The sequence below is a fragment of the Crocodylus siamensis genome, chromosome 6, assembly GCF_052110815.1.
Source record: "Crocodylus siamensis isolate JL-2025a chromosome 6, ASM5211081v1, whole genome shotgun sequence".
In the NCBI taxonomy this organism is placed as follows: Eukaryota; Metazoa; Chordata; order Crocodylia; family Crocodylidae; genus Crocodylus; species Crocodylus siamensis.
Genome location: NC_143400.1, coordinates 20,916,263 through 20,977,210, shown reverse-complemented (window position 1 = coordinate 20,977,210; position 60,948 = coordinate 20,916,263). Strand labels below are relative to the sequence as shown.

General features: G+C 53.4%; 4 protein-coding genes and 1 pseudogene across 4 annotated transcripts in view; 3 read left to right on the top strand and 2 right to left on the bottom strand.

Annotated features, from left to right (window-relative positions):
• Nucleotides 1-3,231: 3,231 nt before the first annotated feature.
• LOC149861541 (uncharacterized) lies at nt 3,232-17,563 on the bottom strand. Its single transcript, XM_090052454.1, has 6 exons — nt 17,474-17,563; nt 17,100-17,222; nt 16,466-16,654; nt 15,436-15,525; nt 8,779-8,895; nt 3,232-8,309 (listed from the first exon to the last, which is right to left on the bottom strand). The coding sequence occupies exons 5-6, from the start codon at nt 8,843-8,845 to the stop codon at nt 6,676-6,678; spliced, it is 1,701 nt and encodes a 566-aa protein (XP_089908580.1). The 5' UTR covers nt 8,846-8,895; nt 15,436-15,525; nt 16,466-16,654; nt 17,100-17,222; nt 17,474-17,563; the 3' UTR covers nt 3,232-6,675.
• A 902-nt stretch (nt 17,564-18,465) lies between these two features.
• LOC149861540 (uncharacterized) lies at nt 18,466-28,527 on the top strand. The gene is made up of 6 exons (XM_090052401.1): nt 18,466-19,238; nt 19,338-19,571; nt 20,773-20,948; nt 21,425-21,551; nt 24,418-24,534; nt 26,311-28,527. Exons 1-6 carry the CDS (start codon nt 18,473-18,475, stop codon nt 27,204-27,206), a joined length of 2,316 nt encoding a protein of 771 aa, XP_089908527.1. The 5' UTR covers nt 18,466-18,472; the 3' UTR covers nt 27,207-28,527.
• An 11,228-nt stretch (nt 28,528-39,755) lies between these two features.
• LOC149861539 (zinc finger protein 202-like) lies at nt 39,756-42,361 on the bottom strand. The gene is made up of 5 exons (XM_090053766.1): nt 41,972-42,361; nt 41,747-41,879; nt 40,590-40,639; nt 39,848-39,974; nt 39,756-39,772 (listed from the first exon to the last, which is right to left on the bottom strand). Exons 1-5 carry the CDS (start codon nt 42,359-42,361, stop codon nt 39,756-39,758), a joined length of 717 nt encoding a protein of 238 aa, XP_089909892.1.
• A 7,725-nt stretch (nt 42,362-50,086) lies between these two features.
• LOC149861538 (SMAD family member 1 pseudogene) lies at nt 50,087-51,366 on the top strand (annotated as a pseudogene).
• A 6,139-nt stretch (nt 51,367-57,505) lies between these two features.
• The window catches only part of LOC149861537 (uncharacterized), a 7,660-nt gene continuing 4,217 nt past the window's right edge, over nt 57,506-60,948 (top strand). Inside the window, exons 1-4 of the mRNA XM_090053764.1 lie at nt 57,506-58,375; nt 58,506-58,701; nt 59,307-59,396; nt 59,893-60,172. Coding sequence (XP_089909890.1) covers nt 57,788-58,375; nt 58,506-58,701; nt 59,307-59,396; nt 59,893-60,172 — 1,154 coding nt within the window. The 5' untranslated portion in view covers nt 57,506-57,787. The remainder of the gene's footprint in view (nt 58,376-58,505; nt 58,702-59,306; nt 59,397-59,892; nt 60,173-60,948) is intronic.

Sequence of the window (60,948 nt, the reverse complement as noted above, 5' to 3'; positions counted from 1 at the left end):
GTGTATGTAGTTTTTAGACGTCAAGACCTTTCAAGGATAAAGTTACACTATGTTAGCAACAAAAGAAAATATAAAAGTGCACAGAGTTGTACAACTTGTTTGATGTTTCGGAATGGATTGCACTACTTTTGGATAACGTGTCTCTCAAATAGTAACAAGTACTAGAGAAAAAACATTATTACAAGTGAATGGCAGAGGCGTTAAAGAAACTCCTGTTGTAAATTGAAGGAAATACCCTTTTGTGACACCTACTCCACTCAGAAGTATGCTTCTATGGTGGTCGTTTCTTAGAAGATAAAAACATGAACCACCTTCCTTAGACCAAAATACTCTATGGGAAGGACAGAAGATCCTTAACATGCACCCATTTGGGAGCAGATTTGCTGCTCCTGACAGCAGTCTCCTCCCACCCTGTCTGGCCCTGCACCAGCCCTCTGTCAGTTTTCTCTTTGCTAGTCCCAGTGAAAATATTCTCCAATTATACTTTAGGGCTTAAATGCCACAAGAAACATTATTTGTAAAATGTATTTAAATTATGTATTACAAGAAGATCAATTTTAAAAAGTAAACTCCTCTTCTGTTTTTTTCAAAGGCAAAGCATTTTCAAGACATTAACATAGGTTTGAATATACCTGATTCCAGTCTGCCAGATGGTTTAGATCTGTAGGGTGACACTTGTTGAACAGCCCTTAGGGCATTTCAAGTAAGGCACCATTTTGGGGATGGGGCTTGTCATTTGTTTTGTTTTGTTTGTTTTCCTTTTTTGTGCGTCTAATTTTGGCTTTGCCAACATGAAATACCATCTTCAGTCGTCTGAGTTTGGTTTTCATAGTAAGCTTTGTTACCCAAATTACAGATAACCCCGTGGGTAGGCTACTGAGAAGAGGCAGAAACAGGTCTACAATCCAAACTTTTTATTCACTTGCACTTTAAAACATGGGAACAAACATTTATCCCAAAGCTTATCCAGCTAACCACAACAGCACAACATAGATTCTTTCATGTATAGCAGCTGGGGAAATTCAAGAATGACCAAAATACTCTCTAGGAAGTATAGTATAGTATCTCATTTGGTAAGAATGACAAGGTAGGATCCTGAATGACAGCCAGCATGGCTTCATTGCAGGCAGGTCTTGTCTTACCAACCTCATCTCCTTCTATGACCAGGTAACTCGCCACCTGGACATGAGAGAGCAGGTCAACATTGTACACCTAGGCTTCCAAAAGGTCTTTGAACTGGTATCCCACCATGTCCTCATGAGAAAATTGGAGGATTGTGGGCTTAACTCTGAGACAGTCAGGTGGGTGAGAAACTGGCTGCAGGATAGGACCCAGAAAGTTGTAGTGAACAAATCTGTGTCATCATGGCAAGAAGTAGGCAGGGGTGTCCCACAAGGGTCGGTGCTCAGTCCAGTGCTTTCCAACATCTTCATTAATGATTTGGATGTGGTGGTGAAGAGCTCACTGGCCAAGTTCACAGATGACACCAAGTTATGGGGAAGCATGGTCATACGTGAAGATAGGCTACAGCTACAGGCAGACCTAGACAGGCTGGTAAGTTGGGCTGATCAGAACCTGGTGAAGTTCAACATTGAGAAATGTAAAGTGCCCAACTCGGGACGAGCAACCCCAACATCCCCACAGGCTTGGCAGCACCAAACAGACCTGCACCACGAATGAAAGGGACCTGGGGGTAATTATAGACCACAGGATGAATATGAGCCGGCAGTAGGATGCTGTAGCCAGCAGGGCAAACAATACTCTGGTGTGCATCAATCGATGCATCTCCAGCAAAACCAGGGAGGTGATTCTTCCACTCTGCTCGGCACTGGTGAGACCACAGCTGGAGCCTTGCATCCAGGTCTGGGCACCGCATCCAACAAGGATGAGGACAAGTTTGAGACAGTCCGGAGAAGAGCCCCCTGTATGATCAGACTCTTACCCAACAAGCCATACGAGGAAAGGCTGAGGGATCTGGGATCCAACTTCTGGAACTGGACTGAACCAGATCTCTTGCGGACTTGATATCAAGCGGTTGGGATTTATATCCTTGGGAAAGAGGGAGGGTTTCTTATCTCCTTTCTTTCCCCATTGTGGACCGCTGCTCCTGTTTCTTTTTTACCTTACTTTATGGTCTTCTCTGACAAAGCTGTTTTTGTTTTTACAAATGTTTAAACATTTTAACAAAAATATATCTATTATAGCAAAATAACATCTAATACATTGGGTTACATCAATCACTCCTATGATTATTTTAAGATAAAACTATAATATAGTGTATATGGATTATTTAATGTATGATCTTCCCTTATCTCCTTTCAGGCATTGTGCTTTGGTTAATTGTTTGATGGCTTCCTTTACTTGCTGACCAAGTTAGTTGTCATATCTGCAAAGGTTCACACTATGGTCACACAGAAACAGGCTTTGGGCTTTTTGCCTAGATCCCTTGAAAATGGCCAAGGCTAGCAACAGCTTTAAGCCTTTCAACACCAGCAGTCAGAGTGTGGTCAGGAGGATGTGTGCTCGCATCCTCTGCACACAAAGGGTTATGGCTTCCCTTCAGACCAAATTCAGGGTCCCTTGTTTGGCTGCAAAGCCTCTTTGGTACCCCAGCTCTAGTGATCTGTTTCTTAAGAGTAAGTTCCACATTTTCTTCTCAATAATCTCACCCTCCTGCTTCAAAACCTTTCTTTGGATGCCATAAGGATAAATGGAGCTTTCTCTGTGATGCCTTAGAGGGTATCCATGTGTAGCAGAATGAAGATGTGATTGTAGCATGAATACGCGCTCTTGTTCTACTTGTGGTAGATGCTGTGGCCAAGATGGTCAAGGAAAAATGGATAAGGACCGTTAATCCCCCATTTGTGCCTTAGGTTGGGTGAGGGATTTGGTTGGGCCATAGGGCAGAAAACAAGAAGGTTAAAGGGTGAAAATTTTCATGTCAGCAATTTCCGCATCTCACCTGGTCCAGGCCTCACCCATGGAGACTCCCTCAGGTCCCTTATCACTCCTCCTCGTGGCTGCCTCTTCCCCTCTTGGCCAAGGGAGTAACTCTTTTCCTTTAAACTAAAGAGCAAAGATGCTCCAATTTTTCTTCATTTGAACATTTTGGGTTGGGGAGCAAAAGGAAGTTTTATAGGACATACTCCCTTGAGTCACGTGTTCCCTTGAGTCGTTTGTTTGAGTAGGTTTTTCAGCACCCCCGCCCAAAAAAACAAACCTCTTTACTGATTTTCATGAAATACTTTATTTCTCAACTTAGTTTTCAGGAAAATATTTGGGGGGGGGAGGTTACTTTTTCTAGAAACAGTTGGGGTTTTTTCTTCACCACACATGGTTTAAAAAAAAAAAAAAAGAATAAATAAATGGCATGTAAGAGTTGTCCCATCCAGGCTTTACATAAGAATCTTTTTAAAGGAAACTCAGAATATCAAAATTTAAATTTAAAGTAATTTAAAGAAGCAGCAAATCCTGAAGATGCTGTGAAAGAGAGAAGGCTTTCCCCAATCCCTGCAGGGGTTCCCTCTGCCTTCATCCAGGCACCCTCAATGTGCCACCAGTGCGCTCCCTGCAGAGGACAGCCCAACCAGAGCCATGGGGCAGGAAGTCAAGGTCACCCCCTTATCCCACTGAGCACCCCTGCATCGTGAGCATCAGAAGGGATGGGATGGGGGGAAGGGTCCCCCCACGTGCCTCCCAACCCCCTTGATGCCGATTGGAGGGGTCTCGTGGCCTCGTTGCTCACTGCTTGCTCTTGGTGGCCAGATGAAAACCGTGGTTTGAAATATGCCACAGGTTGTGCCTCCTATCTGGTCAGCAGCAAGCAGCAGGAGGCAAAACCTGTGGCATATTTCAAACCACAGTTTTTGCCTCCAGGCCATCAGGACCAAGTGGTGGGGCCGTGGGCCCCTCTGACAATCAACGGTGGGGGTGTTCAGGGAGAACCACAAAATTAAAGGAACCGCTGTGTCGCAATCTGGGCTCGTGATTTAAACCAGGCCCTAATTATACGGTTATAGAGTTGTATGGAGATGATGACTGATGTAAGCCACTGTCCTGAAGCGGGCCAACCGCACCTCATCTCCTGCTCCATTATGATGAATCTTCTGTGTTCTGGAAGAATGAAAGGGACCAGCCCATGCCAGTTTGCTTGACAGATGCTTACTTTCAGGAAGACTGTGTCCCAAAAGAAGTTTCCTGGCCCCTTTCCCCACCTTGTCCATGCTGTGGCCTGGTTAATCGAGGGAAAGTTCACCCGCACGCTCATCCTGTTGTCTCCACCTCAACAGCTTCCACAAGCGTAGTGGGACTAGATCCCGGCATAGCCAGGTACTGTCAGGAAACACCGAGCCTTTGCTAGTGGGGAAAATTGCAACTACACCGTACTCATTAGCAGATCACAGAAAAGGAAAAGTAGGGTTGGAAGGGACTTCCACAGTTCATTTAGTCCAGGGGTGGGCAAAACGCAGCCCGCGGACCGGATGCGACCTGCCAAACCATTCTATCCAGCCCGCAGGGCCCCTAAAAAATTTAGAAAATTAATATTTACCTACCCCCGCCTGCCTGGCATGCAGCCTCGATGGCCTGTCAAAACTCAGTAAAAGGCCCTCCACCCAAAATAATTGCCCACCCTTAATCTAGTCCAACCTCCTGCTTGAGAGACAGTTGTCCTTATCCAAACCATCCCAGACAAGTCCTTGCCTAACCTATCCCTAAAGCTTCAGTCAACCCTGCCACACAACTCCAAGGCACCTGGTGCAAACACAGCAAACCACACTAACCTACTACCACAGGCAAACCAAGGCAACAACGGCAGTCCATGTCCTTATGACACTAGGGTGGTTAAAAAACAATTGACAGGCAAGTTCATTGTGAAATTAGAAGATTTTAGAGGTGAAAGTCAGCTTTAGTTACTTCTGAGCTACATTAACAGCAGTGTGCTTCAGGCTTTCTACCTGGTGCCACTGATTTGGTCTCAACGTTTCCCACAGCCTTGCTGGAAGAAATCGGCATCACCTTAAAGATCCAGATGATCTAGCCATTTCTGATATCCCTTGAGATCCCTGAGTCACCAGTCCCTTTTCCCCCACAGGCTTGTGCTCCTTTTAAAATGAGGGGTGAGTGGGACCAGGTCAGCAAAGTGTTGTTGCTGCGTCCCCACCCGAGGCAAGGAGGCTGTGGGCAGATACTAGGTAGGAGAAGACAGGGCCATACCCTGGCCTGGATGGAAAGCCATCCTGGATCCAGATCAGTAAGAACAGCCAGCTTGATGTGGTTGGGAGAAAGCAAGGAAAGGCTAAAAAAGGTTATTGGAAGGTACTCCAATGCCTACGCACAAACTCCAACGCAGGTGGCAGACTCGGGGCTCCTCTCTGACCCAAACCAGGACACAGACTCTGCCTCCTCTGACATGTTCAGCCTGTGAAAAAAGCAGCACCTGCCCTGAGCCCCATTGCTCTGTGCCATGGGGGTGAAGGTCAGGGAGACCCTGTGCGCTGGCTGGTCCACAATAGAAAGGAACAGGTTACCTTACTTAACCTGGGCAGTGGGAGGCTGGAAGGTGCATTAGCAGATGGGGCGGTCCCTGCAGTGGAGACACGGCTGTCAGGAGTGCAGCTAGAACTGATCCCCGCTGGAAGGACCCCACCAAGAGCCCCAGAGACTGGGGATGTCTGCATGGGCAGGTGCACCAAGCGTGGAGGATCCGGGGAAATCAGTGTGAGGAACTGGCTTGGGAAAGGGACAGACGCAGCTGTGACCTAGAGGACCCCAGGAGGCACGGCTGCTGAATCTGCCTCCTCTGTTGACCTGGACTCTGCAAGGTCTGGCTGTCCTGACCCCAGGGCTGTGTCTGCGCTGCTTCAGCTACCAGCACATGGTGGCTGGCAATGTGGATGTGGCCTGTCTCGCTGCACGTCCCTGGTTGGCACTTCTGTCCTGGCCTGTAACAAGTAAAGTAGTGAACCACAGAGGAGGCCTGGGAGTCCCATAGGACAAAACAGTTGAGAACTGATTCATGGATATTCCCTTTACTCATCCAAACTGGTTCTTTCACGGGAGCGAGGGACCTGTCCAGGTGACGTAGAACGTGCACGATCATCAAGGATGGTAAAAAACAGATGACAGCGGTGATGTCCCAAACGCCACAGGAAGGAAAAGGAAGGGTTCACCTTGCTACCACTGGTAATTGTCTAGGACTGGATGGTTCAAGAAAGGATGCCTTTTTTCCAGGACAACTTTGGTTTTGTGTCCCCCGGCTTTTATCCTTTCTGCTACCTGGCTCCATAACTTAGCTCTTATCTGTTATCTTCTCTGTCCCAGCTTCTGCCAGAAGCTACCATGACATCCCATGTGGGACAATTCCATGTAGAAGCAGAAGGGAGCCGAGGCATTACAGTCCAGTGGCAGGATGCTAACTCCCACTGCCAAGGGGGATGAGGGAAAGCCTCCATGCAATGATCCTGCTCCCCTGGGTTTGCTGGTGATTGCTCAGGACAGAGTTCTGCTATAAACACTTCCGGGCAGAGCAGTATGACTTCTTCCCCGAGTACCTGGGCTGGTGCTCAGTGAGCGATGACTTGCTCTTCCTACACTGGCTGCAGGATAAAGGTTTCTCACCCGTGTGCTCACATAGGCAATTGGTGCATTTGAAGCTCTGCAGGAAGCCCTCCCATGTCAGGTACAAGAAAATGGCTTCTTCCCCATGTGCACATGCAGATGACTTGTAAGTGCTGAGCTCTCACTGAAGCTCTTTTCACATTGGGTGCAAAAGAACTGCTTCTTCCCTGCGTGCACACGTAGGTGGCTGGTGAGTTTGGAGCTCTGTGTGAAACTCTTCCCGCACTGGCCACAGGAGAAGGGCTTCTCACCCGTGTGCACATGCAGGTGACTGGTGAGTGTGGAGCTCCGTGCAAAGCTCTTTCCACACTGGCTGCAGGAAAATGGCTTCTCTCCCGTGTGCATGCGAAGATGCATGGTGAGATGGGAGTTCTGTGTGAAGCTCTTCCCACACTGGCTGCAGGAAAATGGCTTTTCCCCTGTGTGCACGCGCCGGTGCTGCGTGAGCGTTGAATGATCAGTGAAGCTCTTCCCACACTGCAGGCAGGAGAACGGCTTCTCCCCCGTGTGCATGCGCAGGTGCTGTGTGAGCGTCGAGCTCTGTGTGAAGCTCTTCCCGCACTGGCTGCAGGAGAACGGCTTCTCCCCCGTGTGCACACGCTGGTGCTTGGTGAGATGGGAGCTTTGCGTGAAGCTCTTCCCACACTGGCTGCAGGAGAATGGCTTCTCCCCCGTATGCACACGCCGGTGCTTAGTGAGTGTCGAGTGATCAGTGAAGCTCTTCCCGCACTGCAGGCAGGAGAACGGCTTCTCCCCCGTGTGCACGCGTAGGTGCTGCGCGAGTGTGGAGCTCTGCGTGAAGCTCTTCCCGCACTGGCTGCAGGAGAAGGGCTTCTCCCCTGTGTGCACAAGCAAGTGATTGGTGAGATGGGAGCTCTGCGTGAAGCTCTTCCCACACTGGCTGCAGGAGAATGGCTTCTCCCCCGTGTGCATGCGCAGGTGCTTGGTGAGCGAAGAGCTCTGCATGAAGCTCTTCCCGCACTGGCTGCAGGAGAATGGCTTCTCCCCTGTGTGAACAAGCAGGTGACTGATGAGATGGGAGCTCTGCATGAAGCTCTTCCCGCACTGGCTGCAGGAAAAGAGCTTCTCCCCCGCGTGCAAGCGCTGGTGTTGCGTGAGTGTTGAGCGATCGGTGAAGCTCCTTCCACACTGCAGGCAGGAGAATGGCTTCTCCCCTGTGTGGACACACGTGTGGCTTTGGAGGTGATCCCATCCAGTAAAACTCTTCTTGCACTCAGCACAGCGGTACGGCAGCTCCCCTGCATGCACACCCTGGTGCACTTGGAAGTCGCTCAGGGAGACAAAGCTCTTCCCACCCTCCAGGCAGAGGTGAGGGTGCTCCCCTGAGTGCATTCGCGGGTGCCCAAGGAGAGGGCATGTACGGTGGAAGACATCCTCGTGCTCAGCACAGAGGTGGGTATCCTCCCTCCAGGGGTCTCCGAGTCCCTGTTTGTCCCCAAAGCTCTCACCAGGCTCTCCACATATATGCAGCCCCTGCCCACCTTGAACCATGTCCTCGTGGCTCTTCCGGTCTCTCTGCCCGTCAAATCCTTCCCTGCTCCTTTGGGCCCTTGCTGTTCTCTGTCCCTGTTGGGTGTGGAGCTGGTTTCCGGCCTGAAACAGCTGCAGATTGGCAAGCCCTGCCTCGGGAGGCTGCTGCTGCTCAGCTCTGTCCAGCATCTCAGCATCTGCTGGGTGGAGACAGGAGCCCAGAAGTTAGTCCCCGTCTAGCTGGCGAAGGGAAAGATCTGCTATTCCCCCATGCTGGGATGTGCCCCAGACCCTGGATGGGCTTTCGTTCCTCTGTGAGAAAAAGGGGCCCAACTGCCAATCAACCCTGTCTCTGGTCTCATAGCTTGTATCCCAAGTGCCCCAATTATGGGGCAGAACATGGGCAGTTCTGGTGGAAACGAAGAGGTGCTTGTATCCCCCCAACCATCCCTACGTAGGAGAAGAAAAAGGGATCTGTTGCCTGTTCCTTCATCACTGAAATTCAAGGAGTGGGTACACACACCTGCCTGGACAACACAGATCTGGTTACAGTGTGTGATGTCAGGACCTTGTGGCAGCAGCTCAAGGCAAGTTTTCAGCTCCCTCTGGGTATTGAGAGGTTCTGGGCTGAGGTGCGGGTGAAAGGGGGGAAGGATTTTCAAGACTCACCTGGGGACAAGTCCTCCGACAACGAGCTTTCTCCAGCTTCATCACCATCACAGACCCAGAGCTCCATCTCCCTTCACTGGATGTGGCAATTTAAGTCTGGTGTGAGGCCTTGATATCCTGTGTTGGGAAGTGTATAGAGGGTGATTTTTCCACCATCCAGTTCCCAGTTGAGACTTGGAGAAAGGATCAAATGGGCTCAAATATTCTACTGAGGACTGAAAGGAGGACACTTAGAAAGGAAGACATTTAAACTGGTGTGGGGGCTCTGTATCCTGTTCTGGGGAGCGTATAGAGAACTGGGACCCAGTGGACTCAAACATTTAACAGAGACCCAAAGAAAAAGGAAAGGAAGACATTTAAGATAAAGGAGAAGCCACTACAGGCAGAAACCTGCAATAGCTCATAGCCTGTCACCCAGGTGGAACGATGGTCTTATAAAGTATAAAGCATCAACCCCTCAGAAGTGTATATAGGGTAAAAAGCTCATAGTAGCACTAAGGAAGAGATGTAGTGATCTGTGATGTGCAAGGAGGAAGACAATACTTTTATAGATTTCCACGATAGTGTTTTGGAGAGAGACAGTGAACACTCATGGCCATCCACACAACTGATCTTATTATGGTAATTCCAGGCAAAAAAGAAACAAATGGAGTTATTCTTAATAAACGTTTGCAGTGACGAGTCTTAGAAGGTAGAATAGTCATTGACACACTAATGACAATAACCTCTCCATGGACTGCCACCTCGACAGGAGAGAGGCTTGCGTGTACTGGTGACCCTAAGAGCAACACCATCAGGAGTTTTGTACTCCTGACAGGGTCACCTATGCTGGTAAGGTCAAAGGCAATGTATCAGATGAAAAGCAGTCCAACATAACATGAAGACCTCAAAGGTCGAGCAGACAGATGAAGAAGACATACTTTGCAATGGCTGTGAACATGGATAAAGGCTGCAGCAGAAGAGTAATCCCAGTCATCTTGGATGTCCTTGCCACAGGCTTCTCCTCCGCCAAGATCGTGGTTGCTGAAGTGCAACAGCCTCCTCACATAGAACAAGTCATGCACAGGCTTCTCCCACTGGATCCAACCACCAATACCCATAACCTCTACAAAGTCCTGTGGCGATGGACAAGTGGCAATAGGAACAAAGTGACGGTCAGGAGTCCCTAGTCCAGCCCACGAGCCATATTTTGCCCACTCTACATTAGACCAGGTGGAAGACCCCAGAAAAGCTGTCTGAAACAAATGGAGGAGGATATGAAAACGTGAAGCAGACAAGAGGCCTGAGCGATGACAAAGCAGTGGGGTGAAAGTAGACTGGAACCAGTAGGTAAAATGCTTGAGGACACAACTGTAAAAGAACAGGGAGAAGAGTGGGACATTCCTGACCTCACTCAGGTCTCGGGGGGATGGGACAAGAACCGACGTTACCCAGGAAAACGAGGGCTTGGTAATTCTTCAGCATCTGGCCCTGGTGAAGCCCCTTGTCTCCAGCTTCAAACAACTCCCACTCTTTGCATGGGAAATACACAGCCACGCCCCCAAAGATCCCCGGGAGTCTTGCTTCCCAGCTGCTCCAGCAAAGAGCCTGGTGCGGATACAGCTCTGCAGACAGAGCAGTGCATTTGTCAGCTTTAGCTCACATCATCCAGGGGGTCGGTGCAGCTACTGCCTGCTAGTATATGCTGCACCTATAAGGAAGGCACTGCCATCGTAACGACACCAGCAGAGTCTGCAGGCCAAAGGCCCCCAAGTCTCCTCTGGAGAAGCTGTTTTCACGGCAGCGACTCACAGGGAGCATACCCTGCCTGCAAGGGGAACCCCAAGGATTCACCCTTTTCCACCAGACACCGCCCAGCAAACAATGTGTGTTGGTGGTGTCAGAGGTTTTATTTTTTCCCCCATGAAGCTCTGGAGTGGGGAGCCCTAAATCCCAGGAGATCTACTGCTCCCACAACACAGGGAACCTCCCTGTCCACATCCTACATGATCTCAGGCTGCTGCAGCCATCTCCGTTGTTTCCATCTGACGAGTGGAAACTAAGAGCAAGGGAGGATCCCCAATTATGGGGGTGGGATAGAACAGGTGGGACTGTGTGCAGACTCAGTCTGGAAGCAGGAAAAAGTGGGGGCTACAGAGACGACAATATTACAGCTCTCCAAATCACAAAGTGTCTGTTTTCCTTGGGCACATGTCACACCTGCAGGCTTGGAAGAGGTGCAGATATAGCCAACTCTGGGAATTTGTCCTTTATTCCAGCCATACACCTGTGCAAAGAGACTGGGAATCATTTCCCTTTCTGGCAGGTGGATCCTGAATTCTCCTTCAGGAGTCAGGAACGATGCTCGCTCCTAGCAAACTGCCAGCTTATGATCCTGCCCTGGCACTGGTAGGGCAAGAGCGACCCTGCTGGACTGACGTGCAGAGCCCCTCCATGCTTCTCAGGGGGAGCCTGGGGGCTCAGCTGAGAAGACCTTCATCCCAAACTCCCCAGAGCCACAGAGTACCCAGTGAGACTCTCTCCTGAGACCCCCAGTCGTAAAATGCTCTTTTGAAGGACCCCTTAGAGGAAGCTAAGGCAGGGAGCACTGGACAGGTGCTAAGACCAGCACTTCCCCTGAGGCCTTTCCTGCTGGCCCAATGTAGATGCAGCCCTGAAGCTTCTCCTTGTGGCTCTTCCCCACATCCCCAGCTCTTGCTGGGCTTTGCCCTGGCTCCACACTCACACCCCACTGCAGCACGTGCCTTGCTCACAGCCATGTTCTCCCTCTGCTGAGGGCACTTGCCCTGCTTCTTATGCACTTGGCCCAGCTCAGGTGTCAGGGGTCCCCTCTCCCCGATCTTCCTGAGGATGGCCTCAGCAGCTCCAGGGTGACAGGACCTTTCTCCGGAGGCTGCTCCTCAGCTGCACTCAGGGTCTCTGCACCAGCTGGGAAGAGAAAAGCATCCGCAGGCTTTGCGTCTTGCTGGAACATTGATCAATATATAGACAATGCTCACACAGAGACTTTGCTAAAACATTGACCAGAGTAGGCCCAGTTAGAAAACCTGAGCAATGCCTGAACTCTGCACAAAAGGAAAAGTTGGCATATGGGCCAGAGAGGGGGAGGGGGAGATGACTGCAAAGGTGGAGAGCTGGCCATTACCAAGCTGATAAGGCTGGAATGGGAACCCCCAGAGCAGGATGTGGAGCAAGTCCAGGGCACGGGACAGCTCAAGATCACCAAGATATTGGTGGAATGTAACAAGTAACCTGTTTTGACCACTGTGTAGGAGAATTAGAAATGAAGGTGGTAACAGGGAACCGTAACCCAGTTAACAGACCGAGACAGGAAGTGATAGAGAAAGAGGGACTGGGGCAGAGCTAGAGATAGGTCCCTGCCAGAGGACCCGAGTTACTGCCCCTTTAAGAAGACACTGAGACCAGCACCAAGTGCAGAGGCTAATTAAGAAGTAAGGCACTCATTAAGAGGGAGAGGAGACAGGTGATTAGCCAGCTACAAGGCTGTCCATGCTGGCAGAGGGGAGAGGACTGACAGGCTTGGAGGATAAGCCCTGGGCAGCTGTGCTGAGCCCAGAGAGGCTTTGCATGTTCCAGGGTTAAGGAGCTCTGGCCCCCAAGAGCTACAACCCAAGAGGAGTCGTTGCTTGTAGTGACAAGCCAGCGTTCCCCGGGAGAGAGCTGTATGTTTGGGGAAGGGACTACTGCGAAGGTTGCAATAGCTGCAATGCCCTGGATGCTGCAAGCTGGGGAGGAACTGCCGGCACCAGCAACCCACCGCAGCCAATGGAGAAACCACGACACAGCGAGAGATGATGTGTTAAAACGATAGCTTTGCTTTTCCTTTAGCCCTGAGCAAACCATTTATACGTTACCCTGGGCAGGGAAGAAAAGGGTCTGTTGGAGGCAACTGCCTCTGTTCCTTTTGTTGTTGGAATGAATAGTGAAGTTGGCACTCAAAACCTAGGGCCAGAGTGGCTGACTCTGAACTGAAAGGACCGGGCTAGAAACTGAGTGCACCAAGCAGGGAAGGGTGGAAACCCCACTGCAAATGTTAAGAGTCGGAAGAAGCCTGGTGCCGCATTAAGGTGAGATGCTTAGGCACCAGGGAAGGCACAACCCTGTATCTGCAGACACCTCTGAACTGGAGAATTCTGCAGTATCACCAAGCCATGGTAGGCACGGGGTCAGAGCAGCTGAGCTCTGCCACCTCTCCGGGGCCCCAGATGCCAACAGCAGGAGAGGCGACTGGTTACCGAAGGGAACTCTGTAATGGCTGGGACAGGGGTGGGAAAAATACTGCCCGCAGGCCAAATCCAGCCCATCAGCTGACTGGATCTGGCCCGCAGGCAGGCACCCACCAATTAATTGCATCTGGCCCCACCTGCGGTTGCCCATGCTCGGCTCTGCATGGGGCCAAGTCCCACCTGGGGCAGCCCATGCTGTGCTCCCATCCTCCGCCCACTGGAGGGTACCTGCCCCACCAGCAAACACAGCTTCTGAGCCGGGCTGCTGCTGCCACTGCCCAGGGAACTGCTGGGCTCCCTCAACCTCCGGCGACTCTTCCTCCTGTCCCTGCTGCAGTCCTCTGGGCAGCAGATAGGGAGGGGAGGCTGTAGCACTGAGAGGAATGGGGTAAGGTCTGGCTGCAGCTTGCTTTGGTCCTGCTGGTGCCCGGAGGGGGAGACTGCGGCTGGAGTGGGGGAACTCAGCTGCTCACAAACGCCTGCGGGGCAGGCACAGGACAGGCAGGAGGCGGACTAGGGAACAGCAGCAAGTGCCAACCCAAGCTTGGTGCAGCTTCCCAGAGCACGCACGAGAGAGATGCAAAAGCAGCAGGAGCCAGCCCAGGCTCAGCTGCAGCCCTGCCGGGCAGGTGTGGGATGGAGACCGAGAGCCTGTGGTGCCAGGCTCGGCTCCCCGCCCTCCTCTCTCGCACAGCCTTTTCTTGCTGCCCGCTGACGGCAGCTGCTTTCCTGCCCTGTGCAGCGCTGCGAGCCAGGGAGGCAGGGCAATCCCCTACCCCCTCCCCTTGCCTGCGGAGGGGCTGGGCTCAGCCGCATGGCTAAGAGCAGGCAGGGGGGAGCCCCCCACACATGCATATCCAACCCACCCACACCCCACCCTACCCGCACCCAACACTTTCCCACGCACCCCACCAACACATCCCACACACATACACCCATACCTGACCCGCACCATACACACATCCCACACCCCCTCACATACTCCACTCCCTCATCATACCCACACACACATCCAGCAGTCCCCCACACCCCATCCACGTATATACTCCCACACACAATCCCATACCCACACTGCACACACACTTCTTCTATACCCCCACACACTGCACCCACACCCACACCATACTCCCCCCCACCTCTCCACACACAACATATAAGCAAACACTCCCCCCAAAGGAGTACTTTCTGGGCAGGGGGAGAGACTTCCAGGGGCAAAGATCAGGGGTTAGGGGGTAAGGGTTTGGTCACACGATGGCAGCCAGGGGATGGGGTACCTGTCAAGGGGTGGGGCTATCCTTGTGGCCCTGGACCCCTCACCGAAACCCATTAAGCAGCCCTCCAGCCAAAATAATTGCCCACCCCTGGCCTAGGGAGTCTGCATAGTGATATGCCAATGCATCCTCATGGGATACATGCATTAACACCTCGTCTGTCACACTACGCATGTTAGGGCCACACCTTGTAGACAATAAACCACACCCAACCTTTGCTACTGAACCAAGCCTGCGGTCATAAGACAAGATTGGTATTAGGATCTCCTGGCAGTGACTTTTTGTCAGCACCACAGCCCCTGAGATTTTGGACCCTACCACGCATTCAAATTCAAGCTGGATAGAGAGCACCTATAAAGATGTTACACATTTTGAAGCACTATCTTTATAGCTGGACATACATTTTTATGGCACAATAATTACTTTGCACATGTGGCCAGCCTAAGTTTATTGTGCAATTAGCCAATAGGTTGTGTGATAATTATTTGCATATGTGGCCAGTCTAAATTTATTGTGCTATTGATTAGTAAATTGTGTGATATATGAGTGTGGCAGGGGCCTTCAACACTGACAGCACATCCATAACACCCCTTGAGGACAGCGACAATGACACAGGTTAGCCCTAGTGCCACTGGAAAAGGCAAAGCCCTGCTCCTCCTGATGCTGGCATATGCCTAAGCCAACCCCCTGGCCTCAGTGTATGGGAGAAGGCAGAGATGGAAGAGCCTATGTCCCAGAGATCTTCTAAGGCCCCTGCTACACGTTACATATATTACATAATTAACTGGCTAATCACCCAATACATTTAGATTGGCTACATATACAAAGTCATTATCCAGAGCCATGAAGCTGGAGATGAGCCCCAATGACTATGCCCTTGCTCAGAGTGATAACCAGAGACATCTTGCCCTGGGGGAAGACATAACAGTGACCCTGGCACTGCATCTGGATCCACACTGTAGAGGAGGAGGGAAGAAACAGCCACTTGCTCCAGGGGCTGAGGGCAGCTTCTAGCGGGATGCAGAACAGGCAACGTACTAAATCGGTCCCCCACAAAACACTCCAGCAGACAGGAATTTTTTTTAACTGATGAGCGGTGCATTCAGCTGCTGGAAAGGGCAGAACCACCCCTCTCTTACCTGCCCCTAGTGAAGGGCCTCATCTGTGGAAACAGCCGCAGGAGCTTTCATTGGCCAACAAGTCCCAGGTCTCCTCTGTGTCAGGGCAATCTGCAGCAGGACAGAGGCCTGGGGTTAACTAATAAATTAAAGTCACTAGAAAAGCCCATTGCCTGGGCAGCTGCACCAGCCCACTCTGGGGCACACAGCATGACAGATGAGCGGGCGTGACAGATGAGTGACTGGGACACAAACACTGATAATGATCACAGTAGTGCTTAGCGTAACCAAAAATACTGCCAGCGTCTGCTTCTGCAAGGGCTGACATAGCCACTCAGCTTCCTAAAAAGCTACTAGCTGGTTTAAGCTGAGCAAAGCCGCTGCAAGTTTTGTCCAAGTGGAAATGCTGCCAAGGACAGCAAGAAGATGATATACAGAGAGAGAAAGAAGCACGATAAGGAAAGCACGCCAGTCTGGGTGCACCTCTGCAGACAGGGTTTTAGAAACATACCCAATGGTGAAAACAGTTACATAAGTAAACCGTAAATGGCCAGCTGCAGCAGCAGTTGTCCTGTAGAAAATGATGAATATGCAAGTGCACCGATAAAAATCGTCTTGGCTGATACCAATAGCCAATGATTAACCAAGCATATCGGCCGATCTGATGACCAATACTTAGTAACAGTGCAAGGCATTTAAAACTACTGACATAAACAACATGTTCCTGTGTTTGTTTTGCGTTTATAACACACGTGCACACACCTCCTACCTTCTCTGGCCTTGATGAGGAAGGTGGCGACTGCCTTATTCCCACACAAGTTGCTTTTGCAACGGTGCACGGTGCTCAGCGGAGTGGGATGTCCCTCACGCTGTGCATTACCCCACCCGCACGGAGCCCAACATCTCCATGGCAGCCCCAGCATTCAGGCCCCTGCTGCGCGTGGGGCAATGCCACAGCAGTGGCAGCAGCAGCAGCAGCAGCTGGAGCCAGTACCAGCTCCGTTGTTGCTGAGCGTGGTGCCCCATGACCCCCACCCCTCCCGCTGCTCACCAGGACCTGTCGTCTCCTGCAGGCTCCAGCTGACAGCAGGGTGTATGGACCAGACTACCTTCACCATGATGCTCTAGGCACGCGGCAGTAATTATCAGCTACAGCAACCAAAAAAAGCCGAAAGCCAATAATGTCATTTCTCCTTTTACTGGTGCCAAACCGGTGGCCAAGCGATATATCAGTGCACCCCTACAAGTGACAAAAAGCATAAAATAGTTTGGAAACGAAAGGTCAGTGGACACTGGGCAGCTCAGCTACTAGACTGCTCCGCTCCTGCACGACGTCTCTGAATGTCCCAGTGAGACCCTGGGCTGTCTGATCAACGCAGCATGGAGCAAGACTCGCTGGCAAGGCAACCGGCATATTTCTAGGCATGGACAGACCTACACGAGTGCAGAGAAGGCTCCTGCCTCTGAAGCGTGCTCTCTCTCAATAACTCACTGGCTCCCCAATCCCAGGTTTTCAAGTAACGTGATAGCAATACAAGATCTTCCCACGGAGTGCTGCTGCCATGCAGGAGCTGCCCAGGGACAGAGACGAGGTCCTGCCAACCTGCAGACTAGCAGCCAGAGACCCCACTGCTTGCCCCGGGCTGAACAGCCAGGCAGGCACCAGGATCCAGGCCACTCCGTACCTCTGCCCAGGCCCCGGGCACATGACCTGGTTGTCTTCTCTGTCTCCCCCCAGCCTGGGCCCGCGCTCTCGCTTTCCCACCGCTCACATGGGGCCTTTGGGAAGTGTCTAGGCTCCCGGCTGCCTGTGGGAAGAAGAAAAGAGGGGTTTACCATGTGATGGGGGAGCCGGGACAACGACCCCGACACGGACCAGCAGCACCCCCTCCCCACCCACACCCAGGGGCCACATGGACAGATGCTGGTGTGCCCCCCAGGGCCCCACATCCCCACGTCATGCAAGCTGCAGGTGCTCCTCACTCCTGACCTACAGCCCCCGACAACCTGGTGCCCCTCACTCCAGACCCAAAGTCAGCCCCGTCCCCCCACCCCTGACCTGCAAGCCCCTGCCAAGCCTGCCAGCGCCCCTCACTCCCGACCCACAGCCCCCGCTGCTCCGTGCAGGGCTGGCCTGGCTCCCTGCGCGGCTCTCTCCTCCCCTTCCTCCATCCTGGAGCCTCCTCTTCCTTTGGGCGGGGGGCCTGGGAGCTGCAGTCCAAGTTCCCACCACCCAGAGCAGCTGCTGCCTGCTTCCTCCGGCTGTGACACAGGCTGCGCCCCCGTGACGTCAGAGGTAGCCTCCTGGCCAGCACCTGGGCATTGCGGGGAGGAGGCACTCCATCACGGCAAATAGTTCATGTTGATATATCTGTCCACACGTCTACATATGTAGACGTCTAAACAGCGAGCTAGATATAGAATAGGCACAGATTTGCGTCTCTCCAAAGACCCACGTGGAGGCACGCTCGCTCCTGCACACACGACACAACACGCAGGGCAAGTCCTGATCCCAAGTTGTGGCTGGACTCACCCCGTGGTCCTCGGAGTCGCACGAGTCTCTTACTGAGACTCACAAGCGCAGCTCACCTTCCCCGGTCTCCAGGGCACATCCGCCCCCCCCCGGCGCAGGGATGCGGTTAGCTGTGCTAGTTTAAAATCGGGCCGCATTGGAGACAAAGAGGCCTGGAAGGGACCTCCGGAGGTCACGTCTCCGCAGCTCCCGAGTCCTCCTGCCTCCCCTGCCTCTGACCCTCCCCTCCAGCACAGCCGCGGCCTGGCCCCTGCCTGGGAGGCAGCGAGGGGAGCCCAGGGCTTGCTCTGGCCTCAGCCCTGCGGCTCCCCCGCCCCCCCACGACCTCACTGCTTTTTTCTTTTGCCCAAGAGCTCAGTCGAAGCGCCTGCAACGCCTTAGCAAGGGAGGCCGACAGTGTGCTGGCGGGCACTGGCCCATGCCCTCGCTCGCGCACATCGGGCAGGCCTGCTCCCAGCTCCAGCAGCTGCGCGGCAAACGCTGGCTCAGAGGGAGACTTGCAGGGGAGGGGCGGCGGCAAAGCAGATGCGGCCCCGGGCGCGGCGCGGCGCGGCGCGGACAGCGAGGGCCGGTCCCACGCCTCCAGCCCCGGCGCAGCCCCGCCCCCCCCGGCGGCCGCGAGCGGGGGCGGGGCCGGGGCCGGAGCGGGGCGGGGGGAGGGGAGCGGCTCGCACCGGAGACGCTTCTGGAGCCGCCAGGGCCGGGGCGCCGGGCTGGAGCGTGCGCCCTCCCGCGGCCGGGCGGGCCCCGCTGACCCCGCGCAGCCCCCGGGCACGTGCCGGAGCGGGGGCCGGGGGGGCTCGCGGCGGGGGCGGCAGGAGTCATGCACCGCGTCCAGGCTGGCACCGGGGGGGCGGCCCCGCGGCCGGTCAAGCAGCCGCTGCGGGAGGAGCCGGTGCAGCGCTGGGAGATCCAGGGGCAGGAGGTGAAGCAGGCCGCGCAGCCCCCGCCCGAGCCCGAGCGTCCCCGGGAGCCCCCCCGGGCGGCCCCGGCCCCCGACCCCCCCGGCCCCGAGACGTGGCGCCGGCGCTTCCGGGCCCTCCGCTACCGGGAGGCGGCGGGGCCGCGGGAGGCGTGCAGCCGCCTGCGGGAGCTGTGCCGGGGCTGGCTGGAGCCGCAGCGCCGCAGCCCGGAGCAGGTGCTGGAGCTGGTGGTGCTGGAGCAGTTCCTGGCCATCCTGCCGCGGGGCATGCGGAGCTGGGAGTGGGGGCGCGGCGTGGAGACCTGCGCCCAGGCCGTGGCCCTGGCCGAGGGGCTGCAGGCGGGGCGGGAGGAGGCCGAGAAGCTGCAGGTGAGGGGGTTCGTTTCACCCCAGTCCGCGGTGCTGCCGCCTGCACCTCCGTGTGTCTGGGGGACATCCCCTCCCAGCCCGTCTCTCCTGCTTCCCCAGTGACGTACTCGTCTGGTCCCCAGGTCACAGTGTGTGTGAAGGTCGCAGAGGTGTCCTCGGACAAGATGCAGGTCGTGGGGGCACTGCAGGACCCCGGTGATTGCTGGCCGGAGCAACCGAAGGCCCGTCCTGCAGACAGGCCTCTGGAGGAGGCAGGTCAGAGGGAAGTGTCAGGCCCCCAGGACCAGCTGCCTTGCGTTCTCCAAGATGAGCCTCTGCCCCACCAGGAGACAGGTGCTCGCAAGCCTATTTTGTGTATAAAATTAACATGGGCTTGACACCCACAGAGCAGTAGTTGGGCCCCTCCATTATTAAGGTTGGCTATCAGATACAGGTAAGTTGATTTGGGGGGACAAATAAAAAGAAAACGGGTGGGAGTGAGGTCGCAGGTTCAAAACAAGTGCTGCAGGTTGGGAGGGGACACGGAGCAGAGCCCACCAGACAGGACCCAGCGACTCTTGAACGAGTCCAAGGAGCCGGCAGCAGGTGCGGTACCGGGGGGCTGGGTGCCTGAGTGGGTGTCCTGTGTGCAAAGGGAGGGGCTCGAATGTCTGCTCCTGCCCAGGACAGCAATGCAGTATTTGTAACCAGATGGCTGGGGTGGGACAGCCCTGATCTTTCTGGTGGGCAGCATCCAGGCTGGGAGCCCCTGATCTTTCTCACCGCATGTGTGCAGCTCTCAGCAAAAAGAGGCTGTATCTTGCTTGGGCCTTGCTGTACTACCATGGAAATCTCAATGATCGAATTCATTTTTTCTATCGTTCGGTGTTGTAATACTATCAGTCCGTGGGGGGCTAGTGCAAGTGAGGGGTAAATGCGATTCCCCAGGGACATCTGTCTGCATCACGTACAGTTAACCCCGCACCTGGGTCCTGCTGCAAATTCCCCCAACACCAAGGAGACCTGGGACTGGTCAGGGGTGAAAGCTCCTCAGGCTGGTGCCCTGGCCGAGGCCCTTCCCCAGTGGCAGTCAGGAGCGGTGGCTCTACCCTTTGTGGCAGCCGGAGGCACCGTCCCTCAGTGGGCAGATCTCTGCCAGTATACTTTTATGGGGACAGTGCTCCAACAGAGCAGCTCTATGCAATGTGGAGCCAATTGACCTTACATTTCCCTTTCCCATCCCCTTAGTACGGAGATGCCGACACAGCACAAACTTCCCTGGAGCTTCTTTCCCAGGGAACAGCGTCCCTCCCTGCAGGCTCTGACCTAGCGTTGCCATCACCCCCACCCTGGGACAGAGTTATTGGGGCTCATCTCCAGCTTCTTGCCCGAGGAGGTCTGTTAGCAAGAGCTGTGGGACTATGAGTCTACCTTCTTCCTCTTTTACATGCTGAGGCCTCCTGCTGCCTCGGTCTCAGGCCAGTATGGGAGAATGGCAAGGTTTCCCCATGCCAGCAGCACCAGGGCTAACCTGTTGATTTTGTTCCCTATCCAGCAGGTGCCAGGACCCTGAGCAGAGCTGAGCAGCAGCCTCCTACGGAAGAGCCTGTAAACCTGGAGTTGAAGAAGAGTGCCCCAGGGAGACTGGAGGAGAGCGGCTCCCTGACACCTGAGCCGGGCCAAGTGCAGGGGGGGCAGGGCAGGCCATCAAAGCTGGGGGAGAGCTTGGAGGTGAGCAGGGTGCCAGCTCCAACTGGATGTGGGAGTACAGGTGGAGCCAACCCTGGCAGGAGCCAGGGGTGCTGTAAAGGAGTTGGGGAGTAGAGAGCCCTGCAGACCAACAAGCCTGTGGCAATGGAGGCTGCAAACGTGCAAAGCTGGCATTATCAGGGGTGCAATCCCAAGTGCAGCTAGCCAGGGATTTGGGCACTGGAAAGCCTGGTCAGAGTCCATGGAGCTGGGGCTCCCTGCTTCTATAAGTGTTCAAAGGGCTGATGGAATAAAATGTGCTGAGCTGGGCTAAGGCCGACACACGAGCTCCTTTGGCCACAGCGGCATCCACAGCCCAAGTCATCTGACTGATGGGGAATTTTGCACCCCTGCCTGTCCTTGCAGAGTTGTAGCACAGAGTGATCCCAGCACGGGGCTGCGGGGGCTGGAGGCAGGTGGGAGAGGAGACGCTGATGGTGTGACGCTTGTGCCTGCAGCTCCGGGAGGTGTTCGAGGACGTGGCCGTGTATTTCACGCAGAGGGAGTGGGAGCTGCTGGACGAGGACGACAGGGTGCTTTACCGGGACCAGATGCTGAGGACTTACCAAGCCCTCGTTTCCCTGGGTAAAGCTCCGGCTCTTGCTTTTCCCTGGAGCTGTGTGAACTCTGGAGTTTTGTTGTTTCCCCCTGTTTTTGAAAAGTCTCATCATCACAAACTTTTTTTTGGCTGGTGTTATAAATTCCTTTCCTCCCCACTGCTCTGTCAGTGATCCAACCTCTCTCTTGTTTCGTATTGATAGACCCTCCTTCGTTTGATCCAGCCGCCTTCACTTGAGTCTTCCACGTTCTTGTAACTCTTGGTGTTTTCATAGTCAGCAGCTTCTTGGCAACTTGCTCTCCCTTTGCCGCCTTAGCCTGTTCGTATCCTCTCCAATTCATCGTGCATAAATTCACCAAGAGCTGTTCCTTGGGGAATTATTCCAATTTCCTCCCCCTCTTGCCTAGTGTGCCCTGTCCAAACACATTTAACAATCAGACTTACTCAAATTAGTGCTTTCTAAATCCCTTTTTTCTTCCTTTGGTTATGACCCGGGAGAAATTAACTGAAGTCTTATCAGCCTTTGCTGCTACAACATAGATTAGGCATTTCTTCAACTCCTTCTCTAGTGATGTAGGTACGCGTGCTGGAACCTGGATACGTCTAATATGGAGTCATCGGAGGCTTCTGTCCACTGTCCTTCCTAACATCATCTCCATAGGCCACAGACTGGCTTTGCAGTATTTGATTGGAAACCTGGGCTCTCAACCCCACTCTGCCAGTCTCAAAACTCTTCTTGTTCCCCTAAAATCCTTCTGCATGTCAGACACCCCTCACTGTCATAAAAAAAACGGGGCTTGATGAAGGGCCTAGTGAAAACCAGTTTTCATTTCCAAATACAGGGCTGGTTCTGGCTTGTGTATAGGTTGGAGGTACTTAGCTTGACTGGGTCATTTTGCTTTTTTGGTACTTTCTTTTCCCCCAGAGGACTTCCTTAGGAAAGCTCTCAAATGCTTTTTCTAGCTGAACTAAAAACATGTATTCTTTTAATTTATTTTTCTGTAATTTTTATTCTCTTTTCTGTAATTGTCTTGAAAATATCAGATAATTTTTGCACTCTTCTAAAAACATGCTGGTCATCACTCATGTTGGCGGTCCCCTAAATTGTGGCTGCAGTAACTTTTTCCTTCCTTTCTTCAGTGAGTGGCTAAGTAACTGTTCTCCAGTCATTGGGACACTGGTATTTACAACCTATCTCTTTGAGCAAGAAATGGGACATTACATTAGTCACCTCTCACCCCCAATCTCTTATCCTGTTGCTTTTCTAGGTGAAATACAGTAATTCTCCTAGCATTTCAGAATCTTTTATAGCCTGGGTATACAATTCTCACATTTACTTTTTTATTTTATTTTTTTCAATTAACTACCACTCCCCTAATTTGCTGCCCCAAGAATTCCAGCTTTTTAAGTGACAGGGTCGAAAGGTGCAAGTGTTCTTTGAGTAGTTCTCTTTTCAATAAATTCTCAAAATCGGCCTTTCAGGCATGAGAGACCTGTTGGAGACCATGTGTTCATCCTCTTTTCTACCACCAACAGCAATGGGTTCAGAATCCAAGTTGTTTTCTATGCATGCTGGAGGTTAGCCAGCTTAGTGATTGTTTGCTCATTAGTTTCAGTTTATCATGCAAGTAATTCAGGCCTTCTTCTCTGACTGCTCCCCTCTGTACAGCTCTTATCTTTTCTCCATAAAACGTGGTCAAAATCCAGCTTTGCAAATTCTTGAGAACTTCTGTTTCCTTCAGTACCTCATGAAACCTATATATTTCTCCACCTGGTTTTCCTTTATGTGACTGGGTTTCACCTATACTACTTGAGCAGCTAAAAGTGTAAACTCCTTCCCTGTATCCCAAAGTGTTTTTGCATCAACTTCCTTATAACAAGACTTTTTTTTTTTTAGTTTTCTACATAGGTTGTAGGGAATGCCTGAGCTAATTTCTAACAATTCATGTCTCCCTGAGTTTTCTCTCTCTCATATTCTGGGAGTAGCCCAAAGTCTTCAAGGAGCACACTATGCTGGGCCACTAGGCTCTCACAAGGTATCAAACTTTCACTACGGTAATATCTCTATTCTTAGTCCTGGTGCAATTTTAGATGTGATTCTAGGGTTGTCCTTGTTTTGGGAGCTGCTGTAGATCAGTTCCACATTCTGGGATTTCACGTGCTGTAAAACGTGTCTCACTCTTTTCTTCTTTTATCCATCTCCATGACTGCCATGGATTTTGTCATAAACCCTATAGTATCTGCCAGTCGGTGCACTCACCTCTGCTTTGGCATTATCCTCCCATTGGATAGGATGATTGCTTTAGTTGCATCTGCAGTTTTTATAAAATCATCTTTTTCTGGTGCCCTGGTGATGAGGAATTACGCTGTCCTCCAGAAAAAAAAAGTTTCACTGTGAGCCATCTGTCATGGATTCGTTTCGGTGCCATGAGTCCTCGCTTTAAACCGTCACTGACCATAAGCGACTTTCCACTCTTTTGCCTGGGATTACATAGATAAGATAAATGCTATCTATCCATAAGTGTGTTTAGTATCTCCTAATTTTGGTACCTTGAAAATAGCAAAAGCTTTTCTGCTTTCTAGTACCTCGCAGTTCATTACATCCTCACCCTTGTCCTTCGTGACTCTGTGAGTTTTGTACTTTTTTGGTACTTCAGAGTGGTTCGTGCTTTGTTCCCTATGAGCCTGTCTCCACCTCCTGGGTGACAAGGCCCATCTACTGTAGGCTTCTCCCTGCGGTGCCTTCTCGTTCATCCTAAATGCCCATTCTCCCTTCTCCACCAAGGTCCTAATAGAAATCTCGAGATCCCTGGATCCATTCCTGAACTCCTAGCTGGTTATTCTGCATCCAGTACCCAGTCACAAACCCTCTTTAACCACTGCCCCAAACAGGATATCGAGGTCCCATGCCTGACTTAATCTGCCGCATCCAGCAAGGAGAAGTGGAGCTCTGGGTGCGTGAGGATGAGGACGGTGGGGAAATCTCAAGGTCAGAGGAGCTGCTGCCAGGTGAGTTGTGGCTGTCCCCTCCACCCAGCTCCCCTCTCGGAAATACTCCATCCCCAGACAGACAGGGGGCCTGCCCTGTGCTGACCTCAGATATCTTCTGCTGTAATGGGATGACAAAATTGAATGGTCACAAACTCCTCTGCAACTGTTTCAGGCTGGACATACAGAAGAACTTCTGTATTGTCCGAGCCCCCAAGGTTTGGAATAGCCTGCCGCCAGAGGTGGTTCAAGCACCGCTTTGAATGCCTTCAAAACACTTTTGGATGTTTATCTTGCTGGGATGCTATGACTTCCTGCCCCTGGGGCAGGGGGCTGGATTCAATGATCCTGCAGGGTCCCTTCCAGCCCGAATGTCTATGAAATCTATGCAGGTGTCCAGGCAGGTGTTGTTCCCAATCGCTGGAATCCAAAATCGTCCTAATTACAGCTGTTGGGACAATTCAATTTTCTGTCTTGATTTCTAGGCACAAATCTTGTTTCACTCAGACACCATGATCTTAAATTTCCATCTTCGCTCACCATTGTAGGAGTTGATACTCCAGTCCAAGGTAGCCATGCCTCTTTCACACCCTCTCCCAGGGCATAATGGGATGTGTAGTCCCCCATGGAAATCAGCATGGCATGCAAAATCTCTGTGTAGCCCTTGCTGTTGGACAAGAGAGAGGCTGGGGCTGTCCCTGGTGTCTCCTGATCAGGTTGACCGGCAACCCAGGAAGTGTTTAATCATGGTCTTACACTGCATTAAATGGCTCCGTGGGGTGGTTGGGATTCACAAGGTTTCATGTTGTGGAGGAAATCAATACCCCCTTTGTTTCCACCATGGAGCCCTGTGTGTCTGAGAGAGAGACTCAACACAAAGTCCATGTGTAGGTTCATGCCAAGGCCTTAGTCCTGGTGCAGATTTCTGTGATGTGGAGGCCACCTGGGCCGCCTCAGTAGAGGAAAGCTTCATGGGCTCATTCATTGCACCAGGCCTCACCCTGGAAGCAGGCAGGAAGCACAGCCCTGCTCCTTTCATGAGACAGAGCCACAGCTCCTAAGCCTTCTCCTCCCAGAACATTTCATGCAGGGATGAGCAATGAAACATGTTGGCTCATCCTACCAAGCAGAAGCGACGCTGGTTTAAACGTACCACATAAGGAGCTGGTCCAGTGGAAGGCAGTGCTCCTCACACACCCCTGGCTGGTGACAAGTCCCAGAAATCCACTATGATGCTGTTCACCTTTGTAGCCAGGTGCTAGTCTCAGGACTACCGGAGATCAAGGGCAAGCACTGGAGAGCAGTCTCACCAATGCACTTTGGCTTCTGGCACATGTCAGCCCAGTCAGGTGGAGCATTGGGCATCATCTCCCTTTGGACCCACCAGTGATATGGGGTAGAGCAACCCATAGAGAACCTCATTCTTCATTTAAGCAGTTACCTCTGGTCTCCTTCTCAGCCCATTAGACCATGAAGCCATTCAGGGGCTGTCCTAACACGCATAGTCCATATGTGTCTCCCAGCAGGGTGTGAAATAATGCAGCTGACAGCTGGCCCAGAAACCCAGAGAATCTGGCTCTGAACTCCACTGAGTAGGGAACTTTAGTCCCACACAGGGATGTGCCCCTCCCATACCTCCAGCACTTGACCTTTTGGAAGAAAGACCTTGTTTTCTTAAGGAAACACATGTGCCAAGGTCCGGTCCTGCTCAGAGGCCCATCCCAGCAGAAGGAATAGCCATGTCTGCCCTTTGCCAGCAGGGCAGGGACTAATCTGAAGTTTCTCTTCCCCACACAGGAGGTGCCTGGCTGCTGAGCAGAGCTGAGGAGCAGCCTCCTGTGGGAGGGCCTGTAGACCTGGAGCCACCATGGACTTCCCCAGGGAGTTTGGGGAAGATGGACTCCCTGAGACCTGAGAAGGACAAATGGCACCAGAGTCAGAGGAGGCCTCAAAAGGAAAAAGAAAATGTAGCAGTTAATCAGGCACCATCTGAAGTTGGATGTGAAAGTGGAAAAGGGACAGACCCAAAAAAGAACCCTGGGTGCAGGGAAAAAATTGTGGATCATTCCTCCAACCTGGCCAGACACAGGTGCATGCACACAAGGGAGAAGCTACATCAGTGCTCTGAGTGTGGGAAGAGCTTTACCCAGTCTTTCAACCTTGCCCAGCACCAGCGCATCCACAGAGGGGAGAAGCCACATCGATGCTCTGAGTGTGGGAAGAGATTCACCCGCTCTTCCCACCTGTCCCAGCACCAGCGCATCCACAGAGGGGAGAGGCCACATCAGTGCCCTGAATGTGGGAAGAGCTTCACCTACTCCTCTGGCCTGGCCCAGCACCTGCGCATCCACACAGGGGAGAAGCCACATCGGTGCTTGGAGTGTGGAAAAAGCTTCACCTACTCCTCCAGCCTGGCCCGGCACCAGTTTATCCACACAGGGGAGAAGCCACATCAGTGCTTGGAGTGTGGAAAAAGCTTTACCCGCTTCTCCCGCCTGGCCGAGCACCAGCGCATTCACAGGCAGGGAAATCCACATCAGTGCTCTGTGTGTGGGAAAAGCTTCACCCAGTCCTCCACCCTGGCCCTGCACCAGCGCATCCATACGGGAGAGAAGCCACATCAGTGCGCTGTGTGTGGGAAAAGCTTCATCCACTCCTCCAGCCTGACCCGACACCGACGCATCCACACATAAGACCATCCATAATTCTGGCAACAGTGCACGAAGGGCTTGGGGATGTCTGCTTTGCTCACCACCCACCAGTGGCTGCAAACAGCCTCATGCTGGTATACTGCAGAAAGAGTTTACCAAGCCTTTGGTCCTTGTAGGGCATAATAGTGTCATCTGGGGTTGTTAGACAGGAGCTGGACTGTTCTCAGTGGTGACAGATGACAAAACAAGGAGCAGTCATCTCAAGTTGCAGTAAGGGAGATTTAGGTTAGATATTAGTAAAAACTTTCTTACTAGGAGAGTAGCAAAGCACTGGAACAGGTTACCTAGAGAGGTGGTGGAAGCTCCATCCATGCAGGTTTTTAAGGCCTGGCTTGACAAAGCCTTGGCTTGAATGATGTAGTTGGGGCTGGTCCTGCTTTGAGCAGGGGGCCAAACTAGATGTGACCTCCTGAGGTCCTTTCCCACCCTCATTGTCTATGGTTCTATGATCAGTGTCATGGTTGCTGTTGTCCTTGTCAGGTGTTCTTGATGTGCTATCGGGGGTGAAGTCTCAGGAACTGTAGTGCTCGCACAGTCACAGCCAGGATATCCCAATGCTAATCTTGTCTTAAAGAGTGATCACAGGCTCATTTCAGCTCGGTTTATTCTCTAGAAACAGAGCGCTAACTCATTTTGTCCTAGCAAATGCATCAAACCAGGAGCCAAGGCATTTGTACCTGTGACCCGGCACACCACAGACTCCCCTAGGCTGGTGCAAATTTTCCTGCTTTCTGATTCTCCTTTATATAAATGATTAAAACAAATTATATATTGCATTCCATCTGTATCACGAATGTCTCAAACTGTCCTGTACTGTGGGCTTATTTCACATTCTGACCTGTGTTCCCATTCCTGGTGCTCCTGGCCCAGTCTTATCTTCATACTGGACTATCTTACCATATACCATCATCTCCCATTCTCATTTTGGCAGGAGTGCACATCCTGCCCATCTGCCACTTTAATTTATGTGAGGAGTTCATATGTCAGTTAGGTTTGCTGAGGGGAGGCCTACTTTGGCCTGTACTTTTACAAAGTCTTTGGGTGAGCAGCATATATTGATTAATGCTACAACAAGGCCCAAAAGCAGAATGGAAAGGACCCAGAGGCTGGCCCCCACGGTTTGATGGTGGGGAGAGGCTCAGAGGAAACACCTCAAACACAGGCCAGTCCTGATGCAGGGGGAACCTGTAAGGAAACAATTTTTGCATCAGCCTGTGCATTCCCCATTATTCTCTAAAAGCAATAATGTGAACGAGTGCGTTCTCTGTAATGTATTTTCTGCTAATAAAGACCCAGAACTGAACATGGTACTCCTGTGATCGATCTCTGTGTCCTCTCCAGAGCTGTGCAATGGGAATAGACCCCTTTCCAGGGCAGATCTCTCTGTGACTTTGCAGCCCCTTCCCTTTCCAGAGGATTTACCACAGTGCAGGGATTGTTGCTAACCCTCAGGCACAGCAGTTGGTTACACTCAAGGCACTTTTCCCATGTGTTGCTGGACCCAGCCCTTTTGAAGGGACCTTTGGGCAGGGGCCAGTAGAGTTCCTTTTGTGGGTGAAATGGGGTAGCAAGGAGATGCAACTTGTAGCAGGTCCTGCCTCTCCTGTTGAAGGGTGAAGAAGGTATGAAGGCATCCTCTGGGTGAAAATCTTCCGGGGGGAGGGACTTGTGCATGTGCACACCGCCTCCCCCCAGGAAGAAAGTCTGTGAGAGAGGGGAAAGGGCCAGGAGGAGGAGGGAGTGGGGCTGGTGCTGGGACTGGGCAGAAATCGGGAGGCAGCAAAGTGGAGCCAGGCCCAGGATCAGGATTGGGACTGGGGCCCGCTGCACCTGTGCAGCCACCCCTTCACCCACGCCTGGGGTCATTGCCCAGCACCCTCTGTGGCAATAATTCCACTGCCCCCCAGTCCCGCACCAACCCTGGCCCCAGTCCCACACTGCCCAGGGGGCCTGGACCCAGCTGGGGGCCAGCAGGGACAGAGCCCCCAACTGTGCCTGCCCCACCAGGCTCTGCACAGTCGGGGAAGGGTAAGGCACAGGACGAAACCATGGCTTGTCTCGGGTGCAGGGATGGGAGGTGGCTCCTGCTGCTGCAAGCATCCTGGGAGGCACAGGGGGTGCGTGACCCTAGATCTGCATGGGGCAGGGCAGGCTGCCACTGTGGGCTGGGACCAGGGCAGTGCCAGACTGTTTCTGGTGGGGGTGGCTGCACTGCACTCCAAGCGGGTGGCACTGGCACTAGGACTAACATGCCTTGCTGCCTGGCCCACCCAGCAGCAGGATGCACATGGCATCATGCTGTGCCACTTTCAAAACAGCGGCAGCGAGGCGTGGAGGCAGGGAGCAGAACCCAACTTGCATCTGCATCCCGCCCTTGCCCTGTGCACAGATTGGGGGGCCATGTGCCCCCTCTTGGCTCCCCCATGCTGCACCTCTGGACAAGCTGCCAGGCTCCAATTGTCCAATTGTCCCATGACCTGGCCTGGCTGGGGCCCCATTCACGGAACAAGCCCCACAGTGCAGGAGGGAGCAGGGCAGGGGAAGAGATGAATGATTCGCCTTTGCCCGTGCCCCTTCCCCACTCTCTCCTGCACTGTGGAGGTCTCAATGTGCACCCCCTGCCCCAAGCCCAGGCAATCATAAAGAAAGTAGATTGAAAGAAACTTACAGAATGCTGGGCTGGCTTCAATCCTGGCTGCACAGGTTATTTGGGTGTGCATGCTCTTTCCCCCTGCTGCAGCAGCCTGCTGCTGGCCTGTCCTGGTGTTTGGGTGGGGCTGACCCCTGCCCCACTTCTGCCATTTATGGGCACCAAGACCCAGAAGGTGCATGCAGGGGTTGCCACCCCTCCACTCAGGGGGAAGGGGGAGGCTCCTGCTGCCTCACACTCCCAGGTGCAGAGTCCATACCCCCAAGCCCTGCTGGGGTGTTTCTGCATGTGTCCTGGATGCCTGGGCTCCCTGTGTGTGTGTGTGTGTGTGTGTGTGTTTCTGATCATGGAGGAGGGAAAGGCAGCTGGGAGTGGGGTACGCACACCCCGCCTCCTTGACCTCAGGTGCTGGGGGCTGTACTGGGGCCAGAGTCCAAGGGTACCTATCCCCTGCCTTCCCTCCTATGCACACATGCACACACACATTCCTCCCTACTCTTTCTTCCTGCCCACTCCTGCATGGAACAGCAACATTTCTCCTCCTTCCCGCAGCGGTGGTGGGTGGGTGCAGGGTGACACCATGGTGGGTCAGGGACAGACACAGGAGCTGGGAGCTCCTCAGGGGCTGGTAGGTAATGGCAGTAGGTCATGGGAAATATGGTCACCAGGACAGCAGAGCTCTGGCCTATGGCATCTGTAGGGGTCCCACTCAGCCAGCAGCGACTGAATTTAAACCAGCAACAGAAATCAAGGACAATAAGAACTCCTTCTTTAGGTATATAGAGAACAGGAGGAAAACAAATGGAAGCGTGGGGCCATTGCTTGACAACTCAGGACAGTTTTTTTACTGACACTCAGGAGAAAACTGAACTGCATGACTAGATTTCATGGATTTCATAGACATTAGGGCTGGAAGGGACCTTGGAAGATCATAAAGTCCAGCCCTCCACCTAAAGGGCAGGAAGTCAGCTGGAGTCATAGGATCCCAGTAAGATAAGCATCCAATTTGCTCTTGAAGGTGTTCAATGTAAGTGCTTGAACCACCTCCGATGGCAAGCTGTTCCAGACCTTGGGGGCTCGGACAGTAAAGAAATTCTTCCTTATGTCCAGCCTGAAACGGTCTTGCAGGAGTTTCTGACCATTTGACCTTGTCATCCCTTGGGGCGCTTTGGTGAACAAACGTTCCCCCAGATCCTGGTGGTCACCCCTGATAAACTTATAGGTGGCCACCAGATCACCCCCGAGCCTGTGCTTTTCCAGGCTAAAGAGCCCCATGGCTCTCAGCCTGTCGTCATAAGGTCTGCTTTCCTGACCTCTGATCATGCACGTGGCTCTTCTCTGCATTCTTTCAAGCTTCTCCACATCCTTTTTGAATTGTGGAGCCCAAAACTGGACTCAGTACTCCAGCTGCGGCCTCACCAAGGCCGAGTACAAGGGGAGAATGATGTCCCGGGATTTGCTTGAGAAGCATCTATGGATGCAAGCCAGTGTTTTGGTCGCTTTACTAGCCGCAGCATCGCATTGCAGGCTCATGTTCATCTTGTGGTCAATCATGACCCCCAAGTCTCTTTCTTCCGTAGTGCTAGCCAGCATAGCACTGCCAAGGCTATAAGGATGCTGCAGGTTTTTCTTCCCAAGGTGAAAAACCTTGCATTTTTCGGTGTTAAACACCATCAGGTTCTCGTCCGCCCATTGCTGAGCCTGTCCAGGTCAGCCTGGATCATCCGCCTATCTTCTGGCATGGATGCTTTGCCCCAAAGTTTGGTGTCATCGGCGAACTTGGCCAGTCCACTTCTGACTCCAATGTCCACATCATTAATGAAGATGTTGAACAATATGGGTCCAAGGACAGAGCCTTGAGGGACCCCACTGGTCACAGGACACCATGATGAGTGACTGCCATCAATTACTACCCACTAGGTCTGACCACGGATCCAATTTCCCAGCCAGCAGATCATGGTGGGCCCAAGGCCACAGTTGGCTAGTTTCACTGAGAGGTGATTCTGGGACACAAGATCGAAGGCTTTTTTGAAGTCAAGATATACGACATCAATCTCTTCTCCCTCATCCAAGTGATAGATCACCTGGTCGTAGAAGGAAATGAGATTGGTCAAGCAAGACCTACCCGCAACAAACCCGTGCTGGGTATCCCTTAGGATGTTGGCCTCAGCCAGTCCATTAAGGATGGCCTCTTTAATAAACTTTTCTAAGATCTTCCCTGGGATAGAGGTCAGGCTGATGGGCCTATAGTTTACCAGATCCACTTTCCTCTCTTTCTTGAAGATAGGCACCACATTGGCCTTCTTCCAGTCTTCGGGCACTGCACCAGAGCGCCAGGAGTTTTTAAAGATCCGTGCCAGGGGCTGGGCTATGACGCTCGCCAGCTCCTTGATTGTCCTGGGGTGTAGATTGTCAGGGCCGGCTGACTTGAAGGTATCCAGCTTCTCAAGGTGTTCCTTCACAAGGTCAGCATTGATGGAGGGCAGGGGATCTCCCTCACCCGGACCTCCCTGTCCCATAGCGGGCATGGGCATCCCATGGGACTGATAAAAGACGGACGCAAAGTACCCATTTAATAGGTTGGCTTTTTCCTGGGCGTCAGTTGTCAGTTGCCCCATCTGGTTCAGCAGGAGTCCAACATTGCCCTTGCTTTTCCTCCGGCTCCCCACATATCTGAAAAAGGACTTTTTATTGTCCTTGACGCTCGAAGCTAGTTGGAATTCAGTTGCAGCCTTGGCTTTCCTGGTTTGCTCCCTGCAGGACCGGACCAGTGCAGAATAATCTTTCTTGGAGATTAATCCTGTCCTCCATCCTTTGTAGGCTTTTCTTTTTAGCCTCAGGAGGTCCGCTAGGTCCCTGGAGAGCCAGGAGGGCTGCTGTGCCTTCTTGCTGCCTTTCCTCCGAGATGGAATAGACTTAGCCTGTGCCTTGAGGATCACTCCCTTGAGGAGCAGCCACTGTTCTTGAACTCCCCTCTCCCTGAACTACTACCACTGTGAAGAAAAACTCCTTCACAGTCAGGGCGTCCAGACTGTGGAATAAGCTCCCTCCAGACATGGTGCAATCACCTATGCTAGACATCTTCAAGAGGAGACTGGACGGTCACCTTGCTGGGGTCGCCTGACCCCAGTTGTCTTTCCTGCCTAATGCAGGGGGCTTACGAGGTCCTTTCCAGCTCCTCAATCTATGAACCTATGAAGCTATGAGCACCACCACGGTGCAAACCCGCAGGGCTGGGGCAGACTCCTGCTCCCCATACTGCCTCTCCACAGCTGCCACATGCAAACTCATGCTGTGGGGGTGGGGGGAGGTAGGAAAGTTGCCCATAGCCCAGTCCAAAGCAGCCTGCAGCAGGAGCTGGGGCACAGGGAGAAGGGGGGGAAGAGATTAGGGGCTGGGTTCCAAACTTGCCCTATGCCTGAAGTAGGGCGTTTGTGCCTGGAAGCTTGCAAAGACCAATTGCAAAAGCTAGAAAGCTTGCAAAGAGCAATTTATTAGTTGGTCTAATAAAAGGTATCTGTAGCAGAGCACTAGGGTGCTCGCTACTGGCAATAGTAATAAGGACAGCTGCCAATCAACAGGGCAGCACAGGTGAGGGTTGCCAGGGCAACTAATGTTGGTCAGCTGGCTAGAAGAGGGCAGGGCTGGGCCTTTATAAACAGCCCAGGCCAGAGCCAAGTTAGCAGTTCCCTCCAGATGGGTGTGGGTGGTTGGTTGCTGCCTGACCATGCAGACTGGCTGCAATGATGCAGGGGAAGAGAGAGCCCTAAGGGAGGTATGGCTAAGAGCCAGCGGGGCATGGAGTTTATGCTGTGAGCCAGAAGGCTCCTTGTGGTTATGTTGCAGCCGTTTGGCTCTGGACTTAGTTACGATTACACCAGAGGACCAGGTGAGGCTGTAGGGGTGTGAGGAGGCCTCATGAGAGCTCCCCAATAATCTGGGGGGTCCTAGTGCCCAGCAGAGCACAGCTGTCTGTGCCAGCGGTGTGTGTGTTGAGGGGTGTTGACCCCCGCCCTGTGGGGTGAGATGAGAGAGAAGTCCTAGTAGGGCAAGGGACCAAGACGGTGGTCCTGGGGGCCAGGCATGGCTGCGGCCACCTGAGCCCCAACCGGGTGTAGGACCAGGAGAGAGTCCAGGAGGGCTCCATAGTGCTGGGGACTCGAGTGCCACAGTGGGCACGGTGAGTGAGCGCCGTAGAGGCGCTCGGTGTATAGGGGTTGGGACCCCAGCCCGAGAGGGCGAGGGAGCGCGAGCGGCGCGGCACAGGCCCCAGAGGGGGCAATGGGCGCGAGAGGCACGGCATGGGCCCCAGGAGCAGGTGCAAGTAACTGTCAGACCCCCAGTGTGGTGTGGACTAGAGGGGACCCCGAAGGGTCAAGGGGGCCAGGTAAGGCTCAGGCGGCCTGAGCCCAATTGGTAGAGTATTGCTAGCGGGCCCAAGAGGGCCAGCAAGCGCAGGGGAGCTGGGTGTGAGACAAGCCCAGGGGCGCTGAAGGGCAAGGACCCAAGAACGTCGGGGAGCAGCTGCGAGGCTTGGGGCGTGCTGACGGGGAGGCGGGAGGCACGCGTTAGCCCTTAAGGTGGGGGTGCACCGAGGCACCCCATACAGAGCAGGGGTAGTTCAACTTACACTGTGTATTAGGAGATAAAGGCAGCCTCCCTAATTGAACCAATTGCCATCAAAGACGTGGCAGGCGAGGATAAGAGGGTGCTGAATCACCTAAGTTGACATGGCAGGGGGCGCTAGCGGGATCACGGCTGCCCCTGCACCCACTCCGTGACAGTATCACATCCACCCAAAAAACCTTGTCTAATGAGCCTCACAGGCATTCGCCCCTCTAGGAACCTCAGCCTCTGCCGTGCTTCTTCACTGGTGGCTACTGTGGGGGAAGATGGAGTCAGAGCTGCTCATGCTGCAGCTGGCACCTCCCACATGGGGCAGGGAGAATAGTGGGGAGCACCAGCTGCACTTCCCCCAGGCCCCTTCCCAGCTCTCTACCCCAAGGCATGGGTACAGCCACCATCCTCGTGGAGCTTGGCCAGGGCTCCACACCCTGGTGCTCCAGTTGCAGGCTCCTAGCAGCCTGGGCTCTGTGGCCAGTGGCCACTGCACAGATCCCCGGTTGGCCACGGTGTGCAGAGCAAAATGGCCTCACGTGCCCTGCTCCAGCGCACGTTCTGGGGTTGCGAACCCCCGTTCCAAAAGCAGGACTTAAAATAATAGAATCATAGAAAGTAAGGGTTGGAAGGGATGTCAGAAGAAGTCCTCTAGTCCAGCCCCCTGCTCAAAGCAGGACCATCCCCAGCTAGATTATTTGAGCCATGGCTTTGTCTAGTTGGTTATTAAAAACCTCCAAGAATGGAGGTTTTTGCAAAATGTTGCAAAAATCTTGTTGGTCTAATAAAAGTTATCATCTCTACTATGAGTCTTGATTGCCTTTTCCTCTAGAAAAAAGCTTAGAAATGGATTCTTTGAGGATCTGCTCCATGATTTTTCCAGGGACGGAGGTGAAGCTGACTGGTCTGTGGTTCTCTGGATCCTTCTTCCCTTTCTTGAAGATGGGCACTATGTTTGCCCTTTTCCAATTGCCTGGGACATCTCCTGATTGCCACGAATTTACAAAAATGATAGCTAGCGGCTCTGTAATCACATCGGCCATCTCCCTCAGCATCCTTGGTGCATCCTGTCCAGCCCCACTGACTTGTTCAACTTTTCTAAATAGTCTCTAAACTGTTCTTGCAGCCCTGTTGGCTGCTCACCACCTCCCCAACTGTGCTGCCAGGTGTAGCAGTCTGGGAGCCGACCTTGCCTGTGAAGACTGAGGTGAAAAAGGCATTGAGCACTTCAGCCTTTTCTGCAGCATGTCACCAGGTTGCCTCCCCCATTCAGTAAAGGACCCACACTTTCCCTGATTTTCCTCTTGTTGCTGACTCTGCTGCTCTTTCCAATTATACACCTTCTGTAGGACATGCACCTTGGGTATGAAATACACCCTCTGCATTTGGGAAAAGGAGGGATCGCTACATGAGGAAGAAACAGGGTGGAGTTTCAGAAGCCCTGGTTCCCTTTTTTCTGCCATGGTGCTGTGTAGGTATTGTCTATAACAGTGGTGCTTAAATGGGCCGGGTGAGCAGTGCAAGGCCAGTATGTGGGCTGGATTGGAGCCCCATGCTGTCTCTGCCCAGCCCTGCATGCCAGGATTGGAGCCCGCATGTCCCCCGAATGCCAGATCCGGGTGCTGTGCCGACCCCACCTGGCCTCACACCACTCCCGTGCTCTGCGATTGGGCCCCTGCACCACCCTGTATGCCTGATCCGGCACTCCGGGTCACCTGCCTGGCCCATGGGGTTCCCTAAGGGTCTGGAAATTTGGCAGCAGGGAACAGTGACATCACAACCCTGCTGCCAAATTCTTGGAGCAGTGGAGCTCCATGGGCTGGGGAGGGCAGATCTGGTGTATGGGCTGGGGATTGATCACCTCCAGTTTATAACATGAACTGCCATGCAAAGTCAGACCACACGCCTTCCAGTTCATCACTGTGCCCACACAGTTACTACTACCACATGCATCCCTCAAAGGCACTAGGAACCAGACTTGAGGGTTAGCAGGCTGACTGGAAACTAATTTCTATATTTCTGCATTTATGAAATTGCATCATCTAATGGCATAGGCTGACCTGGGTGAAGGGCAAGGGACCTGAGCTGCCTTTTCCTTCCGTCTTTTAGAGAACATAAGACATGCAACACGGGGTCAGACCAGCATGCTTGGTAGATCAGTTGGTAGACAGATTTGCAGTAATGCACCACAAACATAAATGCCCCTAAAGGCAAGTTTGGTTTTATATTGTCTGAAGCCATTTTCCCACAGGATATGAAGCTTAGTAGTAATCCCACATTTCTAAATATCTATGGGGGAATTTCATCACAAAAGCAAGTAGGCAAAGAAGTTTCAGATGAACATCTCATCCCTGCTTTCTCATTTGTCTTCCCAAGAAATCAGTTGTATCCCCAGAAGCCTCCCTACTTAAGGGAAGCTGAAAGTTTTCCTGGCAGGCCTAAGGCCCACTGTTACATTGGCACAACAAATAGGATGCTTTATAGGAAGAACATTGAACCAGATACGTCTAGAGTGATCTGTCCCTTATTCATCACCCTCCCTGGTGTCCACCATCGTTGGATGCTGGATCTGTCAGAGGAAACATCTCCAACTGTCAAGCTCAACTACTATTAGTAGGTCCTTCATCCCTGAATTGGCCTAGTTCCTTTTTGTGCCTGGCTGTGCTATCTGCCTCTACCAACATCTCTGGCAATAAATCCCACAAGTTACTATGCGTTGCATAAAAAGTCCTTTTTTTGCTAGTTTTAAACCTGTCTACTACCAGTTTCAGTGGCATCCCCCTAGGTGTAGTGCTCTGGCACGTGGGGCCACTTCTACATGTGCTCCAGGGTTGGAGGGAGCGGGACTTTAATTAGAGCAAGTCTGAGAGCTGCTCTAATTAAAGTGCTGCTGTGTCTCAAGTATCGCTTAAAAAGGGTGGCAGGAGTGCTTGAGCTCAAGCTCGTTCACTAAGCTTTAGTCCATGTACATCTGATGCCATTTTTAAGCATGGGGATGCTGATACAGGAGATGGAGGAGGCTGCTGGAGCGTAGCAATTGTCACGCTGCAGCAGACTTATTTAATGGAGTCTGATTTGACGGGCTGCAATTCCAGCACATCGGGGCAGCCTCCATGCTCGTGTATAGGTGCCCTTGGTGAATAAAAGTTCCCCGTTCACCATGTCTACATCCCTCATGAGTTTATTATAGACCTCTAGGATAGCTCCACTCTGGCTTCTCCTTTGCAAACTGAAGAGTCCAACCTTTTAGTTTCTCCTGGCCTGGCAACTGCTCCATGCCCCTGATCATTTCAGGTGCCTTTCTCTGTTGCCCTTAATAATTCTACTAGATCCTTTTGGAGATACATTGACCAGAACCGCCATAGTATTCAAGATATGAGCGCACCGTGGCGTTGTATAAGGGTATGATTATGTTCTCCATTTTCTTTTCAATTCTCTTGTTAATGATTCCCAACCCTTTTAGAAACCATTGAATGACATCATTATACTCATCGTTTTCCAATTGTTCAAACTCATTTGTCCATTTTAATGCTCTCTTCAATTTGTCCAATGCAATTTAATCCTATCGCACTACTGGCTTTATCAGTAGTCAGAATAACCCATGGAGAACCTCAAGAGGCCAAAATGCCTGTTGAGTTTAGCTGCTGAGGTTGGATGTCAGTGTTTGATGAAAAATTAAGTAATTGTTTGGGGAGGAGAACTAGAAATTTTTGGGGTCTTTCTGAATTTGTTATCATTCATTAGACACATTATCCAGCCATAATTTGGCTTTTATTTTCACATTTATCACAGTTCTCTGTGTATCTCTGGTAAAGCTGGAGATACGAAAATTTCATCAAAGCATGCTCTATATAATATTGTAAAGTTAAAATACAGAACTGATCTGATTTTTCTTGGGCTTATTTGTGGGCTCTGACCAGTTCACAACTGTACACAGGTTACAAGGTGACTTTCAAATGTGATGTAGACATATTGGGCATTTTTACATATCCTCCAGGGTTGGTGAGGGTGGGGTGTGCTTTAATTGGAGCAGGATGTCAGAGCCCCTCTAATTAAAGCCCCAACAGAGGGCTGTACATTTGGCATTAGGCCTGTGCAAGTAGGCAGGTATTCGATCCAGCTTTGGATCCGGTCGCTTCAGAGGTCAGCGATCCGATCTGGAGCTCCGGTTCGGTTTGCCGCTGCGATCCGGCCAAAGCGGCATCTGAAGCTTTGGGGCCGCCTTGGAGATCTGGCCATAGGGTATAATGGGGGTTCAATGAAATATCTATAACTTTGTTGCTTTTTCTCTGATTTGGGTTAAACTTTCAGGGATGGGGGCCTCCATGGAGAGCATGAAGTATGACAAGTTTCAAGAAAATCAGTGCAGGGGGTTGGGGGGAACTGTACCCCAAATTCTTGAAAGCAAAACTCGTGTCACATGTACGTGTTAAGCCATGGGGGTGAAAACTCCAGGGGTGGTGGCCCCTTCTGAGGCCATGAAGTCTGACAAGTTTCAAGAAGATTGGTGCAGGGGGAGTCTGGCTTCTGGGGCCCTGAACCTCTGGGTGCTAACAGGCAAAGCTCGTCATGTGGGTGGGTGACAGTGTGTGTGTGTTCAGGTGTGCCCTTCCTGGCGCTGGGGCCTCTGCACAACACAGCAGTGTGCCCCAGTGAGGCCTTCTCCTCCCCTACAGCCTCAGGGCCGGTCCACCACTTTACATGACAACAGGTGAAATAACTTAGGTGGCTCCACACCAGTAGCAGCAGCTGCAGCAGCAAAGGTACCCAAACAGAAGGGTCACAGAGCTTTTCTTGTTATAAAAGAATTGACAGCAAGAAGTAAAGATGTTGTGTTGTGTTGCTCACGTGTGTGATGGCTTTTCTTGTGTTTTTATTTCTATATGTTCATTATGAAAAAAAAGGAGTACTTAAAAATGTATCTTTGGAAGCTTTAGGATTGAAAACTCCTTTGTCAGGCTGAGGAAGCACCTGCAGTTGGTCCTGGATGGAAGGACTAGTAAAGAAAGCAGAGGCTGGCCTGGCCTTCAGTGCAGGCAGGAAAGCCAGTTAGTGAAAATGGAAATGGAGGCATGGGTGGGGGGAAGGGACAGGCTGGTGTGGGGGAAGGGGGAAAGGGGGATGTAGCAGCACGGGAAAAAGTGCAGAGGTGCCTGGGGAGTCGGATGTTGGGCAGGTTGCAGCATGCCAGAATTCCCCTGTCTAATCTATACTGAGTCCATGAGTTTCTGTACCTACTACCTAGGAGGCTTTAATGTTAATGCTCATGAGGATGAGACTGCTGAGAAACAGGGAGAAAACAACAAAACTTCAGAGTTCACATGGCTCCACGGAGAGGGAAGAGGCAGAGCTTTACCCCGGGAAACGAGGGCTTGGAAATTCCTCAGCATCTGGTCCTGGAAAAGCACCTTGTCGTCCTCGTCCAGCAGCTCCCACTCCCTCCGCATGAAATACATGGCCACGTCCTTGAACACCTCCCAGAGCTGCAGGCACAAGCGTTACACCACCAGCATCTCCTCTCCCACCTGCCTCCAGCCCCCACAGCCCCGTGCTGGGATCACTCTGTGCTACAACCCTCTGCAGCACAGCCATGACACGAAGGGGTGCAAAATTCCCCAGCTGACATGTGATGTGGATGCAGCTGTGGACAGAGGAGTTCATGTATCATCCTTAGCTCAGCTCATCACGTGCTGTTTGCTTGGCCCTTTGAAGCAGCCAAGGCAGCGATTTTAGGGGTAGGGAGCCCTACCTCCATAGATTCTGACCAGGTTTTCCAGTGCCAGCACCCCTGACTATCGGCATTAGGGAGTGAGCTCTGGATAATGCCAGCTTGGTGTGTTTGCAGCTTCCATCACCACAGGCTTGTTGCTCTGTAGGGCTGTTCACTCTCCAAACTCTTTACAGCACCCCTGGCTCCTCTTGGGCTGGGCTACACCTGTACTCCCATGCCCAATTGGAGCTGGTGCCCTGCTCACCTCCGAGTTCTCCCCCTGCTCTGGAGGCCTGTCCTGCCCCATCTGCCCTGGGCCCGGCTCAGGTGTCAGGGAGCCCCTCTCTCCCAATCTCCCTGGGCAAGTCCTCTGCAGCTCCAGGTTTACAGGCCCTTTTTCAGGAGGCTGCTGCTCAGCTCTGCTCAGGGTCCCGGCACCTGCAGGTGGGCAATAAAATCATCATGTCAGAGTCTACAGGGGTATCAGTTCCTGGGAAAGAAACTCAAGGGGTGTTGGTGCTGTGTCAGCATCCATATACTAAGGGCAGCAGGAGGAAAAATGTAAGGTCCACTTGCTCCATGGTGTCTGAAGGGCTTCCAGGGCCATTGTGAGAACAGGAAAAGCCAATCTGTCAGAGCACTGACCCCATCAAAATGTTGCGGCAGAGATTTCTCCACGGTCTGTGCCTCCTGCTGCAGGGAAGGGTCGAGGCAGAGCTCCTTACCTGCTCCTGGGGAAGGGCCTCATCTGGGGCACCAGCCTGAGGAGCTTTTGTCTGCTGACAGCTCCCAGGTTTCCACAGGGTTAGGCAAATCTGCAACAGGACACAGGCATGGGGTTAATTGTACTTGAATCAGAGTGGTATCCCTGGGGAATCTCATTTCCCTGACACCTGCACCCACCACTTACTGATATTATTAGGACATTGATTGATCAAAAATCAGTTAGAGACTTGATTCTTACCATCATGGCACTATAAGACCCAACCAAGATAAAGCCTCTTTCTCCTGGGAGCTGCACACATGCAGTGAGAAAGATCAGGGGCTCCCAGCCTGGATACTGCCCACCAAAAAGATCAGAGCCGTGGCACCACAGCCACATGGTTACAAATATTGTGGCCCTGTCACAGGAAGAGACAGACATTTGAGCCTCTCCCCCCGAGTCTAAAACACCCACTCAGGCACCCAGACCCACGCCCTGGCCTGCATCCGGTACCTTACCTGCCACTGGCTCCTTGGACCTGTTCAAGAGCCGCTGGGTACTCTGGTGGGCTCTGCTCAGTGCCTCCACCCTTGCAGCACTTGTTTTGAACCTGTGACCTCACTCCCACCCATTTTCTTTTTAGTTGTCCCCTGATATCAACTGACCTATACCCGATAGCCAAGACTAATAATACGGGGTGTAATCATTGCTCTGTGGACGTCAAGCCCATGTTAACTTTATATGTCAAATAGGCTGGTAAGGACCTGACTCCTGATGGGGAAGGGTCTTCCTTCTGGGGACTTGAGGCAGCTGGTCCTGGGGGCCTGACACTTCCCTCTGACCTGCCTCCTCCAGAGGACTGTCTGCAGGACGGGCCTTCGGTTGCTCCGGCCAGCAATCACCGGGGTCCTGCAGTGCCCCCACGACCTGCATCTTGTCCGAGGACACCTCCATGACCTTCACACACACTGTGACCTGGGGACCAGACGAGTACGTCACTGGGGAAGCAGGAGAGACGGGCTGGGAGGGAACGTCCCCCAGACACACGGAGGTGCAGGCAGCAGCACCGCGGACTGGGGTGAAACGAACCCCCTCACCTGCAGCTTCTCGGCCTCCGCCTGCAGCCCCTCGGCCAGGGCCACGGCCTGGGCGCAGGTCTCCACGCCGCGCCCCCACTCCCAGCTCTGCGTGCCCCGCGGCAGGATGGCCAGGAACTGCTCCAGCACCACCAGCTCCAGCACCTGCTCCGGGCTGCGGCGCTGCGGCTCCAGCCAGCCCCGGCACAGCTCCCGCAGGCGGCTGCACGCCTCCCACGGCCCCGCCGCCTCCCGGTAGCGGAGGGCCCGGAAGCGTCGGCACCACGTCTTGGGGCCGAGGGGGCCGTGCCCCAGTACCAGTATTGGGGGCTCTGACGGCAGCTTATCTGAGGGCAGCTCAGCCTCAAAGGGGGGCTGCATGACTGGTTTTACTTCCTGTCCCCAGATCTCCCAGCATTGGACCAGGTCCTGCTGCAGCTGCTGCTTTTCTGCCTGTGATGCCGACCACCTTGGGGACGCCCCCCTGGTCCCAGCCTGGATGACACGAGGGATGTGTCCTGCACCCTCCACGCCTGCCAGGAGACCTCCCTACTCCTGCTCCTCCAGCGTCCCCTCGGGCTGCCCCGGGGCTGCGCAGGGAAGGTGCACGGCTGCCCCAGGCTCCAGCACAGCCGCCATTGTCTGCTCCAGGAGAGGCCTCACCCAGCCAGGCTCTCGCTCTGCCTCGTCTCATGCACGGCGCCTCTTGGCAGTGTCTGGTCTCCGGGCCTTCCTTGGGAAAAGACACAGCGCAGACTGTAGCATGTGAGGGGAGACGCTGGCCCAGCCCGATGCTCATGGTTATCCCCCACTCAGAGCAGCCTCGGGGTGTCCTCGCTTCCCCTCCTGCCCGGCACAGGCTGTGGGACCCAGCTGGCTCCAGAAACGCTCCAACCGCAGCCCCCCCAGCCTCCCGCCTGCCCCATCCTCTGCCCTGCCCATCCTCTGCAAGGCCCTGCAGGCCCCTGCCTGGCGCTCGGCCCCTGTGACTCCCCAGCTCTCCAACAGCCCCACGCAGGCTGTGTCTCCTCGTGGGCCCTCAAGTGCCCCCGCACCCTGACCCCATCCCACAGCACCCGGGCCCCTCTCTACAGCTCTCCCTTGCCCCCCAGGGCACAGACACCCCCACGCGCCGCCCCAGGCCCAGCGCCCTACCCGGGATGCTCAGCTCTGAGCTCAGCACCCTGAGATGCCTCCAGGTCTGGCTCGGCTTGGGGCAAACCAGTGCATCGCCCCCCCCCCCCGGTGCCCGCACCCCCTGCACTCGGCGATGCTCCACGCACAGAACCAGGCAAGGGTGGAGGGAAGCGCCCCCCCCCCCACCCCTCCCCCATGGAGCAGCACATCTGGCTCCACCCTGCCCCCCCCCATCCCCATGGAGCATGACTGGGCCAGAGTGGAGGGAGGCCGGGGTGGGCTGGGCCAGGCCGGGAGCGGGGACGGGGCGCCAGGCAGCCGCAATGCGACCAGATGCTGCCCACTGCGATGGAGCCGGGCACTTCGAGGTTGGGAGGAAACAGGTCAGGAGGCAGAGACTCAAGGGAACATCGTGGGACACGTCCTGCCGACAAAGGAGAAGAGAGGAAGCAGGGCAAGAGGACAGCAACTGGTGGGTGGGTGGATGGGTGCCATCAGGCTCAAGGGCTGGTACTTTGGGGAACATTTGGGATGCTTGACAGCTAGCAGGTATTTGTAGGCAGAGGAACTGCCCTCATTGACCACCCTCCTCTACTGCAGTGAAACCTGGACCATCTGCCGATGCCACGGTTAAGGTCCTTGAGAGCTTTCACCAACAGGGCTTGCATTGAATCCTGGAGATCAAGTGGGAGGGCCGCCAGACCAGCAAGAACATCCTCCATGAAGCCATATCCACCAGCATCGAAGCCTTGCTCTCGAGAAATCAACTCCGACGGACGGGCCACTGTGTCCAGATGTCCGAGAACCACCTCCCTTGCCAGATCCTCTTCTCCCAGCTCCCTCTTGGCCAATGCTCAAAGGCAGCCAAAGGAAACGGTACAAAGACACATGCAAGGTCACCCTCAAGCATGGAGGCATCGACACCAACGGCTGGGAGGAGCAAGCTGCTGACTGTTTGGTGTGGCACCGCTTGGTCCACCAAAGTGTGCACCACTTCAAGGCCCAATGACTCAATACTGAGGCAGAACGGCGGTGGGGGAGAAGGAGAAGGAGACCAACCCAGGGCTGCGAATCCCACTGCCCCACGCAACAACATGCTCCCATTGCTGAAGAAGATGTGTATCCAAAATCAGGCTCCTCAGTCACCTGAGGACCCATCACATCTGGCGAACATCATCCTCGACTCGAAGGGATTGCCAGCAACAAACAACTCATACACAGAGGAAGACTTTTCTTTGGAGATCAGTTCCACCCCAACAAGCAAGGAACATGTGGGACATGAAACTGGATGTTATAAGAGTAATGAAAACATGAATGCAGGTCCTGAAGGGCACAAACTGTTTAGGAAGGATACGACTGAAGTGGTAGGGTGCCATGAAATAAAATAGGGTGGCATAAACATAACAGAATCTGCTGGAGTTGGTGTTGGGGGGATTGTTTTAGACCCCCCAGATATGGAAATGGGAGAGCTTGGGCCTGGGGCATTTAGTATTGGTTGAACTTGTGTAATTAGAGTAAATGTTTAATCTGCCTCATGTCAACTGGACAACAAGAGTACAGTATGATAGGGTGTCTCCTGGAATAATCTGGACACATGGATGCAGGCATCTGGGTTGGCATTCAGAGGTAACTGTCTCTACGCAGAAGGTAATCCCATGAGTCCTGGCTTTTGCTGAAGGAGCCAGAAAGAAATTTTTGTTTCCATCTGTGTGGGGGCAGACGAGCCAGCGGGCTCTGGAGCTCGCTGGGCCAGGCTCCCCACAGGAGCACGTCCGTCTCTGCCCCAGAAGGCGGGGCCAACACTTACCCGTTGCAGATGCGTGGTGAGGGAGCCTGGCTCAAAAGTGTTGCCGGAGCAAGAGGCTGGGGCAGAACCGGAAGTGCCAATTCAGCGGACGGACACCAGTGAGCACGCGGAGGGGCGGATGCACGCCGCCCGAGGCAGCACCCGCACGTTCTGGAGCAGGACTAAGGCTCCGGAGAGGAGTGAGAATCAGAGGCGGTCACCCAGAACTTGCAGGAGTGGACCGCAACGTCCAGGAGCATCTGGCTCCAGCGGGAGCAAGGCGGAGGAGAGCCCCGAGGACAAGGGGCGGATGGACTATTAGCAACGAGCCCACTGTGGTAGGGCACCAGGCATGCCCAGAGGGAGGGGCTGGAGACATCCATTCAGGGAAAGCCTCAGAGGGGAGAGTGGAACCCCGCTCTGGGTAGGAGCTTGGACTCCAGATATGGCAACTCCAGGCAGGAGCTGCGTTTGCATTTTCCCTTCACTATTCCAGTGAGACTCTAATTGGAAGGCAGAGTGGTGGAACGGTTCCCACGCGGAGGCACGGGCGAGGGTGTAGGGGTGGAGGAGCCCTCAACTGCACCGGGTCCAGCAGACACAAGGTCTCATTTTTGGACGTGCATGCACCGGACGGTCCAGCTGAACCAGGGAATCATCAAGACGTGGCAGGAGAGTTCGGTGTGTGTAGTCTGTACAGTGAGCATCTTGTATCACCGAGGAGATCTTCCAACTGGGCAGAACAACGAAACGAGACAACTTGTTCACACCATCCTGAATGCTTTGTTGGCCCCCTGCTTTCACAGAAGTACCTGTTGGCCACTGAAGGTGGTAGCTGGGATTGGCATGCACTAGTTCTTCTGTTGGTAATCAGATCAATGGCTGGATGGTCTTACTAGTCTGTTCAGGATCAAGCAGATTGATTTGTCAGGGGAAAAAACCCTTCTCTGATTCTCAGAGCTAGCAGGTTGACAGGGACCATTGGAGGTTTGGCCTCCCTTTGTAGCATGATGACAGGTACCCTTCCTAAAACCATGCAAGCTTATGGTAACAGAATAACTTCGACCATTGCAGTGGCTAGGCTTTGGCAGTGTCCTTGTCTCCCATGTTTGTTTGTTTTTTTCATAAAAGGCCTTCACACCCTTCGGACATATTGCCTGGACTACATGTAAACGCACAGATTGGCCTGCTGATAAAAGAGGCAACCCAACTGTCTATTCCTTACACTGCAAAATACAAAACAAATGTTTATCCCAGTCTATTTGCGTACCCATGAGAGCACAACATGGGTTCTTACCTCTACCAGCTGGGGAGACCCTAGAAGAGGGGAGGAGGGTAAATCACAGGCTGACAGCAGGACTGCTGCAAGGGTTGTTAAAATATGCCTGATAGATCCAAGCAAGAGGACCATGCCCCTCGCTACAAAGACAGGCAAAAACCAACACATACCAGTGTGACCATGGGACAAAATCCCTTCCTGACCATAATGATCTTCTTTCAAAGATCATCCCCTCCCCTGTTGGCTATTGTTACCTCTCAGCTCCATATTGTTGGGGAACCCTGACACAGGACGCAGACAAAGTATTCCCTCCCACACGCACCTAAACAGAAACTGATTAAGATGCAGGGAGAGACACACCTAAAACCCTCCAGATAAGGGTGACAAGAATGAAACAACTGCCCTAGGTCTCATTTGCATTTGAGATGGGACCAGATGACTATTCATTTACATGAGAGATGGCGAACAGAAAGCCTGAAGCAGAGACTGCAGTGAATTCTGGGATCAGCGAAGCAGGGGAGCACGGCATGATGGGGAAGCTGTGCTCCAAATGCTAATCAACCCTCACACCCATCTCAGCATTTATCAGACCAGTTCTAATCTGGATTTACAAAGGACTCCCCCCCCGACACACACACCCCCACCTCTAACCAGAAGTAAGTTTAATAGGCATCTCGGGCCATACATTCCCCGGTCCCACTAGGGGAGGCCGATGTAAACTTAAATGCCTAAAACTCGGTTGCCAGGATAGGGAATGCTGAGGCAATAGACCGAGTCTGAGGGGGTATGGGCAACATTTGAACAAGGGTAAAGGCTTCATCACAGCATCCAGCCCATTGCAACCCTGTCCACAGGTGTTGTCATACTTTTCCCAGGATGACTGGTGGAAGTCCTCTCCACAGCAGGTTATGAACACTCCAAGAATTGCCTTAAGTCTGTTAAAAGACTATAGTAAGATCTGGAAAAGTCATGCTAAGCTGAGGCTTGTTCACAGCAAGTAAAAATCCCAAACCCTGATGCTGCAAGCTATCTATTGTTTCTGAAGACACCAGGAGATATCTCGTCAGTATATCTGCTATCCATAGGAATGTCAAGCTGGCTCCTAAGGATGTTTCCTGAGTATCAATCAGTTTCCTGAGATGTTCCAATCAGATAACCCCTTGTCAAGAGAAAAGACAATTTGATTTACACTGTTGAGAATGCTCGAAAGAAGCTGAACTGAGGGTATAAAAATCTGTAAAAAGCAGCAGTGTGTATGCTGACACCACCCGCTTTCTTCTCGAGAAGCTGAAGGAGGAAGATCATCTCCCTTCAAGGATCGTGCTGAGAACTTTGACCTGTCAGCTGTGCAGCCCGAGTGCCTTGGACTGGTGAGATCCCAGCTCTCTCTCTCTGTCTTCTCTCTCTAAGCATAGATTTCTGAACCTGAACTGTGTTAGTTAAGCTTGAGCTAAGTTTCTCCAAATACTTAGTGAAACCAGGGTATACTGTGACTGTTTGTGTTTGTTTTTCCTTTGCATGTCTATTACTGCTAGTGCCGTTATGTATTTCATCTACTTAGCAATAAATAACTTTTATAGTCAAACTGGTGGTAACTGGGTATATTTTTCCTTCTCTACTTCTCCTTCCCCACTTGCTCTGCAGCAACGCTTCTTTTACCTAAGCTAAAGATCCCTGTGAAGCCCAAAAATACTGTGGGGTCTGCTCATCAAGAGGCTAAAGGTTGGGACGTGCTGAGTTTGAAACACATAAGGGGATCAGCTTGTACAGGCTGATTGAGCCAGTTTGGCTCAGACGTGCCCTAATGAACTGCATGCTGGCCCATGAGGGTGTCATCTGGACACCCAGCCGGATTCAGAGGTATTCTGTTTAACTGTGTGCTTGTGTCTGACTGTGGTTATTGTTGCTCTGATGAACTGATTCCTGGCACATGAGGGTGTCAGCCTGTCCATGCTGATCAACCCGGCCAGGTCAGGCGCATCACGTTAATCTGTGTGTGTTTGTGTGTATGACTGATTTGGGGGCTGGAGGAACCCAGCCCCACTGCACTGAGTCCTGCAAGATAGCTCCATTGGGGGTGAGGGCTTGCAGGGGGAGAGATACAGCTCCGTATAGAAACACAAGTAACACAAGCAGCACATTAATAGAATTACCAAAACCCTAGCCCTAATACATGAACACACCCTAAAGTAGTGGGCAAATCTGGTAACACTATGCCCATACATTTTTGTCAAAATCATATTATTATTTCTAATTTTCTCAACATTACATTCTCAAGTCAATTCAAAATGCTGCTGCTAAGGTCATTTTTCTCACCTGTCACTTCCACCATGTCACTCCTTCTCCTCTCATCAGACCTTCTTGTCCTTATTTTCAAGCCTATTCATAAATAATGTATACCTTCTACATTATCAGGCAATGCCTGTCTTTACCCTTCCTTACTCAGTGACTCCCACAGGCACCTTAATCCTTCCTTCCTTGTGACCTACAATATACATATTTTTCAAAGCACAGTCACAGTCTTATATTCCTCCCCATCTTTCCTTAAGTCTCACTTCTGTATAAAGCCTGCAGAATATTGTCTTTCCATAGCGGTCGGGCTGATGAAGAGTTGCGACTCCTGCTCCTGGACTGGCTGCTTCTTACAACTAAAAACTGCACACCAAGTAAACTGTACTTCCTCCCTGCACTCATTCACTCCTTTCACCTGCTCTTCTGTAATATCCTTCATAACATCACCAGTCTGGGCAGGGTGCTCTCCTCCTATGTGTTTCTACAATGATTAGCCCCACCGGGACCCCCCTGGGTTAGAGGTACAGAATTCTTAGGAGGTACAGAATTGCAAGTATTTAATAAGCATTTTCAGTTCCTTTCAATCAGAGTTTGTTCATGAGAACGATTTCATAACCATGCGATGATGCAGGAAAATAAATAAATAAATGACATCTCTTTCTTCTGTGATAGCCACTGATGAGCATTTTTCTTCTGCTGGGACCTCCAGGGACACAGGCATGTTCTGAACTAAATCACCGACGTGTCTTCCGCCTTCTGCTGATTCTCTGCAGATCTTTTCATCAAACACTTTTTTCCTAAGAAAGGAGAAGAAACCGGTGCTCTCTAACATGAAAGCCCTCTTAACTTGCACCTTAATGAGTGGCAGCACCACACAGGCAGTGGGGACAATCCCACCCCAGGACAGTGTTTTGGGGAAGAGGACCCAACATACCACAGCCACCCCTCTCCTACCTTGCCCAGAGCAGGGATCGGGCTAGGTCAGGTGCCTCCTGAGGGTTTGGTGTCCAGGTGAAACGATCCAGAGAGAATCAGCAGAAGGGAAAGACTCATGTTGGTGATTTAGTTCAGAACATGCCGGCGTCTCTGGAGGTCCCAGCGGAAGAAAAATGCTCGTCAGTGGCTATCGCAGAAGAAATGGATGTCATTTCCTTTTGGAGGAATTGTTTTTCTTGAATAATCACATAGTTATGCAGTTGTTCCCTGCAGCTTCCCAGAGCAGGGGCCCCTCAGTCTGGGCCAGGGGCCCCCACTTGCCCCAGCAGCTGGGACAGGAGCTGCCACGTGCTGCCCCGGGAACCGCACGACGCTCAGAGCACCACCCCCTGCCACAGCCAACGAGGGGCGGCCTGCCCTGCTCCCAGGCAATCCCGGGGAGGGGACTGTGACGTGTGAAGGAAGTGGTCACATGGCTCTGGGCGCCATGTGCGTGACCCCTACAGGCACATGACGCCTAGATGAGGCTTGCTGGGTCCGCTGCGCAAAGTGTGGTTGTGCCAGGCATGACCCAGCCGGTCCCCATGAGTGCAGCGCGGCTGTTGTCTCTGCCCTGCCCAGCTGTGAGGAGGTTGCTGGGGTGGTGGCAGGGGGATGAGGAGAGTACTGGGCCCAGATGGCTGCTCATGCCTTAGTGAAGAAGCTGGAGAAGACAGCAGGGGCCCTGGAGGAGCTGGAGAAACACTCTGGTGTCCTGGGCAGCCCAACCGCTGTGTCATGCTGCCAGCCTCACTCCCTGGACGGCAGGGTGCAGGTGGCACACTGCAAGAGGCTGCCGCATGTCATCTCCTGCCATGTGTGGCACTGGCCAGACCTCCAGGGCCACCACCATGGAAGTGTTGTGAGTTCCCCTTCAACTCCCAGCAGGCAGAGGCATGCATCAATCCCTACCACTATGAGCTTGCACAGGGCCCAGTGCTGCTGCCTGTGCTGGTCCCCCGGTGCAGCGAATGTGACCCTCAGCTCGGCCTCTTGCCTCAGTTCTGCAGCATGGGACTAGATGAGCCTCCTGTGCCCCACAACACTACCTTCCCAGACTCTTTCCAGCAGCCCAGGAGTCACCTGTTCCCCTACACACCCAATAGCACATATCCTCATGCTGGAAGCAGCAGCACAGATCCATACTTCCCAGCCAGTGCAGACCCAGGAAGTCCTTTCCAAATGCCAGCTGATGCTCCCCCTCCTGCTCATCTGCCTTGGATGACACAGGACAGCTCCCAGCGAACAGGCACCAGTACAACGGCACCCTCAGTTCCTCCCGAAATCAAACCAGAAGATGTCCAGGCAGTTGCATATGAAGAGCCAGAGCACTGGTGTCCCATTGTCTACTACGAACTGAACACTCATGTTGGCGAGGCCTTCCAGACCTCCTCCATCAGTGTGCTGGTGGATGGCTTCACTGATCCTTCAAGTAAAACCAGGTTTTTCCTTGGGCGTCTCTCTAATATTAAGTGGAGTTCCACTACCAAGCACACAAGGGGGGCGGATTGGCAAAGGAGTTCATCTCTACTATGTTGGCAGAGAAGTGTATGCCAAATGCCTTAGTGAAAGCAGTATTTTTGTCCAAAGTCAGAACTACAATGATCGCTGCAGTTTCATCCAACCACTGTGTACAAGATTCCCAGTGGCTGCAGTCTGAAGATATTCAACAACCGAGAGTTTGCTCACCTTCTGGCTCAGTCAATTTACCATGGCTTTGAAACAGCATATGAGCTTACCAAGACGTGCATGATTCGTATGAGTTTTGTAAAGGGCTGGGGAGCTACATACTATTGCCAAGATGTGACGAGCACCCCATGCTGGATTGAGATCCACCTGCCCGGTCCCCTCCAGTGGCTGGACAAAGTTCTCACTCGGATGGGCGCACCTAATAATCCCATTTCCACCAGGTCTTAAAGGGGCCCAGGCTTCTGCATTTTGGAGGCGTTTGAGCCTCATGTGTCTTGAAGGATGTACAAGTCAGACACATGGAGGAACTGGCAGCAGCTGAATAAAAAGCCTTGATATCACTTAATCTCTCTGTGGCCAACTGTTGGATTCGAAGAAAACCAAAACCTTTTAACCTGCTGTTGGCATCCAGAATTTTTGGTTTTCATTGTATTAGGAAACCTTCCTGCAAAGCTTCGAGCAGGTCTTTGTTCAATGGTTTGGGTGACCAAGCCAGTAACAGTCTCCTGCACTGTGTTTGCATGGGATCGTCGTGTTGTTAGCATTCGGAGGTCTCCTTTTTCGTATGTTCAGCTTTTGTTGTCTGTCATTCTCTGCTCTCTGGGTGTGAGAGCCAATGTTGAGGTCTGCTGCCCACGGGCTTTCTAAAATACCTTTTAAACCCATTTGTCTAATGATAGTTCCTGTTCTCCTAAAGATGTTTTAATCTCGATAACATGTAAGCATCTCTATGAAACTGTGCTAGCCATACAGCTGCAAAAATGTTAGGTGTGCTTTTTGCTAAATGTATGCACAGTGTATTTGAAAGTTTGGAATTGGTTTAGATTAGATTAGAGGACTTGGAAGTATTCAAGTGGGGAAGGGATGGGAAGGGAAAATGCTAACTGAAATGTGGAAGGTACTGTAAACATACCTTGTTAGTTTGCAGAAATAAAACTGAGGTCTGAATTTTACTATGCATTTCATTTCATGTTTTTCTAGTGGCTTTACCTTATCTCTGATTATGTCTTGCCCCTTCTTCCCCCAGAAACAGTTATGCAGCTAGTTCATTCTTATGGCTGACAATAGGGCAACATTAAGTTTCTGCAGTCCTCTGGCTGTGGTTCTGTGTATTTCCAAACCATGACTGTGACATAATTCAGCTGTAAAGTGAGTTAAGCAAAGCTAATGCTATTAAATTCCCACAGCCCACACTTCAACTAGATTTTAGGCACGCTGATCATCTCAATTTTCTTTTGGAGAAGCTGCAATCTTCTTTAAGTACTGTCCTTTTCAGGGGTCAAGCTTTGAGTGAAAAGGAAGAGAGACAATCAGTATCAGCTTCCCACCTTGGCCCACAGATCAGGCTCTACCAACTGGAGCAGTGGTTCTCAACCGGGTGCCACAGGGCCCCTGCAGGGGTGCTGCCAAGGCAGCAGCCAGGTAAGTCTTCCCTGGACTCCCCCCCACATTAGGGCTGTAATCAGCCTAAAGCAGGTAGCAAAGCTGCGATGTGCTCAGTAGCTCTTTCTCTTCTGTATCCCTCCACATCCTTCCCAGAAACAGGCACAGGTGTGACTTCTCATCTGCTCTGGGTCTAGGAGTGTGGGGGGTTGTTCATGTCTAATCCAAGCTGACAAGAATATTGCATGGGTAGCAAAGGAGGGTGCTGGAGGTTCCAGGAGGGGCTGTAGGAACTGCTTCCTTCACTTTTCCACTTTCTGAAGAAAGGAATACCTGGTTTTTGTACATTTTCCACACTGCCAGCAAGTGCCCTGGCTCCTCCACTGCCCCTGTCGCAACCCCCGGCTCCATTTGGCCTGCCCTGCCCCACGGGCTGCTGTGGGGAAGGGCCCACTGGCTAGTCCCTGTGGTGGAGGGGGCCAACATGCCAGTGCTTCCCAGGGGTGGCAGGAGCTCTTTTAGAGAGGGAGCTCAGGGATCAGCCTGGCCCTGCTCATGCAGGGTTTGGCCGGTTGTCTGGGGACCCTCCAGGCAGCAGAGTCCAGCTCACTCAGCATCTCTCCCCGCAGGGAGCTGCATGCTGGGGTTTGTGGAGGTAGCTACCTGGCCCATGCCCAGGCCTGGGGGCCACAGCTCTGTGCCAGCAGTGATGCGGGCTATGGCAGCCAGGGTCGGATATGCCCTCACTCCCTGCACTAGGGATGAAAGGCTCAGAGGGGCAGCGACTGCATCTGCTGGCTGTGGCTGACTGTACATGGAGGAGCCTGAAGGGTGGCATCCTTCACTCCTGGCTCCCTGTAGACCGGACCCTGCCCTCTGCTTGCTTCCCCTGCCAGCACCTCACTGCAGCCGCTCATTTGTAGTTAAAGCCCTCCAGAGGCACCTCCTATTCTGCCCAGGAGCCAACTGGGCCATGCTGGCAGGTGAACATGGTGTGGGATGTGCAAGAGGGGCTGGGGCAGGGCTTGGTGCCTATCATGGGGGCTCCAGCACAGCCTGGGACTCGCTGGCTGGGAGCTGCTCCAGCTGGGAGCGCTGACCTGGGCTGTGTCTGACCTGCCCTTGGCCCTTGGCTCGAGTCCCCTGACCCAATGCTTCTGCAGCCCTGGCCCCAGAGACAAAGGGGACAAAGGGCCGGGCCAGGTCTGATCCAGTGTCCTCCATGTAAACCTGCTTCGGCGTGGGTGGCACAGAACGTGCAAAGAGCAGAGTGGGGGATGACGTGGCTCCTGGCAGTGCCTGTAGGCAGTGGCCCAGGCAGATGCTGTCAGATACGTGGCCAGGCAGTGCTGGTGATGTGGCTAGGCGCTGGCAGGGCTGCTGCAGGTTGGAGCTTGCAGTCCAGCTGCTGTTTCTAAACAAAAAAATGGGTTTATTTGTGCTGCCCATGAGCAGGTGCCACTGGAACAATCTCTGCCGTGGAAGGAATACTTCACTGCCCACGGCACGGACCCACCACTGAGCCACCCCGCCAGAGCTCTCCTCCACACCTGCCCTGTCACACCCCCCATCTGCCCGGGGGCCCTGAGCCCAGCAGTCCTTTCTTCCCCAGTCCCAGATCCATCTCCCATTTCTCTGCGGAAGATGATTCCTTGTGTGGAGAGTTTGTCTTCCTGTGGGCAGATAAGGGGCGCCCGTGTTGCTCTGGAGGGGTCATCCCTGAGGTGTGCCCCCGCAGGGCTGCTAACAGAGCTGGACCGGCTCTCTGCCTAGCACCACAGCTCTGGCCTGGTTCCCTTGTGTGCACCTGTAACATGTTCACTGGCTCCTGCTTCCTGCAGCTCTTCTGAGGCAACGGTGCTTGAGTCTCGGCTCTGGGCCCCCCCTGGCAAGGGTCACTGCCCTATGCTGGGATGTTCATGGCCCCACTGAGACCACCCCTGCCTGGCTGAGCTCAGAGCCATCCCTTTGAATGGTAAAGCCCACAGGGCTCCCTCCTGCCCTGTGCCCCAGCCTGTAGGGGTGGTGCTGGGGCAGGTGGGGGCAGCAGGCAGGCAATGCCCAGGGCACATGGGCCTGGCACTGCAGCAGGGAGCTGTGCCCCACCCAGTGCTGCAGGGATCCTGCCCTGCTTCCTGCAGGTCCAGCTCCTCCGGGTGCTGACCTGGGCACAGTAGGTGCTCCCTATGGAGGCCGTGCTGATGCCCACAGCCAGGGCCTGTGCTGTGCTGTGCTGCAGAGGGCAGGCTGGGGTTCACCGGGGTACTTCCCCCCATCCCCAGCAGTGAGCTCCATCCTGCTCTTTGCAGCACTGAGTTTCCTGGCACCAGGCTGGGGCCTTGGCACTGGCTGGGGGAACAGCCTCCTGCTAAGCTCCTAGTGCCCAGCCCCCCGCCCTGCAGCCCAGGACTGTCCCAGGCATTGGGCATCCCTTCCTGCTGCAGCAGAGTACCCCCTGCTCTCTGACTGGCACTGGCACCAGCACTGACGATGAGGTGAGACCTCTTGCTGCTCTGCACAAGGTTAGGGGGCAGAGGTAGGGGCACTGGTACTGCTGCGGACAGGGAATGGGGTGTCAGGGCTGGCTGGGGCTGAGACCAATGCTGTTTTTCCCCCCAGTTTCCTATTACTGGTGTTTTGACCTGTCATGTCAAGTTCGGGGCAGGCCTGGGGGTGCCTTCCCCAATCCCAGGCTGGAGCAAAGAAGCTGAGTCAGGCTCAGATCTACCCAATGCAACTGGGAACTCACTGCCTCAAGCATGCCCAGACAGACAGACCGACAGCCAGACAAGAGGCAGACAATGTGGCTGGCAGCAGGAAGCCATGTCTGCAGAGCCAGAGAGTGGATCCAGGGAGCCAAAGTACCTAGCACAGAGCAGGACGGTGCTACCAGCCCCTTTTGGCCTGAGCCATAGAATAAGGAGAACATGGCACTGCAGCCCTGGCCGGTCCCAGCTGGGTACAGGTGTTGCTTGAGGCCATCAGGCAGTGACATGGTGCCTGTTTTGTGGCTCACTGTGCCACAGAGAGAGGTGCACCTCCATAGCACAGCAGGGCCTGAGGGAGCAGGCAGGCCAGCCAGCACTGGAGGCAGGCACAGTCTTGGGCCGGGATGCTGGACACAATCTCATACTGGAAAGAGCACTCGCCATCGGCAGTGATGCAGACATGCAGGGCCACATGGTGCCAGGCAGGACAGTGCACCAGAGGTGGAAGCCAGGTGGTGGGTGAGGGCCTGGGTGTCAGAGCACCTGCTGTGGCAGTAGTGAAAAAGGATGGAGCTGAGATCCACTTGTCTCAGTCTGGCTCCTTGAAGGACAGATCAAAGGTGGTGCAGTGGCAGTTAGTGTAGGTGGTGGCAGGTTCCTCCAATGAGTGCTGCAGCAGGTTGAGGGCAGTGGAAAACCAGGGCACCAGAAAACTAGGGCACCAAGGTGTACTGGGCCTGGCTGGGTCCCCAGGGCCTAGGGGTGGCCACAAGGAAGGGCACCACATCCCCATTGGCCATTGCAGGGGCAGAAGGGACAGCACATTAGCAGCACAAAGAGCCACTGCAAGACTAGAGATGTGAAGTGCTGGAAAAAAACAGAAACATTTTTTTGCTAGCAGACCTGGACCAGCTCTCCTTGCCTAGCACCACAGCTCTGGCCTGGGGAATCCTTCAGTTTTCAGAACCCCATGAAGATGACAAAAATGAAGGATGAGAAGAATCAGAAGCAGCAGAATTTGCTGATAGTGATAGCTCAAAGTTTCAACAAAATTTCATGTAGCAAAATTTGTATTCAATGAGTCTTGGGTTTTTTTCCTTTTTGTCTCAGCATTTTCTACAAAGGAGTGCTTTCTGCATCTGCTTGACACGGTAGAGGAGACTAAGCCTAGAATACATACTAATGTACATTGTTTTACTATGATGTTGATGGCTTCTGCTATTTTCAACTTTAATTTTTGCCTGCTTCTCATAAACTGGCAAAAACTAGGAGATGGTAGGTTCCTTGGAGTTCAGCAGCTTGCAGCTCCATTTGTAACAAAAAAAGGAAAACATTTTAAAAGTAAGTTCAACTAGTAAATTTGTAATTATGGCCTGAATAAACTATATTTTTAAATCTAATAAATAATCCAAACACAATGATGTTATGAGCAAACCAAGTTATACATAATACATTTTATATTCCTAAGAATCGCAACGTTAATTTAGATCTGTAAAGGGTGCTAAGAAAATAAGTATTGCATTTGTTTCCCCAAAATTTCTGTTTTTCCCCGAAAACCCCTGGTTTTTTTCCATAGCTTAAACATTTCTGTAAATTGTATGCCAGATCTTTCGTGGACATCGCTCCCTGTGAGAGATGCACGGCAGGCAACAGGCCGAGCCAGGACTCCCCGTTTAAGGAGTGGCGGAGGAGCAACACGAGGGCAGGGCTTCCAGGGAGACAGCAGGAGAGCAAGAAAAGCCCGTCTGCGGGAGCGCCGCTCCCACCACCCGGCCCTGGCAGGAGGTGTCTGCGCTGAGGAGCCCTGCCTCTCGTTTCGGGAAAGGGCAGAAGTAACCCGCCCCACAACGGTCTTAGCCGCGTGGGCCGAGCTCTGCATTCACCGTCGCGGCCAGTGGAGCCCGCACCGCGCGCGCTCTGCGCGCTCCCTGCGCACCGCACCGCAACCCGGCCCGGCCCCGGCCTGCGGCGACAGGGCTACTCCCCAACACCCCGCGGGGCATCCACTGATGGGAGTCTTCCCTGCCCAGCCCAGCCCAGCCCGACGTCACTTCCATGTGTACCGGAAGCCAAGTGCATCCGCTTTGTGGTCCCCCTCAGGGGCAGCTTCCGTGTCCGCTCTGGTGGAGAACCGCGACTCTATGGTTTCCCCGGCGCGCCTCCCGTCTGGAGGACCGAGACTCTATGGTCCCCCTGAGGGGCTCCGGCTGGGCAGCGCTGGGGGGTGGTGAGTGCGGGCTGCAGTGCGGGGCGGGGCAGGGCGGGGCGGGGGGACGAGGGCTGCAGACCCGCCCAGGCCGAGCGCCGGGGGCAGGGCCGGGGCGGGCGCGGGTTGGAGTCCGTGGAGTCAGGCGGTGCCGCAGCCCGCGTGGGGCAGGAGGGAGTGATGAGACCTCGGGGCTGGCGCAGGGCGTCCCGGTGTCCCGTCACGCGGTGACGTCCGCGCCGTCTCCTTCCCCGCAGGCCGCGGGACCGGACGCCGCGGAGGCGCCTGCCCGCGCTGAGGCAGCGCGCGAGCCCAGGCCCAGGGCTGCGGCGCGGCGGCGCCCGGCGAGACGATGACGGCGGCGCTGGAGCCGGGGGCGGCCGCGCGCATTCCCCGCGCAGCCCCCGGGCACGTGCCGGAGCGGGGGCCGGGGCCGGGGCCGGGGGGGCTCGCGGCGGGGGCGGCAGGAGTCATGCACCGCGTCCAGGCTGGCACCGGGGGGGCGGCCCCGCGGCCGGTCAAGCAGCCGCTGCGGGAGGAGCCGGTGCAGCGCTGGGAGATCCAGGGGCAGGAGGTGAAGCAGGCCGCGCAGCCCCCGCCCGAGCCCGAGCGTCCCCGGGAGCCCCCCCGGGCGGCCCCGGCCCCCGACCCCCCCGGCCCCGAGACGTGGCGCCGGCGCTTCCGGGCCCTCCGCTACCGGGAGGCGGCGGGGCCGCGGGAGGCGTGCAGCCGCCTGCGGGAGCTGTGCCGGGGCTGGCTGGAGCCGCAGCGCCGCAGCCCGGAGCAGGTGCTGGAGCTGGTGGTGCTGGAGCAGTTCCTGGCCATCCTGCCGCGGGGCATGCGGAGCTGGGAGTGGGGGCGCGGCGTGGAGACCTGCGCCCAGGCCGTGGCCCTGGCCGAGGGGCTGCAGCCGGGGCAGGAAGAGGATGAGACGCTGCAGGTGAGGGGGTTTGTTTCACCCTGATCATCAGTGCTGCCACCTGCACCTCCATGGGTTCATGGGATGTTTCCTCCCACCTCCATCTCTTCCAGTTCCCAGCTCCCCACTGATGTATTCATCTTGTCCCCAGGTCACAGTGAGTATGAAGGTCAAAGAGGTGTCTTCAGATGAGATGCTTCTCATGGAGGCACTGCAGGACCCTGGTGATTGCTGGCTGGAGGAGCCAAAGGCTCATTCTACAAACAGGCCTTTGGAGGAGACAGGACAGAGGGAAACCCCAGGGCCCCATGTCCCCAGAGAGGAGCCCCGACCTGACAAGGAGTCAGGTCAGCCTATTTGATGTTTAAGGTTAACAGGGGTTGACACGGAGCAACAGTTACCACCCTCTATACCCCAGTTATTAAGCTTGGTAATCAGGTATAGGTCAGTTGATTTGGTGGAGCAACTAAAAAGAAAACAGGGCTGGAAAAGAGGGCTTGGGTCCAAGGAGCCAGCAGCAGGTCGGGTATTGGACCAGGCAAAGGCATGGGTCTGGGTGCCCAAGTGGCTGTCCTGCGTTCAGGGTATGAGGTTCAAATGTCTACCCCTGCCTGTGATACAGCCAGCCCCAATATCTGTACACATGTGGCAGGGTTGAGATGGGGCTTTGATTTCTTGGTGGGCACCACCCAGGCTGAGGGCCCCTGATCTTTCTCACTGCATGTGTGCAGCTCCTGGCAGAAAGAGGCTTTATCTTGTTTGAGGCTTGCAGTGTTGCCATGGTAACAACCAGTGATGTCACTGAAGTTATAAGAATCAGTGAACGACTCGTTCCCCCATGAGCCCTCTCTTCCCCAATCAAGGGCCAGTGCAGGTATCAGGGAAATGTGTTTCCCCAGTGATGTTTGGCTGGTTCGTGTACAGTTAACCCCATGCCCCTGTCCTGCTGCAGATTCCCCCAGCGCTGAAGAGATCTGGGAGTGGTCAACAGATGAAAGCTGCTCAGGCTGGTGCCCTGGAGGAGGCCCTTCCCCAGGAGCAGGTAAGGAGCGCTGGTTCTCCCCTTTCCAGCAGCAGGAGGCACTGTCCCTCAGGGGAGAAATCTTATTACATTTTCATAGATTCAGTCCTCCAACAGGTCTGCTTTTCTTGTTCTGCCAGTGCCCCTGGGAGCATTTCATGTGTCCTGGAGTAATTGACCTTACGCTTCCCTTCCCTCTCCTCTCAAAATGTGGATCCTGACATTGCACCAACATCCCTTGAACTTCTGTCCAAGGGAGTGATGCCCTGCAGGCTCTGACACAGTGTTTTGATCCACAGCCTGCACTGGGACAAAGTGATTGGATCTCGTGTTTAGCTTTGTTCCTGTGGAGGTCTGTGAGCAAGAGCTGTGGGACTGTGAGTCTTCTTTCTCACCCTTCTTCCACAAACTGATGCCTCTGGCTGGCTCACTTTCAGCCAGTAAAGGAGACTAGCAGGGCTTTCCCCATGCCGGCAGCAGCAGAGCTAACCTGCACATTCCCCTCTCCACCCTGCAGGTGCTGGGACCCTGATTAAAGCTGATCAGCAGCCTCCCGAGCAAGGGCCTGTAAACTTGGAGATGCAGAGGACGTCCTCAGGGAGACTGGGAGAGAGAGGCTCCCGAACATCAGAGCCAGGCCAAGTGCAGAAGGGGCCAGTCAGGCCTCCAAAGCATTGGGAGAGCTTGGAGGTGAGCAAGGCACCAGGTTCAGTTTGGGGTGAGAGTGGAGTTGGGTCAGAGGAGAAGAGAAACCAGGGGTTCAGAGAAGAATTTTGGGTAGTGGAGAGACATGAAGAGTGACAAGAGGAAGCTGGCAGTAGCAGGAACTCTCTTTCAAATGTCAATATCCAGGATTGCTGGCAGTGGAAGGCCTGGTTAGAGTCCTTGGAGTCAGGGCTCCCTTTGCCTCCAGAAGTGCAACCTCAGCTGTCTCTAGGAACTGATCAAATGGAACATTTTAAGACCTGAAAAACCAAGAAAGAGCCCCTCTGGGTACACTGTGACACTCAGCCAGCACCAGGAAATAGGGAGCAATGGTCTGTACTGCTCGGCTCAGCAACTCTTCTCCAACCTGGCTAGGACTGCTGAACATAGAGGGTCTCTCCAGGGGATGCCAGCAGGGTCTTATAGACCAGCCAGTGCCCAGGCAGCCTCATGGGCAGGCAGTTTGGTAAGAGTGAGCAGCACATCTGGCTGCTGGTTACCTGTGTTAGTCTGAGGTCAGGCAGAAGGTAGGATAAATTTGCACCTTACCTACTAATTGAATCAGAGGCATAGGAAAGAAATTTCCAAAGCCAAACTCATTTCTTCAGATGCAATGAAAGTATATGCCCAGGCCAGACTGTCAAATAGAGAGGGTCTTTCGAATACCAAATACAGGAAGGAGGGAGGTGGGAGTGGGGATAGTGCTGGGAAAGGGGCAAGTATGTAGAGATCCACACGCACAAGGGGGACACAGAAGCTTATCTAGATAATAGGATAACAATCCATAGTCTGTATTTACAGTCCAACCTATGGGTCATTTCTTGCTGCACAATTCCACATTCAAGTTTGTTTTTTATAGTTTTGGTCT

Coding starts and splice junctions, on each gene's coding strand:
- LOC149861541 (XM_090052454.1), bottom strand. CDS start 8,845: ATGGAGCTCTGGGTCTGTGATGGTGATGAAGCTGGAGAAAGCTCGTTG. Junction 8,310..8,778: donor GTCGGAGGACTTGTCCCCAG/GTGAGTCTTGAA, acceptor GTCTCCACCCAG/CAGATGCTGAGATGCTGGAC.
- LOC149861540 (XM_090052401.1), top strand. CDS start 18,473: ATGCGGCCCCGGGCGCGGCGCGGCGCGGCGCGGACAGCGAGGGCCGGT. Junction 19,239..19,337: donor AGGAGGCCGAGAAGCTGCAG/GTGAGGGGGTTC, acceptor CTGCTTCCCCAG/TGACGTACTCGTCTGGTCCC. Junction 21,552..24,417: donor CCAAGCCCTCGTTTCCCTGG/GTAAAGCTCCGG, acceptor TGCCCCAAACAG/GATATCGAGGTCCCATGCCT.
- LOC149861539 (XM_090053766.1), bottom strand. CDS start 42,361: ATGCAGCCCCCCTTTGAGGCTGAGCTGCCCTCAGATAAGCTGCCGTCA. Junction 40,640..41,746: donor CAGTCCTCTGGAGGAGGCAG/GTCAGAGGGAAG, acceptor GCCCACCTGCAG/GTGCCGGGACCCTGAGCAGA. Junction 39,975..40,589: donor AGCCTCCTGAAAAAGGGCCT/GTAAACCTGGAG, acceptor TTGTGCCTGCAG/CTCTGGGAGGTGTTCAAGGA.